The following is a 70442-nucleotide window of genomic DNA, read 5'->3' as shown; positions in this document are numbered from 1 at the left end:
TTCTCCTTATTAATCTTGCATCCTGTTATTGCTATTCTGTACATAATCACACTAGCGCGATCTCTCTTTTCTGCGTCTCAAAATTCTACTTATTAATCTTGCATCCTGTTATTGCTATTCTGTACCTAATCACACTAGCGCGATCTCTCTTTTCTGCGTCTCAAAATTCTACTAATTAATCTTGCATCCTGTTATTGCTATTTTGTACCTAATCACACTAGCGCGATCTCCCTTTTCTGCGTCTCAAAATTCTCCCTATTAATCTTGCATCCTGTTATTGCTATTCTGTACATAATCACACTAGCGCGATCTCCCTTTTCTGCGTCTCAAAATTCTCCTTATTATCTTGCGTCCTGTTATTGCTATTTTGTACATAATCACACTAGCGCGATCTCCCTTTTCTGCGTCTCAAAATTCTACTGATTTGCCTTTGTGTAAGTCAGCGAACACATCCTATATATATTTTGCAATTAGTAGCAGGCTTTTTTTTATTGTTTACTTTCTTTTGTGCCCTTGAGCTGTGTCCTTTGTTGTAAAAAAATATATATATCATACACTATCATACGGGTTTGCCACGCTTTCCGACTCAAATAAGCAATCAATATCTTTTATCTACACGAAGCACAAGAAAGCTGAGAGAAATGACCACGTGGTAGGGAGGGCAGGAAAGAGAGAGAGAGAGAGAGAGAGAGAGAGAGAGAGAGAGAGAGAGAGAGAGAGAGAGAGAGAGAGAGAGAGAGAGAGAGAGAGAGAGAGAGAGAGAGAGAGAGAGAGAGAGAGAGAGAGAGAGAGAGAGAGAGAGAGAGAGAGAGAGAGAGAGAGAGAGAGAGATGGAATAAAAGAAAAAATGAAGGAAAGGACCATTAAGAGAGAAGAAGAGAGGAGAGAGAGAGAGAGAGAGAGAGAGAGAGAGAGAGAGAGAGAGAGAGAGAGAGAGAGAGAGAGAGAGAGAGAGAGAGAGAGAGAGAGAGAGAGAGAGAGAGAGAGAGAGAGAGAGAGAGGGTTCGATTCAGTTGAAGTGTTCTTGGTGTTGACGGGAAGCGGCTCCGAGATAGTCTTAAAGCGCAGATCGTTTTTTTTTCGTTTTTTACATCTAAGGAGACAACAGTTCAAGGGCGTAAAGAAAAATATTAAAGAAAAACCCCGCTAATTCTAATCTTTCTTTCTTTCTTTACTTCCTTCCTCCTGAATAGCTGCACATCCCCTATGGCTGCGACCACAGACAGACAGACAGACAGACAGAGAGACAGACAAAGACGTACGCAGAGGAAGAAAAAAAAAAAGGAACGGAAGAAAGAGAAATGAGAGAGCGAGAGAGAGAGCGAGAGAGAGAGACGAGGGACTCAGGGACAAGGCTCCCCTCCCCGTCCTCCTCCTCCCCCTCCTCCTCCTCCTCCTCCGCTCCCTCCTCGTCCTCCTCCTCCTTCTCCTCCGCTTCCTCCTCCTACTCCTCCTCTTACTCCCCCTCCTCCTACTCCTCCTCCTCCTCTCCCTCCTCCTCCTCCTCCTCCTTTTGTATTTTTTGTTTAATTTTCAGATTTTTTTTGTACCGCGGTGTTTTTTTGTTCGTTTTTTTTCTTTTTTGTATTTTTTTCTGTTTTTTTATTTAATCGCGTTTTTTTGTCATTTTTTTTGTTTTGTTTTCTTTTCCAGCGCGGTGTTTTTTCTGTTTTCTGTTTGTTTATATCCCTTTCTACACCGAAAAAAAAAATCTTGCCTGAGCATCCCGTCCACCTCCGCATAGTAAAGCTCTCTAGCTTTTTAGGGGTATCTTTAATATATTTTGTTTTCTCAATTCATGAGTATTTCAAATATTTTTGTTATCCTAATATTTTTTGGGGGGGGCCCCGGGCCATCTGGCTCCCCACCCCCATATCCGCGCCTGCATATACCTACAGCCGACGACACATTCCTTATTATAGTTGCGGCACATTATAAGTGAGTCAGTTCTGTACACACTATCCGCATACACTCGAGGTTTTCTGGGGGGAATGGAGCTTTTTCGGGGGGCCCCCTCCCTGTATCCGCCCTGATCTTCGGGGCAGCACGTGGGTAGTCTTGGGCCACTCGGCGGTGCCTGAAAAACCCCAGTATGGTCAAGCATCATCACTTAGTTTTCTTCCTGCCTGTTGTTGGTTTATGAGCAGTAGCAGTACGTACTGTACCAATGTTATACACAGTTACTTCAGAAAACGTTGCCGTTGTTGACGTAGCGGTGACCGCCACTTTCTTTACGTTTGTGGAAAGGTTTGCTGAACAAACATCCGCTATAATTTAAGTGCCTGTACCACGAAAACTTCACGAGCCACGAACCTTCATTATAAGACACAGGCTGATTTTCTGGGTCTTTTTTCTGGAAAAAGGTGTTTTATAAACCCGTCAAATACGGTATATATATATATATATATATATATATATATATATATATATATATATATATATATATATATATATATATATATATATATATATATATATTGTAACCTTCCTGTAACCTCACCCAGGCGCCCGAAAACCCCGTCAGCGTCCCCAGGAGACTCACCGCTCCTTGTGGCTGGCGTCCAACGTCTGGATGGGCTACTCACGTTACTTCCGGGTCCATGGTCCCCTGAGGTGCGACTCCCAGGCGTGTGTGCCACCCTGTGTTCCCTCCGAGAGCGACAGCGTGCGTGAAATCCAGCCTCTGGCCACCAGTGCACTTTACTGTGGAGAAAGCAAACCCCTTCCACTTCAGCGGGCTCAGAGAAACACAATCCGCCGGTTTAACGTGGTTTATTTCCTTTGTCACAGTTCCCACACTGTTCCACCGGGGTCCGGCCACTTGTTGACCGTCGAAACCCTCTACTAAAGTCCACAAACCCAAACACCGCCACTGCCAGGCACTTTCTCCAAGGGGGTCCGTGCACCGCCACGCTACGAGCCTCAGGTCCCGACCGAGGTTCGAATCCAACTGCCTGCCGGCGTCCCCCAAGGCCCTCGTGCGCGCCCCAATCACAGGCCTTCCCGCTCGGTGACGTCACTTCCTGGCGGGAACCTCAGGCAGCCGTAACAATATATATATATATATATATATATATATATATATATATATATATATATATATATATATATATATATATATATATATATATATATATATATATATATATATATATATATAAGTTTGATTTAAATCATGTTGTTTTTACTCTGATTTAAATCACTTGATATAATGAAAATCACCGTGCTGGACGGGGAGGTCATCCAGTTCATGAACCTGAAAGAGTATGAAGCAAAATATGACTGACAGACAGACTGAGGCAGAGATGGGACGCTGCGAGTGACCCTTACTGCCTACATACTGCACCTTGCTATGCAGCCACACACACACACCATTTTTTTCTTCCCCTGGCTCAGCGTCCTTCCCTTCCCTTGTGGTGTTGGCTGGGCCGTGAGTCTCCCACTCCTGGCTACGATACACTCTCCTCCCTGGTGTTGGCCCTTGCCAGGTCTCCTCCCACACACCGTCTCCAGGCCTTCTTTGCCTCATTTGGCCTCCTCCCTTCCACCTCCTCCACAGCCCCTCACAACACATGTACAGAGGGAAGTAACACACACACACACAGAACTATTATTATTATTATTATTACTCTTCTCACTCAACACTTGCCACGTACATCATATAAGAAACCTGGACAGACTCGACCAACACAGACACTCCTCCAGCATCAATTATTATTATCATCCTTATAATTACTATTTCTCCCACACATAAAACTTCAGGAATCAACGACAAGCGCTACTCTTATCTACATTAGCCGGTGACCAACGTGTTACCATTATCATCATTATTTTATCATCATCATGTGGTTCTTGATTACATTTTTATTCAGTTTATGTAAGGAGTAATATTTCAACCTTAAGTATTGGGGGCACCTTCAGGGGTAGCAGTATGACCCTGGTGGTAGTGTGACCCTTCCTCTGTACCATGAACCAAAGAAACATATATTTGACAAGGCTTTCGTAGGAGTATTGGGGGCATTTCCAGAGGTAGTTGTATGACCCTGGTGGTAGTGTGACCCTTCCTCTGTACCATGAACCTAAGAAACACACATTGGACAAGGCTTTCATAGGAGTCTTGGGGGTATTTCCAGGGGTAGCAGTATGACCCTGGTGGTAGTGTGACCCTTCCTCTGTACCATGAACCTAAGAAACACACATTGGACAAGATTTTCGTATAAGTCTTGGGGGCATTTCCAGGGGTAGCAGTATGACCCTGGTGGTAGTGTGACCCTTCCTCTGTACCATGAACCTAAGAAACACACATTTGACAAGATTTTCGTAGAAGTCTTGGGGGCATTTCCAGGGGTAGTTGTATGACCCTGGTGGTAGTGTGACCCTTCCTCTGTACCATGAACCTAAGAAACACACATTTGACAAGGCTTTCGTAGGAGTCTTGGGGGTATTTCCAGGGGTAGTTGTATGACCCTGGTGGTAGTGTGACCCTTCCTCTGTACCATGAACCTAAGAAACATACATTTGACAAGGCTTTCGTAGGAGTCTTGGGGGTATTTCCAGGGGTAGTTGTATGACCCTGGTGGTAGTGTGACCCTTCCTCTGTACCATGAACCTAAGAAACACACATTTGACAAGGCTTTCATAGGAGTCTTGGGGGCATTTCCAGGGGTAGTTGTATGACCTTGTGATAATGATAATGATAATAATAATAATAATAATGATAATAGTTAAAAATGATACCACATAAGGAATATTTAGGCTGGTTCTCCTTCCCAGCTTTAAAAACGAGATCCGGAATATATACACACACACATACATAAAGGACTGGATACTGAGGGAAAGGAATCCAATACCCTATCCAAATAACTGTTAGGATTAAGAAGGAAGGGAATCTAGGTTATCCAAATGACAGTATAGGATAGGACTGGATACTGAGGGGAAGGGAATCCAATACCCTATCAAAATAACTGTTAGGATTAAGAAGGAAGGGAATTTAGGCTATCCAAATGATAGTATAGGATAGGACTGGATACTGAGGGAAAGGAATCCGATACCCTATCCAAATAACTGTTAGGATTAAGAAGGAAGGGAATCTAGGTTATCCAAATGACAGTATAGGATAGGACTGGATACTAAGGGAAAGGAATCCAATACCCTATCCAAATAACTGTTAGGATTAAGAAGGAAGGGAATTTAGGCTATCCAAATGACAGTATAGGATAGGACTGGATACTGAGGGAAAGGAATCCAATACCCTATCCAAATAAGTGTTAGGTTCAAGAAGGAAGGGAATCTAAGTTATCCAAATGACAGTATAGGATAGCACTGGATACTGAGGGAAAGGAATCCAATACCCTATCCAAATAAGTGTTAGGTTCAAGAAGGAAGGGAATCTAGGTTATCCAAATGACAGTATAGGATAGGACTGGATACTAAAGGAAAAGGAATCCAATACCCTATCCAAATAAGTGTTAGGATTAAGAAGGAAGGGAATCTAGGTTATCCAAATGACAGTATAGGATAGGACTGGATACTGAGGGAAAGGAATCCAATACCCTATCCAAATAAGTGTTAGGTTCAAGAAGGAAGGGAATCTAGGTTATCCAAATGACAGTATAGGATAGGACTGGATACTGAGGGAAAGGAATCCAATACCCTATCCAAATAAGTGTTAGGTTCAAGAAGGAAGGGAATCTAGGTTATCCAAATGACAGTATAGGATAGCACTGAATACCAAGGAAAAGGAATCCAATACCCTATCAAAATAAGTGTTAGGTTCAAGAAGGAAGGGAATCTAGGTTATCCAAATGACAGTATAGGATAGGACTGGATACTGAGGGAAAGGAATCCAATACCCTATCCAAATAAGTGTTAGGTTCAAGAAGGAAGGGAATCTAGGTTATCCATATGACAGTATAGGATAGGACTAGATACTGAGGGAAAGGAATCCAATACCCTATCCAAATAACTGTTAGGATTAAGAAGGAAGGGAATTTAGGCTATCCAAATGACAGTATAGGATAGCACTGAATACCAAGGAAAAGGAATCCAATACCCTATCAAAATAAGTGTTAGGTTCAAGAAGGAAGGGAATCTAGGTTATCCAAATGAAAGTATAGGATAGGACTGGATACTAAAGGAAAAGGAATCCAATACCGTATCCAAATAAGTGTTAGGATCGAGAGAGGAGAAGGGAATTTAGCATACCCAGAGAAGGAAGGAGAGTTTAACCCGGTAGCAGCGGGGATCATGTTTCTTAATGGTCCCTCTAAGCGAGAAAAATGAGAAAAAATCACCCCTCACACAAACCATTTCATAATATATACCGAAGCATTTGTGATCAGATTATGCATCATCTATTTGGGGGGTTTATATCACGGCACAAATTTGGCCCGTCGCTGGTACACGGTAAAGCCACAAATTTGGCCCATCACTGCTACACGGTAAAGCCACAAATTTGGCCCGTCGCTGGTACACGGTAAAGCCACAAATTTGGCCCGTCGCTGGTACACGGTAAAGCCACAAATTTGGCCCATCACTGCTACACGGTAAAACCACAAATTTGGCCCGTCGCTGCTACACGGTAAAGCCACAAATTTGGCCCATCACTGCTACACGGTAAAGCCACAAATTTGGCCCGTCGCTGGTAATTTTGTAAAGCAACAAATTTTGCACATCACTGCTACACGGTAAAGCCACAAATTTGGCCCATCACTGCTACACGGTGAAGCCACAAATTTGGCCCATCACTGCTACATGGTAAAGCCACAAATTTGGCCCGTCGCTGCTACCAGGTTAAGACAGGACTGGATACTGAGGGAAGAATAATATAACTGAACTCTGATAATAATAATAAGCATTGACTTACTCATTTGCCTATTTTGCTGCCTTAGGATTTTCTACACTAAAAGATGTTCCCTCCCTCCCTCAGTACTTTCAGTTGATAGTGATTGGTAAAACTGCAGATTAAGACCACCGATATAGGATGTTTTAGAGAGAGAGAGAGAGAGAGAGAGAGAGAGAGAGAGAGAGAGAGAGAGAGAGAGAGAGAGAGAGAGAGAGAGAGAGAGAGAGAGAGAGAGAGAGAGAGAGAGAGAGAGAGAGAGAGAGAGAGAGAGAGAGAGAGAGAGAGAGAGAGAGAGAGAGAGAGAGAGAGAGAGAGAGAGAAGAGAAAATATCGAACACATTGCATAAGACAACCTTCATAATCAAAACACTCCTTCTAATCTATATTGTTCAATACCATAACACACACACACACACACACACACACACACACACACACATCCACTGAACAATACTTAAGGCCTTTTTGAACAAGTTTACACACACACACACACACACACACACACCATCATATTTGGCTTGGGTGGTGAGGGAGGTGGTGGTGATGGTGGTTAAATGGATAAATATATAGACAAGTAAATAAATAGATTGGAAGTTATACATGTTTAGTTTCAGGGTCATTTTCTTAAAGTTTTTTGGCGGCCCAGCACACACAGTTTAAAGGCTTTCGTGGGAGTCTTGTGGGCATTTCCAGGGGTGGTTTTGTGACCCTGGTGGTAGTGTGACCCTTCCTCTGTACCGTGAATCTAAGAAACACACATTTGGCAAGGCTTTCGTGGGAGTTGTGGGCATTTCCAGGGGTGGTAGTGTGACCCTTCCTCTGTACCGTGAATCTAAGAAACACACATTTGACAAGACTTTCGTAGGAGTCTTGTGGGCATTTCCAGGGGTAGTTTTATGACCCTGGTGGTAGTGTGACCCTTCCTCTGTACCATGAACCTAAGAAACACACATTTGACAAGGCTTTCGTGGGAGGTGTGGGGGCATTTCCAGGGGTAGTTTTGTGACCCTTCCTCTGTACAATGAACCTAAGAAACACACATTTGACAAGGCTTTCGTAGGAGTCTTGTGGGCATTTCCAGGGGTAGTTTTATGACCCTGGTGGTAGTGTGACCCTTCCTCTGTACCATGAACATAGGAGTCTTGGGGGCATTTCCAGGGGTAGTTTTATGACCCTGGTGGTAGTGTGACCCTTCCTCTGTACCATGAACCTGAAACACCACTCATGAGAACACGACCAATCTATTTTAGGCCTCTGGAAATAATTAATGAGAGGGGCAGTAACGAGCTTTTTCAGGTTAATTTATATGATTTTTAGGTCATCTCGTACTATTTTGGGGTCAGAATTTTCTTTTCCTGTTGGGTAACTTTACTTTTTTTTGTGTGTGTGTGAGAATTTTTAATCTTTTTTTCTTTCTTTTTTTCAATGCCGTCATCACAACCACCTCAACCACTCCACTTACCACCACCTCAACCATGACACCTACCACCACTCCACATATATAGTCCCTTGACATCACCACCACCACAACAACCGGTATCTTTTTCTCTCTTTATTTTCTAATTTCATGGTTGTTTCTTCCTGGTAATTCTTTTCTTCCTTAATTTCCTTTTTCTTCTTCCTCCTTTTCTTCCTCCTCCTCTTCTTTTTTTTCTAATTTCATGGTTGTTTCTTCCTGGTAATTCTGTCCTTCCTTAATTTCCTCTTCTTCTTCTTCCTAATCCTCCTCCTCCTCTTCTTTTTTTCTAATTTCATGGTTGTTTCTTCCTGGTAATTCTTTTCTTCCTCCTCCTCCTTTTCTTCCTCTTTTTCTTCTTTCCTTTCCTTCGCATTTCTTCCACCACTACAAGAACCTCCTCACCGCAAACACCCCCATCACCACCCCCCCCACTACAGCCGCCATCACCCATCCGCCACTCAGCTCCGCAATGCCTCTAGTCTTGTTCGCATCTCCTCCATATCTTCCTCCGGCGGCTCTTCCTCCTCCTCCGGGCCGAGAGCTGTCGCGCCGGCCGGTGTGGGGAGGGCGTCTTTGACCATCTCCGGGGCCTCTCCAAGCTGCCCCGCGGTGATCTCGAACAGCACCTGGAATATGGGGGTTAGGTTAGGGGGTGTGGGTGTGATTGTGGAGATTGGTTAATGTATGGGGCTGTGACGGGAGGGGAAGGGAAGGGAAGGGAAGGGGAATGGAAAGAAAGGGAATGGAATGGAATGGAGAGGAAGGGAAGGGAAGGGAATGGAATGGAATGGAAGGGAAGGAAAGTCAGGGGAATGGAAGAGAAGGGAGAGGAAGGGAAGGGAAGGAAATGGAAGGGAGAGGAGGGGAATGGAAGGGAAGGGAAGGAAAGGGAAGGGAAGGGAAGGAAAGGGAAGGGAAGGGAAGGAAAGGTAAGTCAAGGTAATGGAAGTGAAGGGAGAGGAAGGGAGGGGAGGGGAGAGGAAGGGAAGGGAAGGGAGAGGAAGGGAGGGAAAGGAAAGGAAATGGAAGGGAAGGAAAGGGAAAGGAAGGAAAGGGAATGGAAGGAAAGGGAATGGAAGAGAAGGGAAGGAAAGGGAATAGAAGGGAGGGGAAGGAAAGGGAAGGGAGAGTAAGGGAGGGGAGGGGAGGGGAGAGGAAGGGAAGGGAAGGGAGAGGAAGGGAGGGAAAGGAAAGGAAATGGAAGGGAAGGAAAGGGAAAGGAAGGAAAGGGAATGGAAGGAAAGGGAATGGAAGGTAAGGAAAGGAAAGGGAAGGGAAGGAAAGGGAATGGAAGGAAAGGGAATGGAAGGGAAGAAAAGGAGATGGAAGGGAAGAAAAGGGAATGGAAGGGAAGGAAAGGGAATGGAAGGGAAGGAAAGGAAATGGAAGAAAAGGAGATGGAAGGAAAGAAAAGGGAATGGAAGGGAAGGAAAGGGAATGGAAGGGAAGGAAAGGAAATGGAAGGAAAGGGAATGGAAGGGAAGGGAATGGAATGGGAAGGGAATGGAAGAGAGGGTGCATGGAATTCTCATTGCTCCCAAGTCCTTCCTTTCCCTTCCTTCCCTTCTCTGCCCTTCCCTCTCCTCTCTCTTTATCTTGTTCCTCTCTACTTCCTTTCCTTCCCTCATCTTCCCTTCCCTTCCCTTACCCTTCCCTTCCTTCCTTCTCCTCTGCCCTTCCCTTGCTCCTTCCTTCCTTCCTTTCCCTTCTCTTCCCTTCCTTTCCCTCCCCTTCCCTTCCTTCCCTTCCCTTCCTTTCCTTTCCCTCCCCTTCCCTTCCTTCCTCCTACTCTCCCCTCCCTCGCTCCTTCCTTCCTTCCCTTCCCTTCCTTTCCTTTCCCTCCTCTTCCCTTCCTTCCTTCCTTCCCTTCCCTTCTCTCTCCTCATTGCTCCCAAGTTCTTCTTTTCTCCGACCTTCCTTTCCCTTTCTTCCCTTCACACACACACACACACACACACACACACACACACACACACACACACACACACACACACACACACACACACCAGAGCTGGGCGTAGCGGCACAGAGTTACGACTTTGCCGCACTATGAATTTCGAAGTCGCAAAGTCAAAAGTTGCAAACGTTTTGAAAAAGTCAGACTAAGCAAAGTCACATCACCAGTTTTCTGCGACTTTTGCCGTGACTTTGAACAGGAACAAAGACGACTTTTTTTAAAGAGATTGCCACGGCTGTTTTAAGCTAGTTTAAAAGTGGCTTTGCCCGATTCGGCTAAAAATGTCAAATTTGAGTTGGTTTGAGCTAACTTTATTTTTATCTGATTTTTAACTTTTCTTTTACGATAAATTAAATTCTTCACATTATGAGAGACTGACGTTACATAAACCTACCTAAACGTACCAAAAAAAAGGTTGTCACTGAATTTTATTATAAATTAGTAAAATTACACAGACTTTTCAGGCGTGAACCATGTTTTAAACTTGTCTTGTCAGTTAAAAATGTTTGAGAATGTGTTATGCCTCGTGGCGCTCATCCTGTGAATTAATCTCATTTTCTCGCATTTTAATATGTGATAATATTTTTCTTGTGGCTAAGACAGAAAATTACTGTGAAGTGTAAGAAGTAATTAAAATCTAACCTAAAGAAACACACAATTGACAAGGCTTTCGTAGGAGTTGTGGGCATTTCCAGGAGTAGTTTCATGACCCTGGTGGTAGTTTGACCCTACTTCTGTGCCATGAACCTAAAGAAACACACAATTGACAAGGCTTTCGTAGGAGTTGTGGGCATTTCCAGGAGTAGTTTCATGACCCTGGTGGTAGTTTGACCCTTCTTCTGTGCCATGAACCTAAAGAAACAAACAATTGACAAGGCTTTCGTAGGAGTTGTGGGCATTTCCAGGAGTAGTTGTATGACCCTGGTGGTAGTGTGACCCCTCCTCTGTACCATGAACCTAAAGAAACACATATTTGACAAGGCTTTCGTAGGAGTTGTGGGCATTTCCAGGAGTAGTTGTATGACCCTGGTGGTAGTGTGACCCTTCCTCTGTACCATGAACCTGAAGAAACACACAATTGACAAGGCTTTCGTAGGAGTTGTGGGCATTTCCAGGAGTAGTTGTGTGACCCTGGTGGTAGTGTGACCCTTCTGTACCGTGAACCTGAAGAAACACTCATTAGAACTTGACTGACCCCATCTTTGACCTTTAGAAATTGTTAATGTGAGAAACGATAGTCTTTAAATACCAACCTACATGTAATTCTTAGGTGTTTTAATATTAACGCTTATTGCCATATTGTGTTAAGCTGTAATTAAAATCTAACAGCCTTCTACCTTTAACATGCTTAACATTAAATATTATAAGTAAAAACTGGACCATTGTGCGTAAACTTAGCCTTGGTTCCAAATTTAAAGGTCATATTGATATAGCCTATTAAACTCACATGGTTTTGTCTTTCTTAAAATCCATTAGGCCACCCTGTGAGTTCAGAAAATCTCGATCATTTTGTTTAGTTTACAGGGAAAGGTATTTTTTCGGTTGGAAGATATTTTTTTTTTTAAATCTCAATCTGAATCTGTCAGCCCTCGGCGGAGGTGCTGCGCCGTGTTGCCAGGTGCAAGAGCGCCTTGGTGGCTTTTAATCTTTAAGGGTTGTATTTAAAAAAATTTCGTCTTACAAGTTCACATATTTGACATGGCTTTCGTAGGGGTTGTAGGCCTTTCCAGGGGTAGTTTTATGACCCTGGTGGTAGTTTGACCCTTCTTCTGTGCCATGAACCTAAAGAAACACACAATTGACAAGGCTTTCGTAGGGGCTGTAGGCCTTTCCAGGGGTAGTTTTATGACCCTGGTGGTAGTCTGACCCTTCTTCTGTGCCATGAACCTAGAGAAACACACAATTGACAAGGCTTTCGTAGGAGTTGTGGGCATTTCCAGGAGTAGTTTCATGACCCTGGTGGTAGTTGAACCCTTCCTCTGTACCATGAACCTAAAGAAACACACAATTGACAAGGCTTTCGTAGGAGCTGTGGGCATTTCCAGGAGTAGTTTCATGACCCTGGTGGTAGTTTGACCCTTCCTCTGTACCATGAACCTAAAGAAACACACAATTGACAAGGCTTTCGTAGGAGTTGTGGGCATTTCCAGGAGTAGTTTCATGACCCTGGTGGTAGTTTGACCCTTCCTCTGTACCATGAACCTAAAGAAACACACAATTGACAAGGCTTTCGTAGGAGTTGTGGGCATTTCCAAGAGTAGTTTCATGACCCTGGTGGTAGTTTGACCCTTCTTCTGTACCGTGAACCTAAAGAAACACACAATTGACAAGACTTTCGTAGGAGTTGTGGGCATTTCCAGGAGTAGTTTCATGACCCTGGTGGTAGTTTGACCCTTCTTCTGTGCCATGAACCTAAAGAAACACACAATTGACAAGGCTTTCGTAGGAGTTGTGGGCATTTCCAGGAGTAGTTTCATGACCCTGGTGGTAGTTTGACCCTTCCTCTGTACCGTGAACCTAAAGAAACACACAATTGACAAGGCTTTCGTAGGAGTTGTGGGCATTTCCAGTAGTAGTTTTATGACCCTGGTGGTAGTTTGACCCTTCCTCTGTGCCATGAACCTAAAGAAACACACAATTGACAAGGCTTTCGTAGGAGTTGTGGGCATTTCCAGGAGTAGTTTCATGACCCTGGTGGTAGTTTGACCCTTCCTCTGTACCGTGAACCTAAAGAAACACACATTTGACAAGGCTTTCGTAGGAGTTGTGGGCATTTCCAGGAGTAGTTTCATGACCCTGGTGGTAGTTTAACCCTTCTTCTGTGCCATGAACCTAAAGAAACACACAATTGACAAGGCTTTCGTAGGAGTTGTGGGCATTTCCAGGAGTCGTTTCATGACCCTGGTGGTAGTTTGACCCTTCCTCTGTGCCATGAACCTAAAGAAACACACAATTGACAAGGCTTTCGTAGGAGTTGTGGGCATTTCCAGGAGTAGTTTCATGACCCTGGTGGTAGTTTGACCCTTCCTCTGTGCCATGAACCTTAAAAAACACTCATGAAAACCCGATTGATCCACTCTTTGACCTTTAAAAATAGTTGATGTGAGAAGCGATGGTGCCTTAAAATACGGCCCTAAATGTCTACCGCCCTAAGCACTGGGGATTTAAACATACATTGTCACCTTTGTTTGTTTATCTTCTGCGTCCTTTTTTTTTTTTTAGATTTTTCCCGTGATTACATGTACTTATGGTGCTGTACGATAGTTCCCACATTCCCACTATTACATGTACTTAAGGCCCTGTACGATAGTTCCCACATTCCCACGATTACATGTACTTACGGTGCTGTACAATAGTTTCCACACCCCCACGATTACATGTACTTAAGGCACTGTACGATAGTTCCCACATTCCCACGATTACATGTACTTAAGGCACTGTACGATAGTTCCCACATTCCCACGATTACATGTACTTAAGGCACTGTACAATAGTTCCCACATTCCCACGATTACATGTACTTAAGGCACTGTACAATAGTTCCCACATTCCCACGATTACATGTACTTAAGGCACTGTACAATAGTTCCCACATTCCCACGATTACATGTACTTAAGGCACTGTACAATAGTTCCCACATTCCCACGATTACATGTACTTAAGGCACTGTACAATAGTTCCCACATTCCCACGATTACATGTACTTGAGGCACTGTACAATAGTTTCCACATTCCCACTGTACGATAGATTCCACATCCCCACAAGAGCCAAGACACTGCGCTGATTTTCTAGAGAGGGAGGACGCACGATGCTGCCCCTCACATGCGCTGTTTCTCGTATTCTCCTTTATTTATTTATTCATTTTTTTACAACAAAGGAGGCAGCTCAAGGGCACACAAATAAAACACAATAATAAAAAAAAGCCCGCTAATCGCTGCTCCCATAGAAGAATCTGAAGAGGCGGCCGAAAGCAAGGTCAAATTCAGGAGGAGAGGTGTCCTGAGACTGGTTTTTGGTGCATTTTTCTTACATCAGACATTGTGGGCAAACGCAAGAGACAGACAGTAGCTTGGAGTGAGGCTGGTAAGAAGCGGATGAAAGCCTACTGGGATGAGGTGAAGAGTGAGTGAGTGAGTGAGCGAGCGAGTGAGTGAGTGAATGGCAACACTGAGCCCACTCGCCTCCCCCGCCAAGCTGACCGCCTCCCCCGCCAAGCTGTCCGCCTCCCCCGCCAAGCTGTCCGCCTTCCCCGCCAAGCTGACCACCTCCCCCGCCAAGCTGACCGCCTCCCCCGCCAAGCTGTCCGCCTTCCCCGCTAAGCTGACTGCCTCCCCCGCCAAGCTGTCCGCCTTCCCCGCCAAGCTGACCGCCCCCCCCGCCAAGCTGACTGCCTCCCCCGCCAAGCTGACCGCCTCCCTCGCCAAGCTGTCCGCCTCCCTCGCCAAGCTGACCGCCTCCCTCGCCAAGCTGACTGCCTCCCTCGCCAAGCTGACCGCCTCCCTCGCCAAGCTGACCGCCTCCCTCGCCAAGCTGACCGCCTCCCTCGCCAAGCTGACCGCCGCCACATACCGACATAAACTTTAGTCAGGGAAACCAAGTGGCGGAGATGTCAGTGGTGATGGTGCCCTTGTGGTTATCTACTGAAAATTCTCGTAAAGTTTTTGTTCTTTTGCAGACTGGAAAAACTGAGACATAGACATGGATAAGTTTGTGACGAGGAGCGGGGACAGGGGCATGAGTCTTTCTGGCGACAGTGCAGCCACCGGGGGAACTTAGGGCCAGTCTCACCGTCCAGTCCAGCACGTTTGTATGCTCCCCAACCAAGCACGAAACACGACGAAAATTCCTTGTATAGTGTTTTTTATTTTTTCACATTTGATACCATTTTTTATGCCTTTGAAATGACTCCTCTGCTACACACACACACACACACACACACACACACACACACACACACACACACACACACAAAAAAAAAAAAAAACTATACAAGGAATTTTCGTCGTGTTTTCAACCTCTTCCATTTAGCGTAATCCGTTTCTGGGTCGTGATCTGTAATTTAGCATAACCCGTTTCTGGGTCGTGATCTGTAATTTAGCGTCATCCGTTTCTGGGTCGTGATCTGTAATTTAGCGTCATCCGTTTCTGGGTCATGATCTGTAGAGTCCCTTGATAGATAGAGTCCCGACAGCCTAAGATTTAGACACCATTATTGGCCCTGTTTTCTTCACGAGAGCGTGCGTTAGCGTTTGAAAAGCACGGTGAAAACACTGGCCCAATAATGGCGTCCAAATCTTAGGTTGTCGGGACTCTACGAGGGACTCCACAGATCACGACCCAGAAACGGGTTACGCTAAATGGAAGAGGCTATTTGTGTTTGGTTGGGGAGCTTACAAACGTGCTGTACTGGGCTGTGAGACTGGCCCTTGTTCATTAAGTACAATACCCCCCCAGCTGTGGAGAGGCTATTTGTGTTTGGTTGGGGAGCTTACAAACATGCTGTACTGGGCTGTGAGACTGGCCCTTGTTCATTAAGTACAATACCCCCCCAGCTGTGGAGAGGCTATTTGTGTTTGGTTGGGGAGCTTACAAACGAGCTGTACTGGGCTGTGAGACTGGCCCTTGTTCATTAAGTACAATACCCCCCCAGCTGTGGAGAGGCTATTTGTGTTTGGTTGGGGAGCTTACAAACGAGCTGTACTGGGCTGTGAGACTGGCCCTTGTTCATTAAGTACAATACCCCCCCCAGCTGTGGAGAGGCTATTTGTGTTTGGTTGGGGAGCTTACAAACGAGCTGTACTGGGCTGTGAGACTGGCCCTTGTTCATTAAGTACAATACCCCCCCCAGCTGTGGAGAGGCTATTCAGCATGGCCGGGGACATCCTCAGGGCCAAGAGGTCCTCCCTGGATAAGGTCAACTTTGAGGTGCTTGTGTTCCTCAAAGAGAACATTGACCTCCTGGAGGGGATGGGCCAGGAGGGCATGGAGAAGGAGGAGGAGGAGGATGACCTGTATATATTAGTTTAGGCTGTTTTAACGAGAAAAAATATAAATAAATAAATAAATGTTGCACCTGAAAAAATTAAAGTTGCGCCCAGCTCTGACACACACACACACACACACACACACACACACACACACACACAAAAGAGGTGGTCAGTTCTCTCTCTCTCTCTCTCTCTCTCTCTCTCTCTCTCTCTCTCTCTCTCTCTCTCTCTCTCTCTCTCTCTCTCTCTTTCCTTTCCTTTCCCCCTTCCTTTTCCTTTCCTTTCCTCTCCTTTCCTTTCCTTTCCTTTCCTTTCCTTCCCCTTACTTTCCTTCCTTTCCTTTCCTTTCCTTTCCTTTCCTTTCCTTCCTTCTCTTCCCACCCTTTCCTTTCCCTTCCCTTCTTTCCCTTCCCACCCTTTCCTTTCCTTTCTTTTCCCTTCCCTTCTTTCCCTTCCCACCCTTTCCTTTCCTTTCCTTTCCTTCACTTTCCTTTCCTTTCCTTTCCTTCCTTTCCTTTTCCTTCCTTCCTTCTCTTCCCCTTTCCTTTCCTTCCTTCTTTCCCTTCCCTTTCCTTTCCTTTCCTTCCTTCCTTCCTTCCTTCCTTCCTTCCCTTCCCTTCCTTTCCTTTCCTTTCCTTTCCTTTCCTTTCCTTTCCTTTACTTTACTTTACTTTACTTTACTTTACTTTACTTTACTTTACTTTCCTTTCCTTTCCTTTCCTTTCCTTTCCCTTCTTTACCTTCCCACCCTTTCCTTTCCTTTCCTTCCTTCCCTTCCTTCCTTCTCCTTCCTTCCTTCCCTTCCTTCCCTTCCCTTCCCCTTCCCTTCCCTTCCCTTCCCTTCCCTTCCCTTCCTTTCCTTTCCTTTCCTTTCCTTTCCTTTCCCTTCCTTCTCTTCCCACCCTTTCCTTTCCTTTCCTTTCCTTTCCCTTCTTTCCCTTCCCACCCTTTCCTTTCCTTTCCCTTCCCTTCCCATCCATTTCCTTTCCTTCCCTTCCTTCCCTTCCCTTCCTTTTCCTTCCTTTCCTTTCCTTTCCTTTCCTTTCCTTTCCTTCACTTTCCTTTCCTTTCCTTTCCTTTCCTTTCCCTTCCCTTCCTTCTCTTCCCACCCTTTCCTTTCCCGTCCCTTCTTTCCCTTCCCACCCTTTCCGTTCCTTTCCCTTCCCTTCCTTCCTTTCCTTCCTTCCTTCCCTTCCTTCCTTCCTTTCTTCCCTTCCCTTCCTTCCTTCCTTCCTTTCCTTTCCTTTCCCTTCCCTTCCCTTCCCTTCCCTTCCCTTCCCTTCCTTTCCTTCCCTTCCCCTTCTATTTCCTTCCTCTTCCTTTTATACTCCTCTTCCTCCTCTTCTTCCCTTCCTTCACTGTCCTCCTCTTCCTCTTCTTCCCTTCCTTTACTTCTATGTCCTCTCAGCCTCCTCCTCCTTCTCTCTCTCACCTTCCTGTTATCTTTCTCGGCAGCTCAGGTGTTGGGGCGGCTGGAGAGGCAGCTTAGTGTCCCCTCATAATAATAATAATAATAATAATAATAATAATAATAATAATAATAATAATAATAATAATAATAAAACAGATAACTCTCAATTTACGTGAGTTTGGTTTACGCGTTTTTTAAATACCGCGTGGTCCAAAATCCAAATAAATGTTTACTTGACACATTTTTTTTTCACTTCTACGCGATATTTTATGGAGTGTCCACCAGATGTCTCATGCAACTGGACTCACACGGCCACACAGCTGAGCTCAGTTCTTCCCGCGCGCCACTTGAACAACAACACAGTACCCACGCTGCCACGCTACTCAACAACAACAACACCCTCGCTGCTGTGCTACCACGAGGGGAAGGGCAGCCAGAGGAGGAACCACGAGAGGGAGAGGAGTCAGAGTGATACAGTAGGCAATAAAGGTACAAACCTACCTCTTGTTGGATTTACATTGTTTTTGATTTACACGACCTCTTCAAGGACACAATACTCGCGTAAATCCAGAGTTACCTGTACTGCCAGGACCTCACACGCCACACGCCCCATCCCACTTACTCAAGGAGGACAGTAATCGTTCCTTGGCAGTGGAAAAAATCCTGGCCTGAGCGGAGCCAACCTACCTCTTGTTTGATTTACATTGTTTTTGATTTACGCGACCTCTTCAATCACACAATACTCGCGTATATCGAGAGTTACCTGTAACAATAATGACAAGCAGTGTGTGTGGTGTACCTGAATGCCAGAGCACCTCAGCCTCGCCCTCGGAGCACTCCTCGCTGGTGCTCTCTGCCTGAAGCTCAACGAACCAGTATTCCCAATTCTGGCGGCCAAGAAAATAAAAGTTGGAGCTGGCCGGCAACACCACACCGGGATAACTTGAGGATTGCCTATTCTATTTTTTTTTTTTACGTCTATGCCTATAGCCTGGATGGTAGTCAGCCCCAGCCCGTCATGACGCAGGCAAGTGTTTATAGTGGCGCCATCTTGTCTGTGTGTATGTACTTATTTATGTTATTGTCACTGTCCTCAGGGGTCATAGCGGCCTGACCTCAAGAGTGCACTGTTGTTTGGGGCCACAATTTCCTGCCTTCAATCCGATACCCTACGCCCCTGTCCACCCAGCAGTGAATGGGTACCAGGTTTTAATCGGGGGTTGTGTCCCGTCTCCTGGGGTCTGTTTCCTTCTCCTATAATTCCTTCCCCTTCTGTCCCTCTCCGGCATATGACCACAGATGTTGCGCTGACTAAACCAAACTTTCCAACTTTTTCCTGTCTCCTGGGGTCTGTTCCCTTCTCCTATAATTCCTTCTCCTTCTGTTTCTCTCTGGCATATGACCACAGATGTTGCGCCGACTAAACAAAACTTTCCAACTTTTTCCTGTATCCTGGGGTCTGTTCCCTTCTATAATTCCTTCCCCTTCTGTCTCTCTCCGGCATATGACCACAGATGTTGCGCCAACTAAACAAAACTTTCCAACTTTTCCTGTCTCCTGGGGTCTGTTCCCTTCTCCTATAATTCCTTCCCCTTCTGTCTCTCTCCAGCATATGACCACAGATGTTGCGCTGACTAAACAAAACTTTCCAATTTTTCCTGTCTCCTGGGGTCTGTTCCCTTCTCCTATAATTCCTTCCCCTTCTGTCTCTCTCCGGCATATGACCACAGATGTTGCACCCACTAAACAAAACTTTCCAACTTTCCTGCCTTCTAGAATTCAGACTTAATGAGCATTTATTGTTTTCTGTTGTCATGAATTTGGAACACGATTTTTTGAACAGTGAAATTTGGGTCAATGAATTTATACTCCATCTCAGAGTGGAGTCTTTCCCTGACCTTTCCCTACTGCATCTCAGAGTGGAGGCCTTTCCCTACTGCATCTCAGAGTGGAGGCCTTTCCCTGACCTTTCCCTACTGCATCTCAGAGTGGAGTCTTCCCTGACCTTTCCCTACTGCATCTCAGAGTGGAGTCTTTCCCTGACCTTTCCCTACTGTATCTCAGTGTGGAGGCCTTTCCCTGACCTTTCCCTACTGCATCTCAGAGTGAAGGCCTTTCCCTGACCTTTCCCTACTGCATCTCAGAATGGAGGCCCTACCCTGACCTTTCCCTACTGTATCTCAGAGTGGAGTCTTTCCCTACTGCATCTCAGAGTGGAGTCTTTCCCTGACCTTTCCCTACTGCATCTCAGAGTGGAGGCCTTTCCCTGACCTTTCCCTACTGCATCTCAGAGTGGAGTGACCCCAGCTCCCAGCACACCAACACTACAGAACATGGACGGCATTAGACGAGAAACCCAAAGACACGGACACTCGGAGAAGAGAGAACAAAGGCTGGCTATGTACAAAGAAGCTGGCAATGTAAGCGTGTCTCCTCCTGAACCACAATTGCTTCTCATAGATAAAACCAACAGAGATATGACTGCCCAGGGATAAACATTGGAAAACATAAGAACATAAGGAGTCTGCAAGAGGCTGGTTGGTCTATACAAGGCAGCTCCTGTAATCCTAATCCCACCTTACCTCACTATCCATGATTTTATCCAACCTCTTCTTAACCCGGTAGCAGAGACGGGACAGATTTGTGGCTTTACCGTGTAGCAGCGACGGGCCAAATTTGTGGCTTTACCGTGTAGCAGTGACGGGCCAAATTTGTGGCTTTACCGTGTAGCAGCGACGGGCCAAATTTGTGGCTTTACCGTGCAGCAGCGATGGGCCAGATTTGTGGCTTTACCGTGTAGCAGCGACGCGCCAAATTTGTGGCTTTACCGTGTAGCAGCGACGGGCCAAATTTGTGTATTATGGCATGAGCCAAATTTGTGGCTTTACCGTGTAGCAGCGACGGGCCAAATTTGTGGCTTTACCGTGTAGCAGCGACAGGCCAGATTTGTGGCTTTACCGTGTAGCAGCGACGGGCCAAATTTGTGGCTTTACCGTGTAGCAGCGACGGGCCAAATTTGTGGCTTTACAGTGTAGCAGCTACGGGCCAAATTTGTGGCTTTACCGTGTAGCAGCGACGGGCCAAATTTGTGGCTTTACTGTGTAGCAGCGACGGGCCAAATTTGTGGCTTTACTGTAGCAGCGACGGGCCAAATTTATGAAGCAGCGACGTTAATTTGTACCATGATACCCTAGACAGATACATACATAATCTCACAACTGCTGCTTATTTATGTATGAAATGGTTTGTGTGAGGGGTGATTTTTTCTCATTTTTCTCGCTTTGAGGGACCATTCTTTTTTGCTATCCTGGTGTTTTTCTTAACTAATCTAGATAGTTCGACGTACCGGCCCCTGAGATGTGTTTCCCCATTCTTTATTTTCTGATAAATTCCCTTCTTTAACCCAATCTCGTGTTTTAGTCCACGAGTCATCCACTTAGGATCATTGTTTTCTTTTCTAAGTGTTCGCTGTGGTATATGCTGTTCTTGCCCCTCTACTATTACTCTAACTAAATTATTGTAAGACATTTCTACCTGGTTCTCCTGGCTCTCCAATCCGCAGTTCTGGCCCTCATGAATCCCTAAATTATCCCAGTTTACCCCTTCAAGATATCTTCGAAGCCCCTCGTAGTTTGCTCTTCTAAAATCTGGCACTAACACTGGGTTTGGATCATGGGTTACCGCCCAGTCTAACCTAAAACGAACCGTTCTGTGATCACTATTTCCTAACTCTCCGCCCACCTCCAACTCACGTAGCAAGTTCCCATTATTGGTTAGGACTAAGTCTAATATGTTATCTCCTCTGGTAGGCTCAGTAACTACCTGCTTAAGGAAATTATCTTGTATAACTTCAAGAAAGTCCTCGGCTTCCAGGTCACCCACTAGATCTTCCCAGTCTATATTCCTATAATTAAAGTCCCCCATTACGCAGACATTTCTACTCATACTCGCCCTGCCAATCTCCTGTAGTAATATACTCGTGTCCTGCCTGTTAAGGTTGGGTGGCCTGTATATAACTCCTAGAGTTAATTTTTCTTTCCCTTTGTAAACGTCCACCCTAACTGATTCTGAATCCATGTTAGTTTTGACTGAGTTGTTAACTAAACATTTAAGTGAGTCTTTAACATATAGCGCAACTCCACCTCCCTTTCTGCCCCTTCTGTCTTTGTGAAACATCTGATAACCCGTTATTTCAAATTCTGACCTAAAATTTCTATTAGCAAAGTCTATCCATGTCTCAGTGATCGCTATTATGTCAAAATTTTCTGAACAAGCTTCACCCCTTAGTAAGTCTATCTTGTTTCTGAGGCTCCTGCTGTTAGTATAGAAGATTCTTAGCCCGTCCTCTGTTACTCTTCTAGAATTACTTCTAAGCTGCCTGGTTATATTATGAGCTAGATGTCCCCTCCCATTACTACTCCCATTGCTCCCATTACTCCTCCCCCCCTCGCCTATACTAAAAAATCCCTCAGGGCACCAAGTGCTCGCTCAAGGGAGTCTGAGAGAGCCTCAACACCCTTGAACGTCAAGTGTATCCCGTCACGGGCGTAGAGGGCGTCGTTGCCAAAGAAGAGGTCCCAATTGTCGACGAACAGCCACCCATTGCGCTCGCAGTGCTCAGCAAGTCTGCTGTTCACTGCTATCGCCCTAGACAGCCATCCATCGCCAACGCCCCTCCTTGCCAGGACGCCACACACTACTGGTGACCCACCAGCGTCACGTATCCTGCCTAACAATTCTCTAAAACGCCTGAGAAGGTCCTCGCTTGGCACACGAGAAACGTCGTTTCCGCCACAGCTGAGAAAGACTATGGGGTTCGATCCCTCGCTTGACATACACGCCTCCATCCTGTCTAATAGCTGGCCCACCCCTGCCCCTGGGACACACACCCTCGTCCTGTTCTTAGCCTTGGAGCAAAAATACCTGTCAACATAACGCACCTTACTATCACCAACACCAAGAACCCGACTGTCGGAAGGGGGGCCAGGAGGGGTTGGTGAAGGGGGAGGAGAGCGGGAAGGAGGGAGGGACCTGTTGTGAAGAACGAGGAGAAATTGTGGAAGAGGTGGAAGGTGGAAAGGGGAGGAGGAGGAAGAGGAAGAAGGAGAAAGGAGGGTGAGGTGGTGGAGGAGGAATGGACGAGGAGAGGGAGGAGGAAGAGGGGGAAAGGGAAGGTAAGGGACAGGTGTTGGAGGGAGGGACGAGCGAGGAGGCGGAGGACAAGGAGGAGAAAGAGGGAGAGGAGGAGGAGGAGGGGGAGAGTGGGCGGGAAGAGGGGAGAGGGGGGACGGAAGAGGAAGGCGAGGAATTTGAGGCGGAGGAGGAGGAGGGGGAGGGGGAGGAGGAGGAGGAGGAGGAAGCAGCAGTTGAAAGGGAGAGTGAGGTGGGGAGGGAGGGACGGACGAGGGAGGAGGAGGAAGAGGGGAAGGGAAGGAAGGACAGGAGTGGGAGGGAGGGACGAGCGAAGAGGCGGAGGACAAGGAGGAGGAAGAGGTAGAGGCGGAGGAGGAGGAGGATGGGCGAGAGGGAGAGGGGGGACGGAGGAGGAAGGCGAGGAGGAGGAGGAGGAGGAAGAGGAGGAAGAAGAGGAGAAGGAGGGGTGGGAAGCGGGGAGATCGGAGATGGTCGAGGAGGAGGAGGAGGAGGATGGGAGGGGCTGCTGTGTGGTTGAAGACAATACTAGAGGGGAGGAGGACGAGGAAGAAGAGGAAGAGGAGGGGGAGGAGGACGAGGAAGAAGAGGAAGAGGAAGGGGAGGAGGAGGAGGCGGGGCTTGTTGCTGCTGCACTAACCAGTAAGTGTACCTGGGCGGCGAGAGTCGTAACCCTATTCTCTAACTCTATGATCCTCTGATCATCCTTCTGAGTCTTAACGCAGAACCTACAAACGTCCTTGGAAAGAAAGTACTGCTTGGCCATGCGAAGGCCACACCCAGAACAACGCTTGAGGGACGTCATGGTGAAGATATGGGCGAGGCAAGACGGAAACAATTAGGCGCGTTAAGACGATAACAAAGTACGCAGCTGCGGTGAGGTCGTCAGGTCAAAAATGTGTATCTAGGAAAACAAACCAACAGCTGCTGTGAGGTCGTCAGGTCAAAAATGTGTATCTAGGAAAACAAACCAACAGCTGCTGTGAGGTCGCAGTCAGGTCAATTCCCCGGGGAAAAGGGTGTGTCTCGGGTAAAAAGGCGCGGTTATTTCTACCCACCAAGACAAAACATAGGCCAATATTAATATACTGAGAAATCACTTATGTAAAGAAGATAATAACTGTGTTCACTAGGTTTGCGCGGAAAGTGGATTATCTAGTGTTTTTGTGTGGACTTAGACATTAACGTAGCTTGGCGCGCCTGATTCACGTAGTCCTATTATCACAGCACAGTAAAGTATCCTAATAATAGAAGGAAAAGAAAACACAAAAGCAATATAAAAAAACACAAAAGCAATATAAAACCGTGTAGCACTGGGTTGGCTTGAAAGAATGTTGAATTTAGTGTAGATGTGGGAAGCTTAATACACTTGTCCTAGGAGTAACTGTGGATCACTATCCAACTAAGTAAATACTAAATCAGAACACTTAGCGGTCTGTAGTAGAAGGAAGGGTAATCCTCCTGGTTTTGTAGTCCTCCAGTACAGCAGCAGTTACACAGAAGCACAGAACGCCTCACACCGCGAAAGCAGAGGAAAACAGAGGAAAGAGCGAGTTGGCACCACACAGCAGCGGGGCAAAGTCACGTGTGAACCCAAGGAAGGTCGCGCGCTGACTGAGGCTGAGACACGCGAGGCTTCTTCCCGGTGGATCCTGATGGTCGGCCCAAGGCTTCTTCCCGGTGGATCCTGATGGTCGGCCCAAGGCTTCTTCCCGGTGGATCCTGATGGTCGGCCCAAGGCTTCTTCCCGGTGGATCCTGATGGTCGGCCCAAGGCTTCTTCCCGGTGGATCCTGATGGTCGGCCCAAGGCTTCTTCCCGGTGGATCCTGATAGTCGACCCAAGGCTTCTTCCCGGTGGATCCTGATGGTCGGCCCAAGGCTTCTTCAGTGGATCCTGATGGTCGGCCCAAGGCTTCTTCCCGGTGGATCCTGATGGTCGGCCCAAGGCTTCTTCCCGGTGGATCCTGATGGTCGGCCCAAGGCTTCTTCCCGGTGGATCCTGATGGTCGGCCCAAGGCTTCTTCCCGGTAGATCCTGGTGGTCGGCCCAAGGCTTCTTCCCAGTGGGGCTTGATGGTCGGCCCAAGGCTTCTTCCGGTGGATCCTGATGGTCGGCCCAAGGCTTCTTCCCGGTGGATCCTGATAGTCGGCCCAAGGCTTCTTCCAGTGGATCCTGATGGTCGGCCCAAGGCTTCTTCCCGGTGGATCCTGATGGTCGGCCCAAGGCTTCTTCCCGGTGGATCCTGATGGTCGGCCCAAGGCTTCTTCCCGGTAGGGCCTGATGGTCGGCCCAAGGCTTCTTCCCGGTGGATCCTGATGGTCGGCCCAAGGCTTCTTCCCGGTGGATCCTGATGGTCGGCCCAAGGCTTCTTCCCGGTAGGGCCTAATGATCGGCCCAAGGCTTCTTCCCGGTGGATCCTGATGGTCGGCCCAAGGCTTCTTCCCGGTGGATCCTGATGGTCGGCCCAAGGCTTCTTCCCGGTGGATCCTGATAGTCGGCCCAAGGCTTCTTCCCGGTGGATCCTGATGGTCGGCCCAAGGCTTCTTCCCGGTGGATCCTGATGGTCGGCCCAAGGCTTCTTCCCGTGAGTGCCTGATGGTCGGCCCAAGGCTTCTTCCCGGTGGATCCTGATGGTCGGCCCAAGGCTTCTTTCCGGTGGATCCTGATGGTCGGCCCAAGGCTTCTTCCCGGTGGATCCTGATGGTCGGCCCAAGGCTTCTTCCCGGTGGATCCTGATGGTCGGCCCAAGGCTTCTTCCCGGTGGATCCTGATGGTCGGCCCAAGGCTTCTTCCCGGTAGGGCCTGATGGTCGGCCCAGCCCATTAGCGAGTGTTTATAGTGGCGCCATCTTGTGTTGGCTCATGCTGCCCCCCGGAACTCATCTTTGAGTCTCTCTTTGGAGAGCTCAGCTAGATGGGTGGTCTTCAGGCCAGCATGTGGGTAGTCTTAGGCCACTCGGCGGTGACTGAAAAACCTCAACTGTGCGGCGGCCAGGAATCGAATCCGCGTCCCTCCTGGAGCTCCTGAACGCGGGGCCGTCACGATAACCACTCAGCCACCGCCTATATATATATATATATATATATATATATATATATATATATATATATATATATATATATATATATATATATATATATATATATATATGGGAGGATCGAGGTGGTAATTAGATCACTTTTTTATATCAGGCATTGGGTTAACCGTAGTCTAATAGAAAGGAATTGATTGATTGACTGATTGATAGTTTATTGCTGCGGGGTTAGCCCCGCCCCGCACCTTGCCACACACTCTCAACACCTCTCGCTTCCTCTGCAGCCGCCACTACCCCATCGGCCAGTTTCACGTGGAAATACTACAGCGGCGATCGGCGCCATTGGTAACGATCAAAACAAACAAAAGTGACTGTGAAAGCGGCCCTTAACAAGGATCCGAGTATACATGAAACTTTAAAAATTACCTGTTAGTGGTGAGGGCAACGAATATCAGGCCAAAAATCTTCACCAGAAACTCGTTGTTTAAACCCGCTTATTATTATTATTTTTTCAAATGACAGCCCAAGCTGGGGGAGCGTCTTATAAGCCGGTGCAGCCGTCAAACACGGTATATGTTTTGGCTGGGGGAAGAGGCGAGTGGGAGATGGTCGTGGCCAAGTCCACCGTACAATGCAAGATGGCGCCACTATAAACACTCGCCTGCGCCAGAACGGGCTGGGCCGACCATCAGGCCCCACCTGGAAGAAGCCTTGGGCTGACCATCAGGCCCCACCTGGAAGAAGCCTTGGGCTGACCATCAGGCCCCACCGGGAAGATGCCTACCGGCGCAATAGGCAGCAACGTAAAAAAACTGTGACACGCGCCGCCTCTACGAGCACCGCCACGGAGACTGTATAATGCTTCCCATCAAGTGATCGAGCTGTTCGATAAGAATGGCACGGTCTCGCTGACGCTGCTTTCATCAGACTCAGCGCTAAGTGAGAAAACCACCCTGTGGAAATTTGTGGTGACGAAATGGATTTCACATTGGTGACGAATTGGAGTGCTTTAATTGGTGACGAAGTCGGGGGGGGGGGGGGTTGGTGGCGAACCGGGTATGTGACGAATCGGACTGGTGTCGAAATGGTGCATCCGATTTCGTAGTGGACGAGTGGGGCCTCGATCGCTGCCCACGTCCGTATAGATAAGGCTGTTCTTAGTACCTACGTATAGATAAACCGTCTGTAGTTGTGGTAGTAGTAGTAGTAGTAGTAGTAGCAGTAGTAGTAGTAGTAGTAGTAGTAGTAGTAGTAGTAGTAGTAGTAGTAGTGGTTTCGGTAGCAGTAGGTCAAGCTTCCTGCCTATTCCTCGTACGTTTTCCTTATAACAGTTCTCTATGCCTCAAACACCTGCTTCCTGTGCCTTAATTATCCCCCCAGTCGCACCCCCCCCCCCTCCCCCTGAGTACTTCTATAAAGACACTGGAACCATTGGGGTGAATCAGTGTTCTTCGTCTTCCCCGCAGACCCGCACAGCGTCCTACGAGAAGCTCTGAGCCGCCACGATGTGCTGGTCTCTGCCGGCACTCCTTCTGTTGCCCCTGCTGCTGGCCTGGGACACCACTTCAGTCAGCCGCGTGTGTGGGCGTAAGACTGGACACCATCTTATCCAACAACCCAACCCAGCTGCCGCTCCTCCACTGATTTCGGCTGTGAGAAATCCCTGGATACGCCGCCATCAAATCCCTCATCCTACTTTTGTTTTACGGCCTGGTAAAGTAAGTAAAGGAGGCGTTTCAAGAGTAGAAAACAATGAACAATAAGAGCCATGGAGTTGCACGTTTTTAAAGGTTTATGTGTCACGCTCAGTGGCGTACCCTGAAAATTGAAAAAGGGGGGGGCAATATATCTATATATATATATATATATATATATATATATATATATATATATATATAGATATATATAGATATATATATATTCTGCGTCCAGTATTATTGCAAGCGCAGGGATCCCAAACTGCTTGAGGATTCGGGTTAGATCGCTCGGGTAAATTTATTATTTTTATACATACATGCATTAATTGATACATACATTGTACATTTTAGAAGTTTGTTGGTAGCATATAGGTACAACATAAATCTGGGAGATTTAAATAATCTTAAAAGTACTAATTTTATGTTACTTGAGCGAACAGTACTTTTAAAATCATGTTCATTTCTGTAATTTGGACTGAAAAAAATTACCCTCGAATCAACACTACTTTTTTATTGGTTTAAACCATGGTTTAAACCATTTGGTTTAAACCGCCAACCCTGATATATATATATATATCTATATATATATATATATATATATATATATATATATATATATATATATATATATATATATATATATATATATATATATATATATATATATATATATATATATATATATATATATATATATATATATATATATATATATATATATATATATATATATATATATATATATATATATATATATATATATGTGTGTGTGTGTGTGTCGAAGCTGTGTCTGTTGGTCCCAGTGCGGTGATTACGTAATGGGTGAGCGTCAAATCTCATCCCTCCGTCACAGTCCATCCCAAATGAAGACGCGTGTAATTATATAACTAGGATATCAACAATCACTCTTCATCTCCTTCGTGTGACCTGTTCTGCAATTTGCATCGCTTTTTAGTTCCTCCTTGGTGTATACTTCTTCAGACGCTTCACTAAGGGCCGCCTTCACAGTGGTCTGGTACGCATCCTAACCAAAGGCCCGACCATCCTGTGTTACCATCGCCTCGATCCGCCTTCACAGTGGTCTGGTACGCACCCTAACCAAAGGCCCGACCATCCTGTGTTACCATCGCCTCGATCCGCCTTCACAGTGGTCTGGTACGCACCCTAACCAAAGGCCCTACCATCCTGTGTTACCATCGCCTCGATCCGCCTTCACAGTGGTCTGGTACGCACCCTAACCAAAGGCCCGACCATCCTGTGTTACCATCGCCTCGATCCGCCTTCACAGTGGTCTGGTATGCACCCTAACCAAAGGCCCGACCATCCTGTGTTACCATCGCCTGGATCCGCCTTCACAGTGGTCTGGTATGCACCCTAACCAAAGGCCCGACCATCCTGTGTTACCATCGCCTTGATCCGCCTTCACAGTGGTCTGGTATGCACCCTAACCAAAGGCCCGACCATCCTGTGTTACCATCGCCTGGATCCGCCTTCACAATGGTCTGGTACGCACCCTAACCAAAGGCCCGACCATCCTGTGTTACCATCGCCTCGATCCGCCTTCACAATGGTCTGGTACGCACCCTAACCAAAGGCCCGACCATCCTGTGTTACCATCGCCTGGATCCGCCTTCACAATGGTCTGGTACGCACCCTAACCAAAGGCCCGACCATCCTGTGTTACCATCGCCTGGATCCGCCTTCACAGTGGTCTGGTATGCACCCTAACCAGAGGCCCGACCATCCTGTGTTACCATCGCCTCGATCCGCCTTCACAATGGTCTGGTACGCACCCTAACCAAAGGCCCGACCATCCTGTGTTACCATCGCCTGGATCCGCCTTCACACTGGTCTGGTACGCACCCTAACCAAAGGCCCGACCATCCTGTGTTACCATCGCCTGGATCCGCCTTCACAATGGTCTGGTACGCACCCTAACCAAAGGCCCGACCATCCTGTGTTACCATCGCCTGGATCCGCCTTCACAGTGGTCTGGTACGCACCCTAACCAGAGGCCCTACCATCCTGTGTTACCATCGCCTCGATCCGCCTTCACAGTGGTCTGGTACGCACCCTAACCAGAGGCCCTACCATCGGGGTTACCATCGCCTTGATCCGCCTTCACAGTGGTCTGGTACGCACCCTAACCAAAGGCCCGACCATCCTGTGTTACCATCGCCTCGATCCGCCTTCACAGTGGTCTGGTACGCACCTAACCAAAGGCTCGACCATCCTGTGTTACCATCGCCTTGATCCGCCTTCACAGTGGTCTGGTACGCACCCTAACCAAAGGCCCGACCATCCTGTGTTACCATCGCCTCGATCCGCCTTCACAGTGGTCTGGTACGCACCCTAACCAAAGGCCCGACCATCCTGTGTTACCATCGCCTCGATCCGCCTTCACAGTGGTCTGGTACGCACCCTAACCAAAGGCCCGACCATCCTGTGTTACCATCGCCTCGATCCGCCTTCACAGTGGTCTGGTACTCACTTAACCAATTACCATCGCCTCGATCCGCCTTCACAGTCGCTGTTTTCGTGGTGTCGGCGACGACCAGCGTGGTGACGGTCATGGCGAGACGAAGGCGCGTGGCTCGGCAGTGTCGGTGTGCCGGAGCGGCGGGAAATGTCGGCATTGCATCACCCGAGCGGAGGATCATGAAGGAGCAATGGGAAAAATACACGTTCAAAAAGTAAACGTGAAGAATAAACATAAAGAATAACTGTGAAGAATAGATATGATGATAAAATGTGGAGTGTCGCTGCAATACACCGCTCAAATCTGCTAATAGCCTAATACAAGTATTTCCGAGGGATAATAGTTGAAAATTTATTTCATAATGGTGACAAGTATTAAAGTTCTATTATTTGGCAGATATCAGCAAGACAGACTCTTCACCAATATATATTCATTACATTTGTTCATTATTCACGCTTATTTAGCAGACTTCACATTTATTTTTTACCTAACAGGCCTGATTTCGTTATATGTATGCCCTATGCTTACATATTAGGCTATCTAGAATAACACGAAAGTCTGGCCAAGGAGGCATAACGGGTGAATACTGGTGGCGAGTAGGCTATTAAAGTACTTCCTTCTCCTTTGTTGTGTATTTTACAACAATAAACCATCAATCAATCAAAATGAAGTTCTCAGCAGAACGTTTCCTGGTCAGCAGGTGAAGTGAGTTCATATCATGCAAAGTCGATTGTGAAAGCGTATTTCTTGCTGGTGGCGGCGACCATTGGTAACGATCAACACAGACAAACGTGACTGTGAAAGCGTATTTCTTGTTGGTAGCGGCGACCATTGGTAACGATCAACACAGACAAACGTGACTGTGAAAGCGTATTTCTTGCTGGTGGCGGCGACCATTGGTAACGATCAACACAGACAAACGTGACTGTGAAAGCGTATTTCTTGTTGGTAGCGGCGACCATTGGTAACGATCAACACAGACAAACGTGACTGTGAAAGCGTATTTCTTGCTGGTGGCGGCGACCATTGGTAACGATCAACACAGACAAACGTGACTGCGTATTTCTTGTTGGTAGCGGCGACCATTGGTAACGATCAACACAGACAAACGTGACTGTGAAAGCGTATTTCTTGTTGGTAGCGGCGACCATTGGTAACGATCAACACAGACAAACGTGACTGTGAAAGCGGCTTTCTTGTTGGTAGCGGCGATCATTGGTAACGATCAACACACGTGACTGTGAAAGCGGATTTCTTGTTGGTAGCGGCGATCATTGGTGACGATCAACACACGTGACTGTGAAAGCGGATTTCTTGTTGGTAGCGGCGATCATTGGTAACGATCAACACAGACAAACGTGACTGTGCAAGCGGCCCCTCGTTACGATCTGTGATAGCAAAGATTGGGTTCCGCGATGCGCAGTTCAGGATGGGATGGATTATGACGGAAGGATGAGACTTAACGCCCCAAGGTGCTCATGTCCATACAGATAATTAAGGCTGTTCTTCATGAATTAGACCCTTCACAATACATAGAGGTTTTTGATACCAACACAACCCGATGCGGTACGTATAAATAAAACGTCTGTAGTAGTGGTAGCTGTAGTAGTAGTAGTAGTAGTAGTAGTAGTAGTAGTAGTAGTAGTAGTAGTAGTAATAGTAGTAGTAATAGTAGTAGTAGTAGTAGTAGTAGTAGTAGTAGTTGTAGTAGTAGGACGATCAAGCATCCTGTGACTGTCTATCCCTCTTATCTGTGTTTTCTAGGTGACAGCTCTCTCTCTCTCTCTCTCTCTCTCTCTCTCTCTCCTAGGAGGACAAATCAACAACAACATCTCTCTTCTCGTCTGTAAGCCTCAAGCACCTGCATCCTGTGTCTCTCTCATATCTGTGTTTTCCAAGTGACCTCCCTCTCTCTCTCTCTCTCTCTCTCTCTCTCTCTCCTCGTCTCTATGCCTCAAACACGTGCTTCCTGTGCCTTAACCCCCCAGTCGCACCCCCCCCGAGTACTTCTATAAAGACACTGGAACCATTGGGGTGAATCAGTGTTCTTCGTCTTCCCCGCAGACCCGCACAGCGTCCTACGAGAAGCTCTGAAGCCGCCACGATGCGCTGGTCTCTGCCGGCTCTCCTTCTGCTGCCCCTGCTGCTGGCCTGGGACACCACTTCGGTCAGCCGCGTGTGTGGGTGTAAGACTGGACACCGCCCTATCCAACAACCCAACCCTGCTTCTGCTCCTGACCTGCTTTCGGGTACAAGAAATCCCTGGATACACCGAGATCAAATCCCTCAACCTACAACTACAACCGCTGGTCCTGCCTTCCCTAACTTCCACTATACCACCGCGCTTATTCCTATCCATGATATGCCATATCATGTAAGTAAACGAGGCGTTTCAAGAGTAGAAAACAATGAAAAATAAGAGCCAGGGTGTTGCACGTTTTTAAAGGTTTAAGTGTCACGCTATACTTAAGTTTTGGGTACAGAGGCAGAGGGCTTGCATCCTCTTCCGCCTGGGGCAATCCATGATAACTATAAATCTATGGACGAGGCTAACTTTTGACTAATGACGGATCCTTGTTTACCGAGCAGCAGGAGACTGTGGTTCAGTCGGTTGAGTCCACGGTGGAAGTTCAAGGTCAGCCCGTCAGATACTATCCTGCCCCTGATGCGTATGGCAGCTGGCACATTCCGGCAATACCTGTAGCTGAGGCAATAAGGAGCATGAGACCACCGGACTTCTATTTATAGGACACACCGCTCCCGAGACGACCAGCCACACCACGTGACCACGCCATCACTACCACCACATCCAGCCACACCCAAGACCACTAACTGCAGCCACACCAACACCACAAATACCAGCCACACCAACACCACAAATACCAGCCACACCACACCATCACGACCACCAATACCAGCCACACCACACCTTCACGACCACTAACACTAGCCACACCCACCCACGACCACCACTAATACCAGCCACACCACACCCACGACCACTAATACCAGCCACACCACACCATCACGACCACTAATACCAGCCACACCACACCTTCACGACCACTAACACTAGCCACACCCACCCACGACCACCACTAATACCAGCCACACCACACCCACGACCACTAATACCAGCCACACACACCCACGACCACTAATACCAGCCACACCACACCCACGACCACTAATACCAGCCACACCACACCATCACGACCACTAATACCAGCCACACCACACCCACAACCACCACTAATACCAGCCACACCACACCCACGACCACTAATACCAGCCACACCACACCATCACGACCACTAATACCAGCCACACCACACCTTCACGACCACTAATACCAGCCACACCACACCTTCACGACCACTAATACCAGCCACACCACACCCACGACCACCACTAATACCAGCCACACCACACCCACGACCACTAATACCAGCCACACCACACCATCACGACCACCAGTACCAGCCACACCACACCCACGACCACCAATACCAGCCACACCACACCATCACGACCACTAATACCAGCCACACCACACCCACGACCACCAATACCAGCCACACCACACCATCACGACCACCAATACCAGCCACACCACACCATCACGACCACCAATACCAGCCACACCACACCCACGACCACTAATACCAGCCACACCACACCCACGACCACTAACACCAGCCACACCACACCCACGACCACCGTATATCCTCTGTTGGTTGTGGCAAAGAAAGTGCTTCTTCCAGGGGTTTCAATGTGCAGTTCTAGCTGTGAGTTCACCTGTTGCCTAGTAGTTACTTGTTGTCGTCGAAGAGGATATGCCACAACAAAGTTCAGCTCTTTATATTCACGTTCCGGAGCAGCGCAGGACGAGTCTTGGAGCGGCGCAGCGAACGGAACTTTCTTTGCTTGTAATTTCAATGTAGTGTTGCAACTTCAGTGACGAGGTAAAGAACTGAAGGCAGGACTATACAGTGACTCCCCTTTATTATTTGCATTGTAAAACTTGTTAGTTGTTTGCTAATTAATGATGTGATGTACTTAATGCATTCATATGTAGCCACTACAAGTATTGTCCTGTTGACACGCATGTATGGTCCAGGTATATAACAAAAACAATATAGAGAGTTGATAATGTTAACTGATGGATAAATATGATAAAAAGTAATAACAACAACAACAAGAACAACAATCTATTTCTCTCCTTCATTTCAAGTGTATGTTTCAATGCCATAATTGGGTATATTTTGCGACAACCACAGCATCCGAAATTGTAGGTACTGTATGCCAGTTACATATTTAGCCATAGATATGTGCCGAAAACCATGAATAATAAGTTAAAAGTGGTGCAGTGGGCGGGGCGTTCAAATTTTCATTCCGGGCCCAGCTAGAGGCCTGTAGTGGCTTTCAACGAGAACAGTTGGATGAATGGATGTATGGAGAGCCTTATATGTGTGGGCGGGCGAGGGAGGGGAGTGAAACGCGACGGCTGTGTTTTATACAGAATAGCACCCACCCGGATGTCACACTGGCCCTGTGTCCCGGGGTAATGGGCTCCCTCCCACCACAGGCTCAAGGGCCAATGCGACGGAGATGAGCACCGAGGCCACGTGCTGCTATAGCGTATGCCCTCAACTTTACCTTAGTGACTGATGTGTTTATTGCCGATACATGTTGATTTACTATTCATCATTATTATAACCATGAGTAAGCTACTAGGTAATTTTCAGTCATTGGTAACCCACATTTATGCATATTGTAAGGATGAATCGTTTGTCTCAGTGACTTTATTGTGTTATTTGGGTCACTGATATCACAAAAATACCAGCTAGGTTAGATTATCAATGAGTGAGGTAGTAACAATTCGATATTATATTTAAATGGTAATCAATTGTTAATCTATAAGCAGTAGATTACTATCTTTCAATAAGGTTCAGTTGCCTTAGAAAACTAATTATGTGGCTATAGGTCCAAATATGTTAAGTTTCCTAAATGACGAGTTGAAATATGTTAAGTTTCCTAAATGACAAGTTGAAATATGTTAAGTTTCCTAAATGACAAGTTCAAATATGTTAAGTTTCCTAAATGACAAGTTGAAATATGTTAAGTTTCCTAAATGACAAGTTCAAATATGTTAAGTTTCCTAAATGACAAGTTCAAATATGTTAAGTTTCCTAAATGACAAGTTGAAATATGTTAAGTTTCCTAAATGACGAGTTCAAATATGTTAAGTTTCCTAAATGACAAGTTCAAATATGTTAAGTTTCCTAAATGACAAGTTCAAATATGTTAAGTTTCCTAAATGACAAGTTCAAATATGTTAAGTTTCCTAAATGACAAGTTCAAATATGTTAAGTTTCCTAAATGACAAGTTCAAATATGTTAAGTTTCCTAAATGACAAGTTCAAATATGTTAATTAAGTTTCCTAAATGACGAGTTCAAATATGTTAAGTTTCCTAAATGACAAGTTCAAATATGTTAAGTTTCCTAAATGGCAAGTTCAAATATGTTAAGTTTCCTAAATGACAAGTTCAAATATGTTAAGTTTCCTAAATGACAAGTTCAAATATGTTAAGTTTCCTAAATGACAAGTTCAAATATGTTAAGTTTCCTAAATGGCAAGTTCAAATATGTTAAGTTTCCTAAATGACAAGTTCAAATATGTTAAGTTTCCTAAATGACAAGTTCAAATATGTTAAGTTTCCTAAATGATGAGTTGAAATATGTTAAGTTTCCTAAATGACAGGTTGAAATATGTTAAGTTTCCTAAATGATGAGTTGAAATATGTTAAGTTTCCTAAATGATGAGTTGAAATATGTTAAGTTTCCTAAATGACAAGTTCAAATATGTTAAGTTTCCTAAATGACAAGTTCAAATATGTTAAGTTTCCTAAATGACAAGTTCAAATATGTTAAGTTTCCTAAATGACAAGTTGAAATATGTTAAGTTTCCTAAATGACAAGTTCAAATATGTTAAGTTTCCTAAATGACAAGTTCAAATATGTTAAGTTTCCTAAATGACAAGTTCAAATATGTTAAGTTTCCTAAATGACAAGTTCAAATATGTTAAGTTTCCTAAATGACAAGTTCAAATATGTTAAGTTTCCTAAATGACAAGTTCAAATATGTTAAGTTTCCTAAATGACAAGATCAAATATGTTAAGTTTCCTAAATGACAAGTTCAAATATGTTAAGTTTCCTAAATGACAAGATCAAATATGTTAAGTTTCCTAAATGACAAGTTCAAATATGTTAAGTTTCCTAAATGACAAGTTCAAATATGTTAAGTTTCCTAAATGACAAGATCAAATATGTTAAGTTTCCTAAATGGCAAGTTCAAATATGTTAAGTTTCCTAAATGACAAGTTCAAATATGTTAAGTTTCCTAAATGACGAGTTCAAATATGTTAAGTTTCCTAAATGGCAAGTTCAAATATGTTAATTAAGTTTCCTAAATGACAAGTTCAAATATGTTAAGTTTCCTAAATGACAAGTTCAAATATGTTAATTAAGTTTCCTAAATGACAAGTTCAAATATGTTAATTAAGTTTCCTAAATGACAAGTTCAAATATGTTAATTAAGTTTCCTAAATGACAAGTTGAAATATGTTAAGTTTCCTAAATGACGAGTTTTGTTTAAAATTATATTCCATCTTGTTGCCGAGGTATAATTTGAAGGCATGAATAGTATTCCAACTGTTGTAGAAAGTATCCAATTTGGATTATCAATATACAGTCATCTATCAAAGGTGGCATACGCTGGGGGGCGCGTCGCCTCACCCACCCTACAACGCAGGATTTATCGTCATATATGCCGATGGGGGAAACAAAACTATTATTATTATTATTATTATTATTATTATTATTATTATTATTATTATTATTATTATCATTATTAATAGTATTATTTTTATGCTGAGTACGACAATCTGGCAGTGGTGGTCACGAGAAGAAGAAGAAGAAGACCAGTATAAACAAGTAAAGGCTGCCTGTGGTGATGTAGTTGTAGCCTAACCAGCCCCTCATTTTGTTCTCGTTCGTTTACTTATTGTCCTTTATATATGCCGATGGGGGAAACAAAACATTATTATTATTATTATTATTACTATTTTTATGCTGAGTACGATAATCTGGCAGTGGTGGTCACGAGAAGAAGAAGAAGAAGACACCAATGTAAACATGGAAGGGAGTGAGACCAGCGTGTTACCTCGGCATACTTTTTTCGTCTGCTTGAGGCCCAAAACTGTCGAGCCTACACTGATAACGATATACACTTACAATTAGAGTTCAAAAGGTTCAGGAGACGGTAGGCAGGTGGGGATTAGGAGTCCCTAGGAGCACAGCGGTAGAGGCCGTCATAGGAGATACGGGATGGAGTACATTCAAGGAAAGAATTGTAAAGGGCAAGTTGGGCTTCCTTAAAAAAATTGAAAAGAGTAGTGAGGAGAGATGGGCAAAGAAAATACTGCAAGAAAGTGGAAACAAGTCCGCCTGGGGGAAAGAGTTAGAGAGGTGGAAAAGGAGAGAACACCTGAGGGAAGAGTGGAATGAAATGGAGATCAGGGATGTGAAGAAGGCAGTTGAAAGGAACGGACAAGTCAAATGGCAGGAAGGAATGAGCGGCAAGTCAACGCTGAAATGGTACAGCAGGAAACAGAAACCAGAGGGAGTATACTGGCATGTAGGAGACTGGGGGAGCAAGCTATTGTTTAACCCGGTAGCTGCGGGGGTCATGTTACATAGGTTAGGTTAGGTTAGGTTAAAGGCCCCTCAAAGTACAATAATGAGAAAGAATCATCACTCGCGCAAACCATTTCATAATATATATCAACGCATGTGTGATCAGTTTATGCATCATCTATTTTGGGGGGTTTATATCATGGCAGAAATTTGGCCCATCGCTGCTACACGGTAAAGCTGTGAATTTGGCTCGTCACTGGTACACGGTAAAGCTGTAAATTTGGCCCATCGCTGGTACACGGTAAAGCTATAAATTTGGCCCGTCGCTGGTACACGGTAAAGCTGTAAATTTGGCTCGTCGCTGGTACACGGTAAAGCTGTAAATTTGGCTGGTCGCTGGTACACGGTAAAGCTGTAAATTTGGCCCATCGCTGGTACACGGTAAAGCTGTAAATTTGGCTCATCGCTGGTACACGGTAAAGCTGTAAATTTGGCTCGTCGCTGGTACACGGTAAAGCTGTAAATTTGGCTCGTCGCTGGTACACGGTAAAGCCGCAAATTTGGCCAGTCGCTGGTACACGGTAAACCCACAAATTTGGCCCGTCGCTGGTACACGGTAAACCCGCATTGGCTTCCACTAATTTCTTTATCAGTTTAGTGGTTTTGCATAAGTGAAGCAAACTTTTTAGTTAGTGGATTACCAGTTAACGAAACAAACTTTTTTGGTTAGCGGTGCCCACCACTGCCTATACCACATGGGAAAAGTTTGGAAAGTTTCGTTTAGTCGGCGCAACATCTGTGGTCATATGCCGGAGAGAGACAGAAGGGGAAGGAATTATAGGAGAAGGGAACAGACCCCAGGAGACAGGAAAAAGTTGGAAAGTTTCGTTTAGTCGGCGCAGCATCTGTGGTCATATGCCGGAGAGAGACAGAAGGGGAAGGAATTATAGGAGAAGGGAACAGACCCCAGGAGACAGGAAAAAGTTGGAAAGTTTCGTTTAGTCAGCGCAACATCTGTGGTCATATGCCGGAGAGAGACAGAAGGGGAAGGAATTATAGGAGAAGGGAACAGACCCCAGGAGACAGGAAAAAGTTGGAAAGTTTCGTTTAGTCAGCGCAACATCTGTGGTCATATGCCGGAGAGAGACAGAAGGGGAAGGAATCATAGGAGAAGGGAACAGACCCCAGGAGACGGGACACAACCCCCGATTAATACCTGGTACCCATTCACTGCTGGGTGGACAGGGGCGTAGGGTATCAGAAAAGCCGCCCAAATTTTTCCACTCCGCCCAGGAATTGAACCTGGGCTCTCTCGGTTGTGAGCCGAGTGTGCTAATCACTGCACCACGAAGCCTCCCAGCAGGAGTAATGATGGTAATAGGCAGAGAGGGGTGAGCTAGGAGGCTAGAGGAGGACAACAGGGTGATCTGCAAGGTGTTGGGGCTGTACGGAGACACAAAGGAAACAGAAAGAAGAATGGCAAAATTGGCAAAAGTGTTCCTCGCACAGTGCTGGGAAAAAAGTGCACAAACGTCTGAATAAGTGAATATAAGTGACTATTTCAGGTTAGAAAATAACATAACACTGAAAAGGAAGGTGTGTGAACAAGAAGAAGGGAGGAACGAGAGGAGGAGGACCTAAGAACCGATATAAAGCATTACAGGTCAAAAGATGAAGAAGAAGTGTTGGTGTATTGGGGCTGTAAAGGCTGCCTGTGGTGACGTAACCTAGCCAGCCCATCACACGCTGCAGAAGAACTGTACAAGTGTAAGGAGGCAGCAAAAGGCGTGCTTAAAAGAAGCGGTACAAAGCGGGACAGCTCAAGAAGAAGAAGTGTTGGTGTATTGGGGCTGTAAAGGCTGCCTGTGGTGATGTAGCCTAGCCAGCCCATCACACACTGCAGAAGAAGTGGAGAAGTGTAAGGAGGCAGCAAAAGGAGTGCCTAAGAAGTGGTACAAAGCAGGACAGCTCAAAGAAGAGGAATAAGAGTAACAAACAGGCTGGGTATGAGCGCCGCCCCCCACTCCTGTCCACCCACACTGAGGATGAGGACTGCCGCCCCCCCCCCCCCCACACCCACACCCACACACACTACAAGAGGTGGCGCCCAGACCCTGCAGGTGTGTGTGTGTGTGTGTGTGTTTACCTACTTGTGAAATACAGGAAAAAAGGCTTACTAGTCTCATCAATAATTTTGTGATTTCTAGAGAAAATACTTCTCCATATTAAACAGCATATTTTGTCCAGAAATAAGCAGACAGCATCTCAAAATTAGTAGGCTACCCTCTCGTGAATACTTCCCCTCCATTTCTCATAAACGGTGAGAGAAATTCAATTCACCCGTTCGTAAAGTATTGCTATGAATAAACACTTTGATGAAACACAGGAGGCTTTATAGTTACTAAAATGCACACAACCTTATTGGTGGATTGGAGACAGGTTGGTAATGGGACTGGTGGAGAGGGGAAGGATTGGTAATGGGACTGGTGGATAGGGGAAGGGTTGGTAATGGGACTGGTGGAAAGGGGAAGGATTGGTAATGGGACTGGTGGATAGGGGAAGGGTTGGTAATGGGACTGGTGGATAGGGGAAGGATTGGTAATGGGACTGGTGGATAGGGGAAGGATTGATAATGGGACTGGTGGATAGGGGAAGGATTGGTAATGGGACTGGTGTAGAGGGGAAGGGTTGGTAATGGGACTGGTGGATAGGGGAAGGGTTGGTAATGGGACTGGTGGATAGGGGAAGGATTGGTAATGGGACTGGTGTAGAGGGGAAGGGTTGGTAATGGGACTGGTGGATAGGGGAAGGATTGGTAATGGGACTGGTGGATAGGGGAATGGTTGATAATGGGACTGGTGGATAGGGGAAGGATTGGTAATGGGACTGGTGTAGAGGGGAAGGGTTGGTAATGGGACTGGTGGATAGGGGAAGGGTTGGTAATGGGACTGGTGGATAGGGGAAGGATTGGTAATGGGACGGGTGTAAAGGGGAAGGGTTGGTAATGGGACTGGTGGATAGGGGAAGGGTTGGTAATGGGACTGGTGGATAGGGAAGGATTGGTAATGGGACTGGTGGATAGGGAAGGTTGGTAATGGTAATGGTGGATTTGGGAAGGGTTGGTAATGGGACTGGTGGATAGGGGAAGGATTGGTAATGGGACTGGTGTAGAGAGGAAGGGTTGGTAATGGGACTGGTGGATAGGGGAAGGATTGGTAATGGGACTGGTGGATAGGGGAAGGATTGGTAATGGGACTGGTGTAGAGAGGAAGGGTTGGTAATGGGACTGGTGGATAGGGGAAGGATTGGTAATGGGACTGGTGGATAGGGGAAGGGTTGGTAATGGGACTGGTGGATAGGGAAGGATTGGTAAAGGCACTGGTGGATAGGGAAGGATTGGTAATGGGACTGGTGGATAGGGGAAGGGTTGGTAATGGGACTGGTGGATAGGGGAAGGGTTGGTAATGGGACTGGTGGAGAGGGGAAGGATTGGTAATGGGACTGGTGGATAGGGGAAGGATTGGTAATGGGACTGGTGGAAAGGGGAAGGATTGGTAATGGGACTGGTGGATATGGGAAGGATTGGTAATGGGACTGGTGGATAGAGGAAGGATTGGTAATGGGACTGGTGTAGGGAAGGGTTGGTAATGGGACTGGTGGATAGGGGAAGGATTGGTAATGGGACTGGTGGATAGGAGAAGGATTGGTAATAGGACTGGTGGAGAGGGGAAGGGTTGGTAATGGGACTGGTGGATAGGGGAAGGATTGGTAATGGGACTGGTGGATAGGGGAAGGATTGGTAATGGGACTGGTGGAGAGGAAAAGGGTTGGTAATGGGACTGGTGGATAGGGGAAGGATTGGTAATGGGACTGGTGGATAGAGGAAGGTTTGGTAATGGGACTGGTGGATAGAGGAAGGGTTGGTAATGGGACTGGTGGAGAGGGGAAGGGTTGGTAATGGGACTGGTGGATACTGGAAGGATTGGTAATGGGACTGGTGGATAGGGGAAGGGTTGGTAATGGGACTGGTGGATAGGGGAAGGATTGGTAATGGGACTGGTGGATAGGGGAAGGATTGGTAATGGGACTGGTGGAGAGGGGAAGGATTGGTAATGGGACTGGTGGATAGGGGAAGGATTGGTAATGGTACTGGTGGATAGGGAAAGGGATGGTAATGGGACTGGTGGATAGGGGAAGGATTGGTAATGGGACTGGTGGATAGGGGAAGGGTTGGTAATGGGACTGGTGGATAGGGTAAGGATTGGTAATGGGACTGGTGGATAGGGGAAGGGTTAGTAATGGGACTGGTGGATAGAGGAAGGGTTGGTAATGGGACTGGTGGATAGGGGAAGGATTGGTAATGGCACTGGTGGATAGGGGAAGGATTGGTAATGGGACTGGTGTAGAGGGGAAGGATTGGTAATGGGACTGGTGGATAGGGGAAGGGTTGGTAATGGCACTGGTGGATAGGGGAAGGATTGGTAATGGGACTGGTGGATAGGGGAAGGATTGGTAATGGGACTGGTGGATAGGGGAAGGATTGGTAATGGCACTGGTGGATAGGGGAAGGATTGGTAATGGGACTGGAGAATAGGGGAAGGATTGGTAATGGGACTGGTGGATAGGGGAAGGATTGGTAATGGGACTGGTGGATAGTGTATGGTTTGTAATGGGACTGGTGGATAGGGGAAGGATTGGTAATGGGACTGGTGGATAGGGGAAGGATTGGTAATGGGACTGGTGGATAGGGGAAGGGTTGGTAATGGGACTGGTGGATAGGTGAAGGATTGGTAATGGGACTGGTGGATAGGTGAAGGATTGGTAATGTGACTGGTGGATAGGGAAGGTTTGGTAATGGGACTGGTGGATAGGGAAGGATAGGTAATGGGACTGGTGTAGAGGGGAAGGATTGGTAATGGGACTGGTGGATAGGGGAAGGGTTGGTAATGGCACTGGTGGATAGGGGAAGGATTGGTAATGGGACTGGAGAATAGGGGAAGGATTGGTAATGGGACTGGTGGATAGGGGAAGGGTTGGTAATGGGACTGGTGTAGAGGGGATGGATTGGTAATGGGACTGGTGGATAGGGGAAGGATTGGTAATGGGACTGGGGATAGGGGAAGGGTTGGTCATGGGACTGGTGGATAGGGGAAGGATTGGTAATGGGACTGGTGGATAGGGGAAGGATTGGTAATGGGACTGGTGGATAGGGGAAGGGTTGGTAATGGGACTGGTGGGTAGGGGACGGATTGGTAATGGGACTGGTGGATAGGGGAAGGATTGGTAATGGGACTGGTGGATAGGGGAAGAGTTGGTAATGGGACTGGTGGATAGGGATAGGATTGGTAATGGGACTGGTGGATAGGGGAAGGATTGGTAATGGGACTGGTGGATAGGGGAAGGGTTGGTAATGGGACTGGTGGATAGGGGAAGGATTGGTAATGGGACTGGTGGATAGGAGAAGGATTGGTAATGGGACTGGTGGATAAGGGAAGGGTTGGTAATGGGACTGGTGGATAGGGGAAGGGTTGGTAATGGGACTGGTGGATAGGGGAAGGGTTGGTAATGGGACTGGTGGATAGGGGAAGGGTTGGTAATGGGACTGGTGGATAGGGGAAGGATTGGTAATGGGACTGGTGGATAGGTGAAGGGTTGGTAATGGGACTGGTGGATAGGGGAAGGATTGGTAATGGGACTGGTGGATAGGGGAAGGGTTGGTAATGGGACTGGTGGATAGGGGAAGGGTTGGTAATGGGACTGGTGGATAGGGGAAGGATTGGTAATGGCACTGGTGGATAGGGGAAGGATTGGTAATGGCACTGGTGGATAGGGGAAGGATTGGTAATGGGACTGGTGTATAGGGGAAGGATTGGTAATGGGACTGGTGGATAGGGGAAGGGTTGGTAATGGGACTGGTGGATAGTGTAAGGATTGGTAATGGGACTGGTGGATAGGGGAAGGTTTGGTAATGGGACTGGTGGATAGGGGAAGGATTGGTAATGGCACTGGTGGATAGGGGAAGGATTGGTAATGGGACTGGAGAATAGGGGAAGGATTGGTAATGGGACTGGTGGATAGGGGAAGGATTGGTAATGGGACTGGTGGATAGGGGAAGGGTTGGTAATGGGACTGGTGGATAGGGGAAGGATTGGTAATGGGACTGGTGGATAGGGGAAGGATTGGTAATGGGACTGGTGGATAGGGGAAGGGTTGGTAATGGGACTGGTGGATAGGGGAAGGATTGGTAATGGGACTGGTGGATAGGGGAAGGATTGGTAATGGGACTGGTGGATAGGGGAAGGATTGGTAATGGGACTGGTGGATAGGGGAAGGATTGGTAATGGGACTGGTGTAGAGGGGAAGGATTGGTAATGGGACTGGTGGATAGGGGAAGGGTTGGTAATGGCACTGGTGGATAGGGGAAGGATTGGTAATGGGACTGGAGCATAGGGAAGGGTTGGTAATGGGACTGGTGGATAGAGGAAGGTTTGGTAATGGGACTGGTGGGGAGGGGAAGGATTGGTAATGGGACTGGTGGATAGGGGAAGGATTGGTAATGGGATTGATGGATAGGGGAAGGGTTGGTAATGGGACTGGTGGATAGGGGAAGGATTGGTAATGGGACTGGTGGATAGGGGAAGGATTGGTAATGGGACTGGTGGATAGGGGAAGGGTTGGTAATGTTACTGGTGGGTAGGGGAAGAATTGGTAATGGGACTGGTGGATAAGGGAAGGGTTGGTAATGGGACTGGTGAATAAGGGAAGGGTTGGTAATGGGACTGGTGGATAGGGGAAGGTTTGGTAATGGTACTGGTGGATAGGGAAGGATTGGTAAAGGGACTGGTGGATAGGGGAATGATTGGTAATGGCACTGGTGGATAGGGGAAGGGTTGGTAATGGGACTGGTGGATAAGGGAAGGGTTGGTAATGGGACTGGTGGATAAGGGAAGGGTTGGTAATGGGACTGGTGGATAGGGGAAGGGTTGGTAATGGGACTGGTGGATAGGGGAAGGATTGGTAATGGGACTGGTATGTAAGGGAAGGGTTGGTAATGGGACTGGTGGAGAGGATAAGGGTTGGTAATGGGACTGGTGGATAGGGGAAGGATTGGTAATTTAACTGGTGGATAGGGGAAGGATTGGTAATGGCACTGGTGGATAGGGGAAGGTTTGGTAATGGGGCTGGTAGAGGGAAGGGTTGGTAATGGGACTGGTGGATACGGGAAGGGTTGGTAATGGCACTGGTGGATAGGGAAAGGATTGGTAATGGGACTGGTGGATAGGGGAAGGATTGGTAATGGGACTGGTGGATATGGGAAGGATTTGTAATTTGACTGGTGGATAGGCGAACGATTGGTAATGGGACTGGAGAATAGGGAAGGATTGGTAATGGGACTGGTGGATAGGGGAAGGGACTGGTGGATAGGGGAAGGGTTGGTAATGGGACTGGTGGATAGGGGAAGGATTGGTAATGGGACTGGTGGATAGGGGAAGGATTGGTAATGGGACTGGTGGATAGGGGAAGGGTTGGTAATGGGACTGGTGGATAGGGGAAGGATTGGTAATGGGACTGGTGGATATGGGAAGGATTGGTAATGGCACTGGTGGATAGGGAAGGATTGGTAATGGGACTGGTGGATAGGGGAAGGATTGGTAATGGGACTGGTGGATAGGGGAAGGCTTGGAAATGGGACTGGTGGATAGGGGAAGGATTGGTAATGGGACTGGTGGATAGGGGAAGGGTTGGTAATGGGACTGGTGGAGAAGGGAAGGATTGGTAATGGGACTGGTGGATAGGGGAAGGGTTGGTAATGGGACTGGTGTATAGGGAAAGGATTGGTAATGGGACTGGTGGATAGGGGAAGGGTTGGTAATGGGACTGGTGGATAGGGGAAGGGTTGGTAATGGGACTGGTGGATAGGGCAAGGATTGGTAATGGGACTGGTGGATAGGGGAAGGATTGGTAATGGGACTGGTGGATAGGGGAAGGGTTGGTAATGGGACTGGTGGGTAGGGGAAGGATTGGTAATGGGACTGGTGGATAGGGGAAGGATTGGTAATGGGACTGGTGGATAGGGTAAGGGTTGGTAATGGGACTCGTGGATAGGGAAGGATTGGTAATGGGACTGGTGGATAGGGAAGGATTGGTAATGGACTGGTGGATAGGGAAGGGTTGGTAATGGACTGGTGGATAGGGAAGGATTGGTAATGGACTGGTGGATAGGGAAGGATTGGTAATGGGACTGGTGGATAGGGGAAGGTTGGTAATGGGACTGGTGGATAGGTTAAGGGTTGGTAATGGGACTGGTGGATAGGGGAAGGATTGGTAATGGGACTGGTGTAGAGAGGAAGGGTTGGTAATGGGACTGGTGGATAGGGGAAGGTTTGGTAATGGGACTGGTGGATTGGGGAAGGATTGGTAATGGGACTGGTGGATAGGGGAAGGATTGGTAATGGGACTGGTGGATAGGGGAAGGATTGGTAATGGGACTGGTGGATAGGGGAAGGATTGGTAATGGGACTGGTGGATAGGGGAAGGATTGGTAATGGGACTGGTGGAGGGGAAGGATTGGTAATGGAACTGGTGGAGAGGGGAAGGGTTGTTAAAGGGACTGGTGGATAGGTGAAGGTTTGGATATGGGACTGGTGGATAGGGGAAGGATTGGTAATGGGACTGGTGGATAGGGGAAGGGTTGGTAATGGGACTGGTGGAGAAGGGAAGGATTGGTAATGGGACTGGTGAATAGGGAGATGGTTGGTAATGGGACTGGTGTATAGGGAAAGGATTGGTAATGGGACTGGTGGATAGGGGAAGGATTGGTAATGGGACTGGTGCATAGGGGAAGGATTGGTAATGGGACTGGTGGATAGGGGAAGGGTTGGTAATGGGACTGGTGGAGAGGGAGGATTGGTAATGGGACTGGTGGATAGGGAAGGATTGGTAATGGGACTGGTGGATAGGGAAGGATTGGTAATGGGACTGGTGGAGAGGGAAGGATTGGTAATGGGACTGGTGGAGAGGGAAGGGTTGGTAAAGGGACTGGTGGATAGGGAAGGGTTGGTAATTGGACTGGTGGAGAGGGGAAGGATTTGTAATGGGACTGGTGGATAGGGGAAGGGATGGTAATGGGACTGGTGGATAGGGAAGGATTGGTAATGGGACTGGTGAATAGGGGAAGGGTTGGTAATGGGACTGGTGGATAGGGGAAGGATTGGTAATGGGACTGGTGGAGAGGGGAAGGGTTGGTAATGGGACTGGTGGAGAGGGGAAGGTTAGGTAATGGGACTGGTGGAGAGTGGAAGGATTGGTAATGGGACTGGTGGATAGGGAAGGGTTGGTAATGGGACTGGTGGAGAGGGAAGGGTTGGTAATGGGACTGGTGGAGAGGGAAGGGTTGGTAATTGGACTGGCGGATAGGGGAAGGGTTGGTAATGGGACTGGTGGATAGGGGAAGGGTTGGTAATGGGACTGGTGGAGAGGGGAAGGGTTAGTAATGGGACTGGTGGATAAGGGAAGGGTTGGTAATGGGACTGGTGGATAGGGGAAGGGTTGGTAATGGGACTGGTGGAGAGGGGAAGGGTTGGTAATGGGACTGGTGGATAGGGGAAAGATTGGTAATGGGACTGGTGGAGAGGGGAAGGATTGGTAATGGGACTGGTGGATAGGGGAAGGATTGGTAATGGGACTGGTGAATAGGGGAAGGATTGGTAATGGGACTGGTGGATAGGGGAAGGATTGGTAATGGGACTGGTGGATAGGGGAAGGATTGGTAATGGGACTGGTGAATAGGGGAAGGATTGGTAATGGGACTGGTGGATAGGGGAAGGATTGGTAATGGGACTGGTGGATAGGGGAAGGATTGGTAATGGGACTGGTTGAGAGGGGAAGGGTTGGTAATGGGACTGGTGGAAACACAAAAACTTCCAGTATAACAAGTAAGTTTACTGAGATCAAATTAAAGTTTTGTGAGCCAAACATTGTAAAAAAGGCAAAAATGAGCCAGATTTTGTAGCTTTGGCGAAATTGAATTTATTTGGCTTGGTAATAAATTAATCCAGGCTTTAGGCTTCTGGCAATGCTGGGCCGCCCCGTCCACACTGTGCTTCGTGACGCGCGGTGTGTTATGGTTGTGGCCTAAGTCTATATATATGTATATACCAAGTCAAGTCCCTCTGCTTCAAAACTGCGACCGGTACGTGCAGGAGGCGGTTTTGGGGCGGAGCAGCGGGATGACGTCACTTGGAGCCAAAAAAAAAATAATAATACCCGCCAGTTCAGGGGTGACTGAAGTTGGGGCTGTGTGTGCACTCTGGATGTGCATTCTCGCCTTCTATCACAGCGTGTTCAGGCAAGCCACTGACGAAAAAATATGTCTTTTTATTGTGTTATTGCGTGACTAATTCCAATGACTACAAACAGCGGTGTGGGGTGTGAGGGAGGGCATCATGAAGTGATTGATTTAAATTAGTCCGCCTTTCCTCGTTTTCTCTAAATCCCTGTCTCTATATTCTCTAGTTTGGCTCCAAGCAGTGTCACGCATAAACCACGCCTCGGCCGTGTCTCCTCCCACATACCTGTGTATGACTTGACTTGGTGTATATAGACTTAGGTTGTGGCAGCCAAGTCTGGGGTGTGCATTTTTGTGGTCTGGCAACCTGCTGCTGCACTTTGTGGATAATGTATTGTTATGCCGGACGTATACTTGGGTTCTGTGTCGCCGTCACAAGACTCCGTGGGAGGGAGATATGTAAACACCTTGCACAGCTTCTGTAGTTTAATATTCTTTCTTAGAAGTACAATTCACTCCTGACTCTTCACTGGCCACTAGCTTACTAAAACTGGGACTGACTCCTCTCGCCCTCTTCTCCTATATATATATACCGAACAGTACAGTCTAGGACGTTACAGTATATATTCGATTATACAAGAACATGTAGCAAAAATATGTGTGAGTTGGCAACACTTCCCACCTGGAGCCTGGCCGCTGGCCCCGTGGGGTGCAGGCGGGGCGTCGCTCCCCGCCCCCCTGCTCGCTCCTCCCAGAGTCTTCCAGAGGCCCATAGACCCCGGGGGAAGCTTCCAGCACAACAGTATGATAGGCAGACATAGGGAATGGGTGTCACTCTCAGTTATATGAGAGCAACACTGATGAATGCCATCAATTACTGTCAATTTTAGGTTTGAAATGATTAATGCCATCACAGGCGGTGGCTGAGTGGTAGTGTGCTGGGCCCTCATTCACTGCGTGATGGACGATGCGGGTTCGAATCCCCACGCTACCACCTGGGATTTTTCAGTCACCGCCGAGTGGCTTAAAACTACCCACATGCTGTCCTGAAGACCACCCATCAACCCAGACTCTAGAGGAAACCATCCAAGTGAATCAAGGAGTTCCGGGGGACAGCATGAGCCAAGAGAAGATGGCGCCACTATAAACACTTGCCTGCGCCATAACGGGCTGGGGCCGACTACCATCCAGGCCCCTCAAGAAAGCCTACCGGCGCTGTAGGCGTTCATGTAATTAATATGGATTTTAAAGCCTACTGCTGTTCTTGGCATAACACCAGGGATGCTTTTTAATTATAATCAACAATTTATAAATTAGCAAAAAAAAAAACAGCCTGTAATGGCATTAATAATTTCAGATTCAAGATTGACCGTGACTGACGTTTTTTTGTCACTGTTGTCCACAGACATCTGACTGCCACTTGAGGACTTCTTGGTGCATCCCGCGCCTGGCCTGCTGGCTTGGTCCCTGAGTGTGGTGTCAGGGAACCTTGCCGCCCGCTGCAGCTTTCCTGAGGTTCCTGCAAGACCTGCTGACTCCTCACAACAGGAGCAGTGTTGCAGTGGAGGCTGCAGGGCCGGGCATTAGCCTGGGTGGCCGGGATCAGCAGGAGCAGACTGCCACTGGTGTGAGGATCAGGGGTGATCAGGAGAACCACCACCACCTTGCTGCTGGCATCTCCAGCCATAAAGGAAAGGGAACGTTTGAGTGTGAGAAGATTGGAGACTGAGAGCAAGTTCACCAGACACAGCCTTGCACTCACTGCTGAAGGAAACCATGAGTGGCCAGAGTGTGGCCAAAGACTCCCTGGGAAGGGTGGCTTCTGCAATTACACCCACACACTCTGCTGAAAAAACTCATGAATGCCAAAAGTGTGGCAAAAGCTTCAGTACAATAAAGGGCCTCAACGTACACATCCATATACACAATGATGAACAACCTCATGAATGCCAAGAGTGTGGCAAAAGCTTCAATACATTAAAGGGCCTCAATGTTCACACCCATACACACACTGGTATAAGACCTCATGAATGCCCTGAGTGTGGCAAAAAGTTCATCCAGAAAAGTCACCTCAACCAACACACCCTTACACACACTAGTGAAATACCTATTGGGTGCCAAGAGTGTGGCAAAAAATTCCATCAGATGAGTTCCTTCATCAGACACACCCTTACACACACTGGTGAGAGACCTCATGAATGCCAAGAGTGTGGCAAAAAGTTCCGACAGATGAGCCTCCTCATCAGACACACCCTTACACATACTGGTGAGAGACCTCATGAATGCCAAGAGTGTAGCAAAAAGTTCCGTCAGAAGAGTGACCTCAAAACACACACCCTTACACACACTGGGGAAAGACCTCATGAATGCCAAGAGTGTGGTAAAAAGTTCCGTCAGAAGAGTGACCTCAACACACACACCCTTACACACACTGGGGAAAGACCTCATGAATGCCTTGTGTGTGGCAAAAGATTTTCTTATACAACTAGTTTGAACGACCACATCATCAGACACTCTGGCCTGAGAGAGTTCAAGTGTGATGTCTGTGGGAAACATTTTAAAACAAGGGGTGATATTTACAAACACATGAAAACCCACTTCCCCTGAGGTGTTGTGTTGTGCTGCAGTTCTGCTCTAGGTGGAAGTGTCAAGTGGTAGTGGTGATGGTGTTGGTAACAGTGGTGGAAGCGGTGGTCGGCAGTGTCTTACGTAATGGAACTGGTCATCAGGTCACACTATGCCAAGGAGCCGGGCGACAGGGCAGCCGTGCAGTGTTCTGGGTGACTCTGTACTTGGCTGCAATACAAGCTGTGTCTACATCCACCAGACCATATGTGTTCCCCTCGGAAACTACTTGATATCTCTTGAAATAAAATAATGATGAAACAATTGATGAAGTCCATTAAAATGTCCTTGTAAAATGTGGCCGGAGTTGGCTGGGTGACCATGGGGGTGGGAGTGGGATGGGTGATCATAGTGGTAGTGGAGTGGAGATGGTGTGGATGGGAGTGGGCTGGGTGACCATGGGGGTGGGAGTGGGATGGGTGATCATGGTGGTAGTGGAGTGGGGATGGTGTGGATGGGAGTGGGGTGAATGACCATGAGGGTGGAGGTGGGAGTGGGCTGGGTGATCATGGGGGTTAGAGTGGAAGTAGTATCGGTACTAACCACTAGTAACCAGTACCAAGATTTTCCGGTACTACTCGATCGGTACTGCGGTTCCGTTAAGTATCGGAACCCTAAGTACGGTACCATTACCGCTGAAAAGGTCGGTATCAGAAGACATATTCGCTTCTGACATTAGTATTTCTAAAGGTCAAAGCGAGGATCAATTGAGTTCTAATGAGTGTTTCTTAGGTTCATGGTACAGAAGAAGGGTCACACTACCACCAGGGTCATAAAACTACTCATGAAAATGGCCAAAACTCCTACGAAAGCCTTGTCAAATATGTGTACTTGAGCGACGTTCACACTGTGCCGACTCTGGGCCACGACTACCCACGACTCTACGGTACACGAGGTCTTGGGTGTTGATGTGAAAGGGTCGGGCATGTCTTGAAAGAGGTCTTGAGACTGTTACCGAATGCTGCGCCGACGTCGTGACGGGAGTCTGGAGTCGTGAGGGTTAGCACGACATTTTTTTTTTTTTTACGTCGCGGCCTATAGCGCCGGTAGGCTTTTTCCCGGTGGGGCCTGATGGTCGGCCCAAGGGTTCTTCCCGGTGGGTCCTGATGGTCGGCCCAGCCCGTTCTGGCGCAGGCGAGTGTTTATAGTGGCGCCATCCTGCATTGGCTCATGCTGCCCTCCCGGAGCTCATCTTTAATCCTAGAATCTAGAGTCCGGGTTGATAGGTGGTCTTCTGGACAGCATGTGGGTAGTTTTAAGCCACTCGGCGGCGGCTGAAAAATCCCAGCTTGGTGGCACCGGGCGGGGATTGAACTCGCGTCCTCCTGAACGCGGTGGTGTTACTCTGTCGATTCAGCCACCGCCTCCCCTAAGACATGCTGGCAACTAGTTGGCCGAATGTCCCAGACAGTCGGCAAGACACCAAGGGCCATATTATTAAACCTTTCAAGGCCCAAGAACACGACTTTGACAACGCTTTCACGGGTAGTTTGGGCATTTCCAGGGGTAGTTCTTTGACCCTGGTGGTAGTGTGACAAAGCTTCTGTAACATGAACGTGGAAATAACACTAATCACAACGCTATTAATATCCTTTTGGTCTTTGGAAATAGCTGATGTGAGAGGCGGGAGCGTTGAAAATACCCCCCAAGACCCCAATAAAACCTCCCCCCCTTCTTGGAGCGTGGGAACCAACTTGTCAAATGGAAAAGTCGCTGGGTTGTCGTGGCCCAGAATCGGCACAGTGTGAACGGGGCTTTAGTTGGTATTGTCAAATGCTCCCAACCTTCACACCAACTATTTCCAAAGGCCAAAAAGGAGGTTAATCGAATTCTAATGAGTGTTCTTTTAGGTTCACGGTACAGAAGAAGGCTCAGACTACCACCAGGGTCATAAAAGTAGTACCCCTGGAAATGCCCTAAACTCCCACGAAAGACTAGTAAATTACGTGTTCTAATGAGCGTTCTTTTAGGTTCACGGTACAGAAGAAGGCTCAGACTACCACCAGGGTCATAAAAGTAGTACCCCTGGAAATGCCCTAAACTCCCACGAAAGACTAGTAAATTACGTGTTCTAATGAGCGTTCTTTTAGGTTCACGGTACAGAAGAAGGCTCAGACTACCACCAGGGTCATAAAAGTAGTGCCCCTGGAAATGCCCTAAACTCCCACGAAAGACTAGTAAATTACGTGTTCTAATGAGCGTTCTTTTAGGTTCACGGTACAGAAGAAGGCTCAGACTACCACCAGGGTCATAAAAGTACCCCTGGAAATGCCCTGAACTCCCACGAAAGACTAGTAAATTACGTGTTCTAATGAGCGTTCTTTTAGGTTCACGGTACAGAAGAAGGCTCAGACTACCACCAGGGTCATAAAAGTGCCCCTGGAAATGCCCTGAACTCCCACGAAAGACTAGTAAATTACGTGTTCTAATGAGCGTTCTTTTAGGTTCACGGTACAGAAGAAGGCTCAGACTACCACCAGGGTCATAAAAGTAGTGCCCCTGGAAATGCCCTAAACTCCCACGAGAGAGAGAGAGAGAGAGAGAGAGAGAGAGAGAGAGAGAGAGAGAGAGAGAGAGAGAGAGAGAGAGAGAACATCCATATCACCGAGATCAAGGCAAGTATTGAGAAGGTATCGTCATATATATACCTCTCTATACTTGCCTTGACCGAGATATCCACTCAGGCACTCGGTCTCATCCTGTCACTCGTGAGAGGAAGAAAATGATCGAGGGATATCATGAACGGTATCAGTATCGGTACCGAACAGTCTGGTACCGGTACCGTATACCTTATAGCTGGTACCGTTAATATCAGTACTGGTACCGGTAACTGCCCACCTGTGGCCGCGCTGTCAGTTCATCAATCCTCATTTTGTGCTTCCCCGCCATACAGGAAGGCCACGGAGGACATTTTGTGGTGTCTGGAGGAGGATAAAGGACTCGTGCTTCACCTGACGCCAAGGGACAGGTAGATATGGCCGGCAAACAGGCGTAATGGCCGATAAATAAAGGGGGCGTGTCCAGAGGGGATGGAGGTTGCCCGCTGGTCTTGGTGTAATGGAGAAGGGTTGAATTTTTGCCTTAAGGATAATACAAAGGCGTCTGTGGTGTTTTAAGGTGACAGAGATGAACTATTTACTCCCCCTTTGCTTGATATATAAAGGGGGCGTGTCCAAGGGTGAGGGTTGCCTGCTGGTCTTGTCATGGGAAGGGTTGAGTTTTTGCCTTAATGATAATACAAAGGCGTCTGTGGTGTTTTAAGGCGGTGGAGATGAACTATTTACTCCCCCTTTGCTTGATATATAAAGGGGGCGTGTGGTGGATTGTGGAGTGTTTCCCATGTGGTATACCCTACGCCCCTGTCCACCCAGCAGTGAATGAGTACCGGGTATTAATTGGGGGTTGTGTCCCGTCTCCTGGGGTTTGTTCCCTTCTATAATTCCTTCCCCTCCTGTCTCTCTCCAGCATATGACCACAGATGTTGCGCCGACTAAACGAAACTTTTCAACTTTTTCCTGTCTCCTGGGGTCTGTTCCCTTCTCCTATAATTCCTTCCCCTTCTGTCTCTCTCCAGCATATGACCACAGATGTTGCGCCCACTAAACGAAACTTTTCAACTTTTTCCTGTCTCCTGGGGTCTGTTCCCTTCTCCTATAATTCCTTCCCCTTCTGTCTCTCTCCAGCATATGACCACAGATGTTGCGCCCACTAAACAAAACTTTTCAACTTTTTCCTGTCTCCTGGGGTTTGTTCCCTTCTATAATTCCTTCCCCTCCTGTCTCTCTCCAGCATATGACCACAGATGTTGCGCCGACTAAACGAAACTTTTCAACTTTTTCCTGTCTACTGGGGTCTGTTCCCTTCTCCTATAATTCCTTCCCCTTCTGTCTCTCTCCGGCATATGACCACAGATGTTGCGCCCACTAAACAAAACTTTTCAACTTTTTCCTGTCTCCTGGGGTCTGTTCCCTTCTCCTATAATTCCTTCCCCTTCTGTCTCTCTCTAGCATATGACCACAGATGTTGCGCCCACTAAACAAAACTTTTCAACTTTTTCCTGTCTCCTGGGGTCTGTTCCCTTCTATAATTCCTTCCCCTTCTGTCTCTCTCCAGCATATGACCACAGATGTTGCGCTGACTAAACGAAACTTTTCAACTTTTTCCTGTCTCCTGGGGTCTGTTCCCTTCTCCTATAATTCCTTCCCCTTCTGTCTCTCTCCGGCATATGACCACAGATGTTGCGCCGACTAAACGAAACTTTCCAGACTTTTCCCTTGTGGTATTGGCAGTGGTGGGCACCGCTAACCAAAAAGTTTGCTTCACTTATGCAAAACCACTAAACTGATAAAGAAATTAGTGGAAGCTAATTCTAACTGCTAACTTTTTTTGGATTTAGCTTCAGTTTAGTATCTTGGCTCTAAAACCCTGAAAAAACAGACCTAGTAACCTGAAATTTCAAGGTAGCTACACTGGGTATTCGATACATGCGAATTCGCTTATATGCGACTAACCTAAATGTGCCAAGTATTCATTTTATGCGAGGAAAAAATTGCTGTTATGTGAGTATCGGTGCTGGTGTGTGGGTATTCGTGGGTATTCGATATATGTGAGTTCGAAATATGCAAATTCATTCATATGTGACTGACCTAAATGTGCCAAGTATTCGTTTTATGCGAGAAAAATCCGCTATTATGCAAGTATCAGTGCTGGTGTGTGGGTATTCGTGGGTATTCGATATATGTGAGTTCGAAATATGCACATTCACTCATATGTGACTAACCTAATTGTGCCAAGTATTTGTTTTATGCGAGAAAAATCCAATATTATGGGAGTATTGGCGCTGGTGTGACTGGTTGGTGAGGTATGGGGGCCGACTCACACTAGAGGGCGGTGGGTGCAAATGTTTTCCCACACTTTCCTCGCCTATACTTAACCTTTTCCTCCCTCTGATCCTAAAGTTAATCCTCAGGTAGCTAACTATCAGCTTAAATCCTAGACTTTGGGTGTGTCTCCCCGGAAGCAACCAGCAGCTCTATTTTACAGTTTATTAGTACTAATGTGCTTTATTGTTGCTTTAGTGTTTTATTATTGTGAAACGGTGCCGGAATAAACAGTTAGAGGGTTGGAAAACGGGTCGTGGAACATAGCCCCCTATAATTAATGGGATGACAGGTTCGATATATGTGAATTTGCATTATGCCAGATTTTTGCAAAACGTAACCCTCACATATAACGAATACCTGGTGTATGGTGTAGTGGTGGCAATATGGGTAGGCGGTGGCTGAGTGGTAGCGTGCTGGGCCCACATTCACCGCGTGATGGACGACGCGGGTTCGAATCCCCACGCTACCACCTGGGATTTTTCAGTCACCGCCGAGTGGCTTAAAACTACCCACATGCTGTCCTGAAGACCACCCATCAACCCGGACTCTAGAGGAAACCGTCCAAGTGAATCAAGGAGGAGTTCCGGGGGGCAGCATGAGCCAAGAGAAGATGGCGCCACTATAAACACTTGCCTGCGCCATGACGGGCTGGGGCCAAACACCATACAGGCCCCTCAAGCAAGCCTACCGGGGTTATAGGTGTAGACGTAAAAAAAAAAAAAGAAAAAAAAAAAGAAAAAAAGAAAGCTTAGACATAGGGCTGTCCAGAAAGGTACAGCATGTCAAAATGAGATGATGATGAAACTGGGTGACATGCGCTGGGTGTTTCCGCTTGACATGTGACTTCCAAGTTGTAAAGGCTTGCCGTCTGTCCATTAGCCCGGTAGCAGCGACGGGCCAAATTTGTGGCTTTACCGTGTAGCAGCGACGGGCCAAATTTGTGGCTTTACCGTGTAGCAGTGACGGGCCAAATTTGTGGCTTTACCGTGTAGCAGCGACGGGCCAAATTTGTGGCTTTACCGCAGCAGCAGCGATGGCCAAATTTGTTGCTTTACCGTGCAGCAGCGACGGGCCAAATTTGTGGCTTTACCGTGTAGCAGCGACGGGCCAAATTTGTGGCTTTACCGTGTAGCAGTGACGGGCCAAATTTGTGGCTTTACCGTGTAGCAGCGACGGGCCAAATTTGTGGCTTTACCGTGCAGCAGCGATGGGCCAAATTTGTGGCTTTACCGTGCAGCAGCGACGGGCCAAATTTGTGGCTTTACCGTGTAGCAGCGACGGGCCAAATTTGTGGCTTTACCGTGTAGCAGCGACGGGCCAAATTTGTGGCTTTACCGTGTAGCAGTGACGGGCCAAATTTGTGGCTTTACCGTAGCATCGACGGGCCCAATTTGTGGCTTTCCCGTGCAGCAGCGACGGGCCAAATTTGTGGCTTTACTGTGTAGCAGTGACAGGCCAAATTTGTGGCTTTACCGTGTAGCAGTGACAGGCCAAATTTGTGGCTTTACCGTGTAGCAGCGACTGGCCAAATTTGTGGCTTTACCGTGTAGCAGTGACGGGCCAAATTTGTGGCTTTACTGTAGCAGTGACAGGCCAAATTTGTGGCTTTACCGGTAGCAGCGACGGGCCAAATTTGTGGCTTTACCGTAGCAGCGACGGGCCAAATTTGTGGCTTTACCGTGTAGCAGCGACGAGCCAAATTTGTGGCTTTACCGTAGCAGCGACGGGCCAAATTTGTGGCTTTACCGTGTAGCAGCGACGGGCCAAATTTGTGGCTTTACCGTGTAGCAGCGACGGGCCAAATTTGTGGCTTTACTGTGTAGCAGCGACGGGCCAAATTTGTGGCTTTACTGTGTAGCAGCAACGGGCCAAATTTGTGGCTTTACCATGTAGCAGCGACGGGCCAAATTTGTGGCTTTACTGTGTAGCAGCGACGGGCCAAATTTGTGGCTTTACCGTGTAGCAGCGACGGGCCAAATTTGTGGCTTTACCGTGTAGCAGCGATGGGCCAAACTTGTGGCTTTACCGTGTAACACCGATGGGCCAAATTTGTGGCTTTACCGCGTAGCAGCGACAGGCCAAATTCGTGGCTTTACCGTGTAGCAGCGACGGGCCAAATCTGTGCCATGATATAAACCCCCCAAAATAGATGATGCATAAACTGATCATAAATGCTTTGATATATATTATGAAATGTTTTTTGTGAGGGGTGATTTTTTCTCATTTTTCTCGCTTAGCATCGGCGGACCCATTTTTAGGCTCCTGCGAGTTGGTCTGCTGAAACAGCGGACCCCGTTTGGGGCTCGGCTCGAAACGCCTAATTCGAGCTAATTGTAGGCGGTGGCGGCATAGCGCAACCCACCATGCATGCCTGAGGTCATTGTGGTGGGTGGGTGATCTTGAGGTGGGCTTATTTGTCACAGGTGGTGCTGTAAGGTCATGGCATACTCAATTAGCTACCCACACAGTAATCACTTGTCAAATTCTCTATAGTAGACAACAAGCGACTCTCGGCTAGATGCCATGTGTCACGAGACTGTTTATTTTGTAACAAACACCACCCAAAAAGAATGGAGTTTGAGTAAAAGTAAATATTTTTAACGGTTTTATGGTTATGAGAGAAGTACTCCGATATACGTTCCATGCTCTTTTCTTAGTCTCAAAATGCAGTGTAATGTTAACGTTTCTCGGCCACTTCTCAGCTTCCCCATAGCCGAAGCGCACAGGTTAAGAAACATGACCTCCGCTGCTACCAGGTTAAACTTATATGACTAAATCTATCTTGTATATTTCAGACTGTTCCTGGCACCTGAAGACTGAGAAAGAGAGAGAGAGGAGAGGTGTCTGATGGTGGTGGTGATGAAGATCGACTCCCACACACCCTCTTCAAACCTTCCTCGGGTATCAGGGAGTAGTCACGCCCCCTATGTTTGCTTTCATAGGAGTTTGGGGCATTTCCAGGGGTAGCTTTATGACCCTGGTGCAGTGGTGGGCGCCGCTTAACGAAAAGGTTGCTTTGCCTATGCTAAACCGCTTAACTGGTAAAGAAATTAGTGGAAGCTAAATGGCCGCTAACTTTTTTATACAGATAACTCTGGATTTACGCAAGTATTGTGTCCTTGAAGAGGTGGCATAAATCAAAAACAATGTAAATCCAACAAGAGGTAGGTTTGTACCTTTATTGCCTACTGTATCACTCTGACTCCTCTCCCTCTCGTGGTTCCTCCTCTGGCTGCCCTTCCCCTCGTGGTAGCACAGCAGCGAGGGTGTTGTTGTTGTTGTTGAGTAGCGTGGCAGCGTGGGTACTGTATTGTTGTTCAAGTGGCGCGCGGGAAGAACTGAGCTCAGCTGTGTGGCCGTGTGAGTCCAATTGGCTGGCTGTCTCGAGAGTGACCCGCAGCAGACCAAGAGGTGAATTGCACACACTGTCTTGAGGTCTCCCTTCTTTGGTCTTTCACAGCTTCCCCATCTATCAACATCTTTCCATTCTTGGGCGGCTTTTCTGATACCCTACGCCCCTGTCCACCCAGCAGTGAATGGGTACCAGGTATTAATTGGGGGTTGTGTCCCGTCTCCTGGGGTCTGTTCCCTTCTCCTATAATTCCTTCCCCTTCTGTCTCTCTCCGGCATATGACCACAGATGTTGCGCCCACTAAACCAAACTTTCCAACTTTTTCCTGTCTCCTGGGGTCTGTTTCCTTCTCCTATAATTCCTTCCCCTTCTGTCTCTCTCCGGCATATGACCACAGATGTTGCGCCGACTAAACCAAACTTTCCAACTTTTTCCTGTCTCCTGGGGTCTGTTTCCTTCTCCTATAATTCCTTCCCCTTCTGTCTCTCTCCGGCATATGACCACAGATGTTGCGCCGACTAAACCAAACTTTCCAACTTACTTTCCTCCTCCTCCTCCCTCCTCATGACATGCCCACACCACCTCATCCTCTGGCTCCTCAGCGTACTCATTCTGTCCTCCACCTAACATACTCTCATTTCCTCCTTATTCAATACCTTACCTTTCCTTACACTGTGAATTTCCAGGAGCATTCAATATTTTTAACCCGTCCGCTGTGACTGGAACGGATTTCTCCTTCACTGGTAGCCTGGTAACATACAATCCCAGGTCTTTCTCTGCCTCTGTGGTGGATAGTGGAGTGTTTCCCATGTGGTATTGGTGTGCTGGATATCCCTTCACTGGTAGCCTGGTAACATACACTCCCAGGTCTTTCTCTGCCTCTGTGGTGGATAGTGGAGTGTTTCCCATGTGGTATTGGTGTGCTGGATATCCCTTCACTGGTAGCCTGGTAACATACACTCCCAGGTCTTTCTCTGCCTCTGTGGTGGATAGTGGAGTGTTTCCCATGTGGTATTGGTGTGCTGGATATCCCCTCCCAAGGTGCAGGACTTTACATTTTTCTTCATCACATTGTAGCAGCCACTTTTTGCTCCACTCCTGTAGCTGGGTGATGTCTTCTGGTAGGAAATCCACAGTCAGGGGTTTAAGCACAACAGTAGAGTTAAGATTTTGGTGGACAGTTTGTTGAATTGCGTAGCGAGGAGATGAAACTGTGTGAACCTGTAGCTAGGGGTGGAGACAAGTTATTTTAAGCATCAAATATCATCCCTTTGCCCCATTACTGCATACTCATCCATCTCTCATCCCTCCTTTCTCATACCTAGTCCAATATGATCATACCCCATTCTCCTCTTGCATGTCAGAAACCTTCATTCCTTCCCATCCCTTTGCCTGTCAGAAGCCTTCATTCCTTCCCATCCCTTTGCCTGTCAGAAGCCTTCATTCCTTCCCATCCCTTTGCCTGTCAGAAGCCTTCATTCCTTCCCATCCCTTTGCCTGTCAGAAGCCTTCATTCCTTCCCATCCCTTTGCCTGTCAGAAGCCTTCATTCCTTCCCATCCCTTTGCCTGTCAGAAGCCTTCATTCCTTCCCATCCCTTTGCCTGTCAGAAGCCTTCATCCCTTTGCCTGTCAGAAGCCTTCATTCCTTCCCATCCCTTTGCCTGTCAGAAGCCTTCATCCCTTTGCCTGTCAGAAGCCTTCATTCCTTCCCATCCCTTTGCCTGTCAGAAGCCTTCATTCCTTCGCCTGTCAGAAACCTTCATTCCTTCCCATCCCTTTGCATGACAAGCCTTCATTCCTTCCCATCCCTTCATCCCATCACTGCAAACTCCCTCCCTCTTTCCCTAATCACGCAGTTCTCTCACAAAGCACAAGTCTCAGTTTCCCTTCTCTTACCACCCTGGCCTGTTCTTATACCTTACTAATATTGTGTTCTGTATTGCAGGAATTAAGATGAGAGACTACTGTTCCTGCTCCTCCTCCTCCTCCACTCTACCTTCCCAACCACGCCAATCACCTCCGCCGTGAGACTCCTTGGCCGGCCCTTTCCTCTCTCTCCTAAATGACGCCCCACTCTCTCCTCCTCCTCCTACACTTAACTAACACTATTTCTCTATCCTTGCACCCCATGACTGTTAACTCCATCCCCTTCCCTTCCATTCTTGTCCCTTCCTCTCCTCTTCCTATACTCCATCCCCTTCCCTTCCATTCCTGTCCCTTCCTCTCTCTCCTCCAACTAAACTTAACTAACACTATTTCTCTATCCTTGCACCCCATGACTGTTAACTCTATCCCCTTCCCTTCCATTCTTGTCCCTTCCTCTCTTGAATGCCCTCCCATCCTCTCCTCCTCCTACGCTTCATTAACACTTTCTTTATCCTTGCACCCATGACTGTTAACTCCATCCCCTTCCCTTCCTCTCTTTTAACTAACACTATTTCTCTATACTTGCACACAGGGTTGGCAATGATTAAATCATTGATTTTTTTAGTAAAAAAATCATGATTTTTTTGACTAAAAGTATTCCATAAGTTAAATTAAACTTTGTATGTCTCTGGTCAAGCAAAGAAAGCAACAGACTTGAACAAGCAAATACTGTAGATGCCACTGAACTTATAACCTCACAAAAGCAAATTGCCGAGGCGCTGACTGTGACTGACCAAGTGGTGGAAAATACATGTACTGTTTAGTGAGTTCTCTTGCTCTAATGTTGCCAACTTGCCATATGTTTGTTACTAGGTAAAAAATCAGCCTCCTTTAGTCTTTACTGACTTGCCAGGCAATGTATCATAATAATAACCAAGGTTACCAACCAACTTAACAGTAACAGAATAATAGTAGGTATTCTTCTGTATGGTAATAATATAATATGCTGCCTTGTAAATGACAACTTCAGGCAACTCTATCTGTCCTAAACCTGGTCCTGTACCAACTACAAACAAGTATTGAACAAGTATGGTTCTGGATCCTTGACTGTGCTCAGACTGACAGGCCATAAACTTAAACTATTCATGGAGACTTTCAAATCACTCAGCAGATATATATATATATATATATATATATATATATATATATATATATATATATATATATATATATATATATATATATATATATATATATATATATATATATATATATATATATATATATATATATATATATATATATATATATATATATATATATATATATATATATATATATAATAAAAATCTAAAAAAATCACACCCCTACTTGCACCCCATGTCGGTTAACTCCATCCCCTTCCCTTTCATTCCTGTCCCTTCCTCTCTCTCTTGAATGGCCTTCCATCCTCTCTTCCTCCACTTCACTAACACTTTGTTTCTTTATTGCAGAGATGACACAAGGCTCCTCCTCCACTCGAAAGACCCCTGCTGCTCCACCCTACCTCCTCATTCAGTCCACCTCGCCATCCACTCCGAGCACCTCCCCCGTGAGACTCCTTGGCCGGCCTGTTGCTGGTAAAAGAGCTGTCAGTGTGCTAAGTCCGCAAGGCTCCCCAACGTAACATTTGACTTGATTTTTAGTTTTTTTTATATAATATTTTTTCTAGAGTGGTTTGTGTCTGCGCTGTTTCTCCGGAGAGCCTTTGAGGTATCTGTGGATGTTGAATAAAGGTCCGAGTTGCTATTCCCCTCTTTGATTGAGTCCCTAATGCAGTCTTAGCTATCTACATTTAGCCTTCTCTCTCTCTTTCACCCCTGTCCTTCCTTCCTTCCCTCTACCAGTGTTCAAATTACTCTGCACAGATTTTTTCCTCTCTCCATCCTTCTCCTTTCTATTCCTCCTTCCTTCTCTCTACACAGCTGTCTTCCTCTCTCCTACTCTCTCCATCCTTCTTTCTATTCCTCCTTCCTTCTCTCTACACAGCTGTCTTCCTCTCTCCTACTCTCTCCATCCTTCTCCTTTCTATTCCTCCTTCCTTCTCTCTACACAGCTGTCTGCCACACCCATACTTTCCTCTCCCTTCTCTGTTATATTTATCCTTTCCTCCACCCTTTCCTCTATATTCCCACTCCATCCTTCCTACCCTCTCCTTCCTGTCCCTTCCCTTTCCCTAAGAACTGGCTACCCTCTTACACTCTATCTTGCACCCTGGGGCCTCCGCTGCTCTGGTAGACTAATCCTTGACTGGCCAGGAGCTTCAGAAAGTCTCTCTCTCGCTCCCCTCAAGAACCTGCCCGTACCTCCACAGTGCAAGTTCTTTTTTCTCTGTGACGTGTGTGAGACAGTGCTTGGCTTATTTATCACTGGACAGCATGGCAAGAGTGGGTTATTAGTGCTGGGAGTAATTCTTTGACCAACTTGCACCATGCCTCAGTGGGTGGACAGAAGAGGGTGATAGAGAGCGCTAGCAACCCACTCTTGCCATGCTGTTCAGTGATAACGAGACCAAGCACTCACTGCCTCACACACATATGCCACAGCGGATAAAGAACTTGCACTGTACAGGAGAGGATGGGTTCTTGACGGCAGCGAGAGACACACTTCCTCAACCTCCTGGCCAGTCAAGGATGTATCTACCAGAGCAACCGTGGCCCCAGGGTGTAAGATAAAGTGTAAGATTATAGATAACCAGATCATAGGGAGAGAGACAGCAGTGCAGAGTAATGGAAAGGAACGCAATGGGAGAGAAGGATGGAGGGAGCGGAGAGGAGGAGATTGAATGGAAAGGTTAGGAGAGGGAAGCATGAGTGAGTTAGACAGCTGTTCAGAGTAAAGGGAAGGGACAGGAAAGGAAGGAGGAGGAAGATGAAGGAGAGGGATGGACAAGGGAAGGAAGGATGAAGGAGAGGGATGGACAAGGGAAGGAAGGATGAAGGAGAGGGATGGACAAGGGAAGGAAGGATGAAGGAGAGGGATGGACAAGGGAAGGAAGGAAGGAGAGGAATGGAGAAGGGAAGGATGTAGGAGAGGGATGGAGAAGGGAAGGAAGGAAGGAGAGGAATGGAGAGGGGAAGGATGAAGGAGAGGGATGGACAAGGGAAGGAAGGAAGGATGAAGGAGAGGGAAGGGAGGATGTGGTGGGGATATCAGGACAGAGGTAGAGAAGGAAAGGGAAGGAAGAATGTAGGAATATGAAGGAGAGGGATGGAGAAGGAAGGATGGAGGAGGAAGATGAAGGAAGGAAGGAAGGATGAAGGAGAGGGAAGGGAGGATGTGGTGGGGATATCAGGACAGAGGTAGGGAAGGAAGAATGTAGGAATATGAAGGAGAGGGATGGAGAAGGAAGGATGGAGGAGGAAGATGAAGGAAGGAAGGAAGGATGAAGGAGAGGGAAGGGAGGATGTGGTGGGGATATCAGGACAGAGGTAGGGAAGGAAGAATGTAGGAATATGAAGGAGAGGGATGGAGAAGGAAGGATGGAGGAGGAAGATGAAGGATGAAGGACAGGGGTGAAGGGAAGGGAAGGAAGGGTATGGGCATAGGGTTTGCTGTACAGTATTAATTTCCTCGAAGCAATGAATAATATGAAGCCTTTTTAAGAGGTGAAGGAAGAAGAGGAGGAGGAGGAAAAGGCTCCTCCTCCCTGCTATCCTTCCATCTCTTCCTCCTTCCAAAACTTACAAGTCATTCTTCTACTACTACTACTACTACTACTACTACTACTACTACTACAGGTAACTCTCGATTTATGCAAGTTTGGTTTATGCGTTTTTGAAATACCGCGTGGTCCAAAATCCATATAAATGTTTAATTGACACGTTTTTTTTCACTTATACGCGATATTTTACGGAGTGTCCACCAGATGTCTCACGCAAGTGGACTCACACGGCCACACAGCTGAGCTCAGTTCTTCCCGCGCGCCACTTGAACAACAACACAGTACCCACGCTGCCACGCTACTCAACAACAACAACAACACCCTCGCTGCTGTGCTACCACGAGGGGAAGGGCAGCCAGAGGAGGAACCACGAGAGGGAGAGGAGTCAGAGTGATACAGTAGGCAATAAAGGTACAAACCTACCTCTTGTTGGATTTACATTGTTTTTGATTTATGCCACCTCTTCAAGGACACAATACTCGCGTACATCCAGAGTTACCTGTACTGCCAGGACCTCACACGCCACACACCCCATCCCACTTACTCAAGGAGGACAGTAATCGTTCCTTGGCAGTGGAAAAAATCCTGGCCTGAGCGGAGCCAACCTACCTCTTGTTTGATTTACATTGTTTTTGATTTACGCGACCTCTTCAAGGACACAATACTCGCGTAAATCCAGAGTTACCTGTACAAGTTCATCCTTATCTACAATACCGTAATCCTGCCTGGAGCTCAGCAATGAAAACTGTTATGCAACCATTAGTGTTATTACAAAAAAAAGTTGTTCGATCTATTTCAGGGGCAGGATATAGGGACCATACCAACCCTTTATTTTCAAGATTACTTATTCTCATATCCTTTGACATTCATAAACTACAACCACTAAAATTTGTATACAATCAACTAAAGGCTCCCACTGTTATGACATCTGATCCAGTTTCCAGCGTCCATAATCAGACTCTAAGGGCCGATTTCACAGTCACTTTGTTAGTTTTGATCGTTACCAATGGCGGCGATCGACGCTTTGGTATTTCCACGTAAAACTGGCCAATGGGGTAATGGTGGCTGTGGGGTTAGCCTAGACCTGCACCTTGCCACACACTCTCAACACCTCTCGCCTCCTCTGCAGCCGCCACTACCATAGGCCAGTTTCACGTGGAAATACTACAGTGCCGATCGCCTCCATTGGTAACGTTCAAAACAAACAAAGTGACTGTGAAAGCAGCCCTGAGAAATCAAAGCCTACGAAGACTTCCACAACCTCGGTCAGAAGCCACAAAAAGATCTGTGAAATACTCAGAAAGTCCATCAGTCACACGACCACCAGAGTACAAAAAAACTCTCCCTGAAAAGGCCCAAAACTCCTCCCCCCAAAAGCCTGGTCAAATGTGTTGTATAGAGAGAGGTTCATGGTACAGCAGAAGGGTCACACAGTCATATGGCGTGGAAATTCTACAGCAGCGATCGTCTCCATTAATAATGATCAAAACGACTGAGAAAGCAGCCCTTAAACTTAAAGCAAAGAAATATACACTTAAACAATCATAGAAAATAACACTTTGACAGGTTATGGAGCTGTATAAGTTCGATATTCTTGTATTTTATTTTTGTAGTGAATGTGTTGGTGTTTCTATACATGTATTTACATATGTATGGTTGCTCACTACATGACTGACTTATGTACAAATAATATACATGTGCCCTAGACAGGAAGAAATCCATTATTAGGTAACTTGTTCTAAATAAATGTGGTATCGTACATTACCCCGGTGGTAGTGGCGGGGATCATGTTTCTTAACGGTCCCTCTAAGCGAGAAAAATGAGAAAAAATCACCCCTCACACAAACCATTTCATAATATATATCAACGCATTTATGAGCTTATATATCATCTATTTTTGGGGGTAGATATCATGGCACAAATTTGGCCCGTCGCTGCTACCGGGTTAAGAGACATGATCCCCGCTGCTACATTGTTAGAAGAAATGTTTCATCATAAAAAAAATAGATAAAACTTTCCGAGATGTACATAATTTTCCTTAACCTTTTCCCACAAACCATCAGCTTCTTCCCTTTTCCCTACGCCTCTTTATGAATGTGAGAGATGACATATGTTTGACTCCAACGTCCAGCAATTTCCTGTTATCATCCTTTAGATTTTCACCATTAAACGCTAACCAGTAACTTCTCCAGACGTACTTCCAGCTGACCTTCTTCCTTACACCCTGACGACCCAATGCAAGAGCGACATGGTTTTTCAGGACCAGTTTGAGGTCCCGCAGAGTGGCTTCTCGAGGCACGACAATGCTCCAAACCCCACCATCCGCTCTCTCTATGTAGACCTTCATGGCCCTGCCGTGCTCCAGCTCACCAAGTGCTCTCACCTCCTCCAGGGTAACATGGGGGTGGAGATCGGATAAAAGGGAATCAGACTCCAACATGCAACTCAGAGCCTCTTGAAAAAATCTCTTTAGCTCGGTATGAGGAATAGTTTTATCTTCCTCCTCCATTTTATCTTCAGTTTGATGAGTTTGATGGATGGAGAAGCCGGGCAGAGACGGGTGTGTAAGGTTTTCAGTGAGATCAGTACTGAGAGTCAAGGGCACCTCCATACTCTTTTTCCTCTGAAGACTGTTGTCCCCTCAATAGAATACGCTTCCCAGGGTGATCGTCCAAACTCAACTTAAGACGATCAACACTCCAAGGCTCACTAAACTCTAACCTCGAAGCCTGAAGGTTTTATTTTCCTCCTCCATTTTATCCCCTCAATAGAATACGCTTCCCAGGGTGATCGTCCAAACTTAACTCAAGACCATTAACACTCCAAGGTTCACTAAACTATCCTCGAAGCCCAAAGGTTTTATTTTCCTCCTCCATTTTATCCCCTCAAAAGAATACGCTTCCCAGGATGATCTTCCAAACTCAGCTCAAGATGATCAACACATTTTATCTTCAGTGTGATGGATGGAGAACCTGGGCAGAGACGGGTGTGTAAGCTTTTCCGTGAGATCAGTACTGAGAGTCAAGGGCATCTCCATACTCTTTTTCCTCTGAAGACTGTTGTCCCCTCAATAGAATACGCTTCCCAGGATGATCGTCCAAACTCAATTCAAGACGATCAACACTCCAAGGCTCACTAAACTCTAACCTCGAAGCCCACAGGTACAACGTTCCCTTCTGTTTGGCGCCTTTCAACGGGACCCTGAACTGTGCTTCCGTCCCTGTGCAGAAGTTATGTTCACTGTCACCCAAGTCTAGGCTGCCGTCCCTGATCGGCTCGCCCATCAAATGAGCAACGCCTCTGTTTTCCCGGACAACCTTGAGACTTTCCCGGTAATACTCAGACTGCTTAATGCCGCCCTGGATGTGTCCCTTGATGTAATGAGCGCTCCCAATGACGATGAAGCCCCCAATAGCTGCTGTGCGGGCAAGCGTGGGTAGACTGGGCAGCCTCACCATTGCTTTGGGCACCGGCTCGGCACGGAGTCTTCGGATTAGCGTAAGTTTCTTTTTTAAGTGTTGCACAAGAGTACCTTAAAAAATGAGCACTATAATAACAGCAACTCCCCTCTTGGTCTTAGCCTTGAATACTGCAACTACTACTACTACTACATATGCTTCTAGTGGTGGTGGTAGAGAGATCTTCGGCAGACTTCCTCCTCTTTCCTCTCTCGCCTTTTACTTCAGCTTTCCTCTTGGTTCCTCTTGGTTCCTCTCCCTTGCAATCTCTTCGGTGGGTTTCCTTCTCTGCGTCACGGCTCCGCGCCACGCCACACGCTGCAAGGTTGACACGAGAATGGAATGGTAGCTAACAAGGGGCCTGTCAGGAGTTAGACTAAAGGAAAGTAAGGGAAGGAAAGAAGGAGAGATACAGGTAGCTATAGAAGGTGTGCCAGGAGTTAGACTAAAGGAAAGTAAGGGAAGGAAAGAAGGAGAGATACAGGTAGGAGTTAGACTAAAGGAAAGGAAGGAAGGAGAGAGGAGAGAGTAGCTATAAGAAGGTGTCAGGAGTTCGAATTAAGGAAAGGAAGGGAAGGAAAGAAGGAGAGATACAGGTAGCTATAGAAGGTGTGTCAGGAGTTAGAATTAAGGAAGGAAAGGGAAGGAAAGTGAATAAGAGAGAAGGAAAGAAGGAGAGACACAGGCAGGTAACAAAAGGTGTGTGAGGAGTTAGAAGGAAGGAAAGTGAAGGAAAAGAATGAAAAAAAGGGGTTGAAAATAAGGAAAGCAAAGGAAATCAATAAAAACAATGGAAGTCAAGTGTGGGATAATCAGCTACACAATAAAAAAAAATGTGTAAAAATAGTTAATATAAAAAATTAAAAGAAATAAAAGCAAAGAAAGACCCTGGTTAGAAGGAGGGGTCGAGAGAGGCGAAGCTACCCCATTAGCAGGTCGTAAAGTTCGGCTGAAGTAGTTTAAACATGCTCCCCAACCCTAAACCCTCTGCGAGCTATTTTGGGTCTGCGTCAGCTTCACCATCGCCACGGCCGCCGCTAAAGACCCTGGTTAGAAGGGGGGGTCGAGAGAGGTGAAGCTACCCCATTAGCAGGTCGTAAAGTTTGGCTGAAGTAGTTTAAATATGCTCCCCAACCCTAAACCCTCTGTGAGCTATTTTGCGTCTGCGTCAGCTTCACCATCGCCACGGCCGCCGCTAAAGACCCTGGTTAGAAGGAGGGGTCGAGAGAGGCGAAGCTGCCCCATTAGCAGGCTGTAAAGTTCAGGTGAAGTAGTTTAAACATGCTCCCCAACCCTAAACCCTCTGTGAGCTATTTTGCGTCTGCGTCAGCTTCACCATCGCCACGGCCGCCGCTAAAGACCCTGATTAGAAGGGGGGGTCGAGAGAGGCGAAGCTACCCCATTAGCAGGTCGTAAAGTTCGGTTGAAGTAGTTTAAATATGCTCCCCAACCCTAAACCCTCTGTGAGCTATTTTGGGTCTGCGTCAGCGGCACCATCGCAGCGGCCACCACCAAAGGAGGCTACGCTTTAGAGATGTGCACGAGTAGACCGGTATTTTAGTTTCGGTATTGAAGGAATCACAGCACTTCAGTATACTGGTAACGGTATTTTCATCACATCGTTATACCACTATACCGGTATTTTTAAGTCGGTATTTTTTTCTTTTGTTGAGCAGTGAATCCACCAACCCCATGAATATAACAACTACTCAAATATGTAAATACCAAGACACTGAGTTGTGACTTCACTGCTGGCTACTGGCGGTCGAAACACAGGCCACGCAGCGCCTCATATCCAGGATTCCCGTGCGCGCTTAATTTTGAAACGGCATCAGTGAATATGACATGATTAACCCATATGTCAAGGCAGCCACTTTTCCGTGCCTCCTGAACGAGAAGAGTGCTTGTTTCATTGGCCTCAGCGCGCGAGGGAGTGTCGGCTAGTTAGATTGCCCTCGGCCGACCGTTAGTTTCCCTCTACCGGATTCGGGGGTGCTTCAGAGCTTCAGCCGGTTGCTTTGGTGAGGCTGGTGAAAAGTTGCCTCTTACCCAGCCAGCGCGTCTTTTTTTTTTCTCTCTCTTTTTTATTTTATTTTATTTTATTTTATTTATTTATTTTTTTTTTTTTTTACGTCTCTGCCTATTGCGGCGGTAGGCTTGCTTGAGGGGCCTGGATAGTATTTGGCCCCAGCCCGTCATGGCGCAGGCAAGTGTTTATAGTGGCGCCATCTATGGAAGAACACAGCCAGACACCACACCAGTACCATCTCGCTCTTGTCTGCTGCTCGTTCGCTGGGAAGTTGAACGGCCTGGGCTACCCTTCGACTCTCTCCAGTCTTCTCCTGCTGCCATCTTTTGGGAGTACAGACCCGAGTCCCCAGGTACGTCTTAGCTAGGCTAGTGCTTCCCCCACATCTTCAAGTTAATCGGCAGTGTTGTTGCCAGTGAGTGCATGCATTAGTTCGTGGGGGATGATTCAAGCTAGCTAAGCGACTGTACGGGCCGGGGGATTATATGTACGTTTGTCTGTCGTGTGTTTATGGT

The 70442-nt window shown here is 46.9% G+C and overlaps 2 protein-coding genes and 5 long non-coding RNA genes across 31 annotated transcripts; 5 read left to right on the top strand and 2 right to left on the bottom strand.

Moving 5' to 3' along the window:
- Nucleotides 1-3234: 3234 nt before the first annotated feature.
- On the top strand, nt 3235-8288 carry LOC126988471 (uncharacterized). Of its 16 annotated transcripts, none has more exons than XR_007742025.1 (7): nt 3235-3923; nt 4030-4893; nt 5095-5394; nt 5496-5895; nt 6096-6475; nt 6792-7818; nt 7985-8288. It is a non-coding gene; the product is annotated as an uncharacterized LOC126988471 (long non-coding RNA). The 16 variants fall into 16 exon arrangements; XR_007742022.1 differs by lacking the exon at nt 7985-8288 and adding an exon at nt 7908-7983; XR_007742029.1 differs by lacking the exon at nt 7985-8288 and adding an exon at nt 4995-5094 and having other exon boundaries at nt 3238-3923; nt 5195-5294; nt 5395-5895; nt 6792-7084.
- A 6132-nt stretch (nt 8289-14420) lies between these two features.
- LOC126988333 (uncharacterized) lies at nt 14421-14846 on the top strand. Its single transcript, XM_050846390.1, has one exon. It carries the CDS (start codon nt 14421-14423, stop codon nt 14844-14846), a length of 426 nt encoding a protein of 141 aa, XP_050702347.1.
- Nucleotides 14847-23205: 8359 nt separating this feature from the next.
- LOC126988473 (uncharacterized) lies at nt 23206-24103 on the top strand. The gene is made up of 2 exons (XR_007742039.1): nt 23206-23745; nt 23799-24103. It is a non-coding gene; the product is annotated as an uncharacterized LOC126988473 (long non-coding RNA).
- Nucleotides 24104-27433: 3330 nt separating this feature from the next.
- On the top strand, nt 27434-39711 carry LOC126988466 (salivary glue protein Sgs-3-like). 9 transcript variants are annotated; one of them, XM_050846595.1, is made up of 6 exons: nt 31361-31588; nt 32087-32396; nt 32771-32892; nt 33544-35756; nt 35788-37348; nt 39288-39711. In XM_050846595.1, exons 1-4 carry the CDS (start codon nt 31501-31503, stop codon nt 33981-33983), a joined length of 960 nt encoding a protein of 319 aa, XP_050702552.1. In that variant the 5' UTR covers nt 31361-31500; the 3' UTR covers nt 33984-35756; nt 35788-37348; nt 39288-39711. The 9 variants fall into 9 exon arrangements, 1 of the variants encoding a protein (XP_050702552.1); XR_007742014.1 differs by lacking the exons at nt 31361-31588; nt 33544-35756; nt 35788-37348; nt 39288-39711 and adding an exon at nt 27434-27564 and having other exon boundaries at nt 32615-32909; XR_007742007.1 differs by lacking the exons at nt 31361-31588; nt 33544-35756; nt 35788-37348; nt 39288-39711 and adding an exon at nt 27442-27564 and having other exon boundaries at nt 32612-32909.
- On the bottom strand, nt 32866-33708 carry LOC126988468 (uncharacterized). 2 transcript variants are annotated; one of them, XR_007742016.1, is made up of 4 exons: nt 33609-33708; nt 33171-33389; nt 32983-33077; nt 32866-32951 (listed from the first exon to the last, which is right to left on the bottom strand). It is a non-coding gene; the product is annotated as an uncharacterized LOC126988468 (long non-coding RNA). The 2 variants fall into 2 exon arrangements; XR_007742017.1 differs by having other exon boundaries at nt 33326-33389; nt 33579-33704.
- Nucleotides 39712-53312: 13601 nt separating the features above from the next.
- On the top strand, nt 53313-62525 carry LOC126988469 (uncharacterized). The gene is made up of 3 exons (XR_007742018.1): nt 53313-53603; nt 58314-58419; nt 62231-62525. It is a non-coding gene; the product is annotated as an uncharacterized LOC126988469 (long non-coding RNA).
- Nucleotides 58977-61903, bottom strand: LOC126988467 (uncharacterized). The gene is made up of 3 exons (XR_007742015.1): nt 60629-61903; nt 59453-60483; nt 58977-59415 (listed from the first exon to the last, which is right to left on the bottom strand). It is a non-coding gene; the product is annotated as an uncharacterized LOC126988467 (long non-coding RNA).
- Nucleotides 62526-70442: the final 7917 nt, after the last annotated feature.

This window comes from Eriocheir sinensis, chromosome 69 (genome assembly GCF_024679095.1).
Source record: "Eriocheir sinensis breed Jianghai 21 chromosome 69, ASM2467909v1, whole genome shotgun sequence".
Classification (NCBI taxonomy): domain Eukaryota; kingdom Metazoa; phylum Arthropoda; class Malacostraca; order Decapoda; family Varunidae; genus Eriocheir; species Eriocheir sinensis.
This window is presented reverse-complemented; position numbering and strand designations above follow the sequence as displayed.

Coding starts and splice junctions, on each gene's coding strand:
- LOC126988333 (XM_050846390.1), top strand. CDS start 14,421: ATGGCAACACTGAGCCCACTCGCCTCCCCCGCCAAGCTGACCGCCTCC.
- LOC126988466 (XM_050846595.1), top strand. CDS start 31,501: ATGTCCATACAGATAATTAAGGCTGTTCTTCATGAATTAGACCCTTCA. Junction 32,397..32,770: donor TCCATGATATGCCATATCAT/GTAAGTAAACGA, acceptor TTCTATTTATAG/GACACACCGCTCCCGAGACG. Junction 32,893..33,543: donor CACAAATACCAGCCACACCA/ACACCACAAATA, acceptor CCAGCCACACCA/CACCATCACGACCACTAATA.